Raw genomic sequence first — 72089 nt, 5'->3', positions numbered from 1 at the left:
TCGTTATGTGTTGCTCTTCCTTCCACACAGGTCTTGCCAACATTAATTAAATACAATAGTGTTTAGTATGCAACTGAAGTGTTGAAAGTATGAAGTATGAAAATATGTTTTAATAGGAAATGCTGCATTTTGGTGTCCTACCCCTGGGAACAAACAATGCTGTAATTTTCCTTTTTTATGACTTTTGTACCGCTAGACCAGTGATAATAGTATTTATTTTTAGAAATATGTTCTGGAAGTAAATACTATTCTCACTGGTCCAACTGAACAAATCTTAGCAGGCCTGCCAGTGGATGGAAAATATTAATTTGCTCTTGTGTTGCTCATTCTTTAACTGATTTCTTAGTTTGGTATTGCTGCGTATAAGTTGGATTCAATAAACCTGCAAACATTTAGTACATGTAAAGTGAGAAAGACATTGATATAGTCAAGAGAAAACCTAAGTACGTCCTTGCTACTTCCAAAGGATTCTTGTCCAGCCTATTTGTCATATTTCCTGCTGTTTTAATTTTTTATTATTCTGCTAAATATACGCAACTTTGGGTGACTGGCATTTTTACTATATATATATATATATATATATATATATATATATATATATGAACATACCTTTTAATGGCATCTTATCTTGGAATTCCCATTTTAAGAACAAAACTTTGTGGGAGTAAACACAGCAGCAGCCAGTCATATATTTGTTTTATATTGATTGCTTTTAGACCTTTTTAAACTTACACAAAACCTCCACCTTAATCATGGTGGCTTATTATCATGGTGAAGGCCCATAGGAATAGTATTTGACCCAGACCTCACGTAAACCAGTGCCAACAATAATTTGAAGCAGCACTTGATCATGCTGGTTTTAGTACTGAATGTTATTGCAAACCCTTGACAATGCAGCTGCTACGTTACCTTGTACATTGTCTCTGCTCTCTATTCAATCTCTATTTTTTTTTTTTCACTTAGCTCTTAGCCTCGAGATGACATGCTGTGAATTGGCAGTATATAAATACAACTGAATTGAATATGGAACCAAAGCAATTAAGGTTTCTAAAATTGAAGTTTTATTTAAAAAATACAAACACTTGGTCTAAATATATTGGATATTCTCAGACTTTTGAATAGTAACAACTCAAAAATGTGTGCATTAGCAAATATATGTTATTTTAAAAGTTTCAGACAGGTTTTAAACCTTATCTTGGCACAGAAACACAAATGGTAAGTTATTAATGAAATTGACAGTCTCATGTAATGGACTTGTGTCTATACCAATTTCTGTATTTGATACAGTTGATAACAATATTCTCTTACTGAGGCCTAAAAATCTCACACATGGTTTAGGAGTGTGTTCATAGTAAGATGAGAATTGCAGCCAATGCTTTATTTCATCCTAAAGGTGCTCTATATGGTTGAGGTCAGGATTCTGTGCAGGCCAGTCCATTTGCTCTACACCAAACTGTATACACCTGCAGCCATGGAAGTGAATGTAAGACCAGAATTTGCTGATTTGGTGGTGTGACCCAATGCTTTTGGCAATATAGCGTATGTTGCTACAGCCCTATGCAAGTTTTCTTCATATTTGTCTTTTGTAACAGATGTTAATCTATTTATGTAAAAAATTCTGTCATGTCAATTATTTTGTTTGTTCAGCAGTTTGATTATCATTCATTCATCTTCTATACAGCTTATTCCATAGTGGGTTATGGGGAAGCAGTTGCCTTTCTCCAGCAGTCTACGGGCGAGAGGCAGGGTACACCCTGGACAGGTCGCCAATCCATCGCAGGGCAACACAGAGACATACAGGACAAACAACAATGCACACACTCATTAACACCTAACGGTAATTTAGAGAGACTAATTAACCTAACAGTCATGTTTCTGGACTGTGGGAGGAAGCTGGAGTACCTGGTGAGAGCCCACGCATGCACAGGGAGAACATGCAAAGACCCCCGGGCGAGAGTCGAACCCTTCATGCTGCAAGGCAACTTCACCAATGTGCAGCCCATATTAATCATAAAAGCAATAAAAAAATGTTATGTTAATATGTTTTATGTATGTTTTATGTAAAACGTTGCCATATTTTGGTTTCATATTGAATTAAATGTAGATCTTGTATCTAAATGGAACTCTGTTTATTTCAATCAAATAAAACCAACATTAAATGTTAAATCAAGATAAATGCATTTTGAAATGTTTTCATCATACACATGCTTAAAGAAGACAACTGTTGCCAGTTTGTATGCCCTATTTATCATGACATTGTGATGTAAGAAGGAATAACACATATCTGCTGCTGAGATTTTTATACAGATGAATTCGCCTTGAATCTAACCTGAGAGGACAAACTTTCATTAGTTTTAATCTTTTTATTCTTTCTTCCTTGCTTCACTTTTCCTTCGGAGAAATCTAATGCAGCATAGTTAAGTGTTTCCATCTTCACCCTGGACAGTAAAAAAAACCAAAAAAGATGGATATGTAGTAATTTATTTATACTAAGGGAATGACCTTATTTTTTGCAGTATCATCACTCACAGTTTCAGGTAATTTGTGGCTAAAGTCATTCCTTTCTTGTGAAGTTGTGGTTTCCCTTCCAGCTAAGTAAAAACAAGGAAATTTAAAAAGAGGAATTTAATACAGTTTCTCAGTTTTTATTCCATTAACTGAACATTATAGTTTAACTCTACCAGTACACCTTGTACTTGCGTGCACTACATGGAAGTGAAACCGTTTGGAAAGTTACACTGTAAAAGCACAGATGTCACTCTTTCCTTTTCTTTTTTTATAAACTCTAAAATACATTCAATACAAGTGTGTGAAACAAAGATGAGGCACATTTATTTAAAGCAGACCACTCCCCTAATTTTTAGAATGGTACACATTTCTCACTGAAGGATCCCTATAGAGTAGAAGCATTACTGTATTAAAATCTAAGCTTCATTAACCCAAACTTATCTTTAAACAATAAGAAATAACAAGGCACATTGTTAATGTCAGGAGGACTGGAAACTGTAAACCTCCAGTTTCTTCTGGAAAAAAAGGCAAATTGAATTTAGTTGGGCATCGCTGTTTGTTACATGATAGGTATATGCCTCTTTCTGTTTAGATCAAACTCATACCAATCTTACCTTTGGTGGCATTCCCAAATAAAATCTTCTGACATGTAGCGATGGCACAGTAGTACGTTGCAGAGTCAGAGGAGATAACATTGTTAGAAAATTGATAAAAATAACTCCTTTGAGTGTCGAATCTCTTCTTGCATTCACCACTTTTATTTTTATCAATGTAGATGATGTCTGGATGACATTCTACTGCTTCAGCTCTAAACCAGAACACACGGGGATCCCCTGAACACATTTTGTTCTCAAAATCAGCAAGGACTGTACACTGTAGAGTCCCAACGTCGGCTAAAAGAACTGGATCTGAAACTGTCGGCTGCTGAACAACAGTGTAGCGTGACACCCTTGCAGTTTCTCCTGCAAAATACATAGACCGTTAGGAAAAAATGAATCAATGTATCAAATTATTCTTTAGCTCTTTCATGGCAATAACAAAATTTCAAAGTTTATTAATCCTGACCATGCAGAGGATTATACCTTATTACAATTTGGCATTTAAAAACAAATATGCAACTTTTTTTTTTCTAGTGTGACATCATGTAAAAATAAAAAAAAATAAAACATATCGGGAAGGAAATTGTTGTCATCAAGAAGTCTGGTTCACCCCTGGAACAATTACAGAAGAATATACACTTAAGCCCAAAATTATTAAAACTCATTGCAAATTAAAAATTATTTTCATTAAACCTCAAGGTTCGTTTCTGATAGGAAATAAAGAGGTATCTTCCAAAATCAATACACTAATTTAAAAGGACTCTCAATTTCCATTGATATTTTAATTATTCATTTTTGGTGATAAGATCCAGGTCTCCTTACTGTCAATGATACCTCCAAGCATATTATCTTAAGCCTAAATCTGCCTAGGGTATGAATAATGGTATAAATAACTTTGGACTTTGAACTATAGTTGCCACATTCATCTGTTCAAACAACTATGTGCCATTATAAAGAGCCTGGGAATTTCCAGTTATCATACGGTTCTGAGTCTCAGAAATTAACATGTTTTCATGTTGCATGTATGAAGCCTAAAACAAAAGCAAATGACCTTGGGAAGATGCTGACTGTCTTCAGCCATAGTTAAATAAGACCTGTACTGACATGGACTGAAAGACCACTCAGCAGGACAGATGTTTTGCTGTAGGAACGACTTCACAAAATAGAGAACTAGAGAATAGAGAAATATGAGGAAAGAATATTGTCAAAAAGAATATTGTCAAAACATTTCAAGAAACCAGGCCACAAATTGATCTTCCAAATGGACAATGACCTTAAGCATACTGCCGAATTAGTCACAAAATGGCTTAGGGACAACAATGTCATTGTTTTGTAGTGACCATCACAAAGCTCTGATTTCAGTCATATAGAAAAATTGTGTAAATGAGCAAGGCAGCCTACAAACCTGACTGAGTCACCCCAGTTCTATCAGGAGGAATGAACCAAAATTCCACCAAAGTGTTATGGAAAGCTTGTAGAAGACCAATGTAATACAGATCAAAAGGCAGTTTTGACAAATACAAATGAATATATAAATTTATGACTTTGAAGAAAGTAGTACATTTAAAATTAAGCAATCTGGGATAAAAAAAAATATTTCTAGCAATCCGAAATGACATGGAGCAGGTAATGTTAATACAAAATAGTGAGGAAAAACTGGTCAGTCTTTTTATACAGTGTTCATGCAAATATCTTAATTCAACTGTAAATCACCCTTACTTTGCTGTAAAATACTTGTAACTGCTTGACTTTCTTCTTCTAATGGTTTCTGACCTGCAAGTTGCTCTGGATAAGGGCGATAACTAATGACTAAATCTGTAAACACTCATTACTCATTTATTATAATTTAAGCCAGTTCTTTAAGAAATCTCCACACAATTGAAAAGAAGTTGTGTGTCTTTAAATTATTTCTTAACATAAAGTGAAGTTTTATAGGCAGGTGTTTTTGTAAGAGCTGAGATCATAGTTTACCTTTCACAATCAAATATGTCCCATTCCATTTATTATTTCCGATCCAATCCATAACTGCACAGTGATAGGTTCCCTCATCTTCTGGAGTTGCACATACAATTTTCAGACTACTAAATGTTTTATTATTATCAATCAACCATCCTGAGTCATGAAACTCTGATGCAAGCTCAGAGGTGGCAGGTTTTTGGTGTCTCATAGTCAATATCACAATTAGTCTTAGAGTATCTCCTGGACTCTGCTTGTACCAATGGACTTGTCTTCGGGTGATCTCAATAGCTGGCAAATCACAATTGAAGGTCACAGGTTCACCTTGCAGAACTGGCTTCACCAGAATAAAAATATCTGGAAAAAAAAGAAAATATGATATATAAAAAATAACCTATACATTAATCAAAAATTGAGATGTAAAAGTACTCACATCCGCAATGAGCAAGAAGCAATGTAACGCAATCATCTTGATCTCAAGGGGCAGTTTATTCCAGACACTGGGAGCTGCCACAGCAAAACCCCCATCCTCTCTGCACCTTAATTCGGCCTTCGGCTAAACTAAGAGCATCTGGCTGGAAGATCTCAGTGCTTTTTTTGGATTATAAAAGTTAAGAAGAACAGTTAAATAATTGAATGCCAAGCCATTTAAAATTTTAAACGTGAGTAAAAGAATCTTGAAATCCATGCGAAAATGCACAGTCAGCCACTGTAAACTTGCTAAAGCTGGAGTGATATGGTCATGCCTTCTGGTACATGTTAGCAGCAGCGTTCTGAACTACCTGTAAACGATGGAGAGATGATTTCTCAAGTCTCAAGTATGAGGAGTTGCAGCAGTCTAATCTAGCTGTAACGGAGGCATGGACAAGAGTTTTGATGTCTTTAAAAGGAATGTAAGATTTGACTTTGGCAATTTGACCTAACTGATAAAAACAGGTCTTGACAACTGTGGACACCTGCTTCTCAAATTTAAAGAACTGTCTAAAAACACTCTGAGATTCCTGACAGCGTAGGAGCAATGTGGAGCAAGAGGGCCAACGATATCAAGAGACCTAATGAGAAGAGTACGATCACCAGAATTTCAGTTCTGTTTTCATTCAGGGTCAACCAATCTCTGACCTCTCAAAGACAATTAAACACAGTGATTATGTGATATGGCAGCACAGCTGACATAGAATTCCACAGTTTAAACAGAGAAATTGGACAGAATTGAATCAAGTACTTCACTACAACACACCTTGCTCTTTATGCTCTAAAACATACATTGGATCATGTTATATGTGCACACAGGGTGAGGCTAGCCAGTTCAAGTGGACCCAATGTCAGACTGTCTGCTTGGGCATCATTCTTAGCAGTCATAGCAGAAGATGTGGTTGTTTTGCAGATCCTGCTCACATATTTAATTAGTAAAGTAAAATCTGCCCAGTCAAGTCCACCCCGATTTTCTTATTGAGCTACTTCCATTTGTTTTTCTTTGTAAAATTATTTAGAAACCTACAAATATGGTTCTGGGTTTTTTTCATAGCCGTACAGAATACAAGTGAACTTTAGATTGATTTCCTGGTTTAGTATGCCAGGTTGTTGAAGATATCAGCTGGTGAATCCATCTGGTTTTCAAACTCTGAACTAGAAAACAGTTAATTTTAGTTTGCTGTGATTTCCAGATCTAGGCCTGGGCACAGACTAAATAACCATCACCACCTGTTCCTGGTTCACTGTTATACATTTGTACATTATATATTTGCAAATAAATGACCTGATTCTTTCCAAGTACCACAAAGGCAACAAAAGTGGTACTTGCATACCATTATGGAAACATAGAATTGGACTAATGTTTTGACATCATCTGTGTTTTAAGAGGAAGTAGAAACGACAGTCTGTCAGGTCTGCACAATAGAAGCTGAAAACTGATCTTAAAAGCTTGCCTTCAGATGTGAAACATCAGCTACTGTTTACTGGGAAATGCATAGAGAATATTGATGTAATTTATTTTAACAGGAGTGTCTACGTTTGTTTACACTGGCACCAGAAGATTACACTGTGTTGAAATTATTATGGATCTCAATGTTCTGTTTAAAATCACCCTTTAAATAAAGTCTGTCTTAACTTTAAAAACATACAAAGAACACAAACCGGGCACGTGTGCTGCAGATAGCCTGCTAGAAATAAAATAGCCGAGTTTCACACAAACAAACCAAACTTCATAAAATGACAAACGTTTAGATCATTTCATCCTAAATCTGTCTCTGCCCAAAACACTTAACCTCATAACCTTGGTGAGGAAACATTGTCCAAGGGCGAAGTTTAAAGAAAGTATCCACATTCAACAAGCGGTTAGCTCGGTAGCTTTTCGGGGAGGTTTGAAGGTGCGTTCGCTCTGAACAAAAGGGTTAGCTCCGGAGCTGTAGCTGGGCGGCCCGTCCTGTCCGCTCCTACAGGGCTCGGACCTTAATTACCCCTTTTCGTGAATGAAAATACCGGATACACGGACAGTATTTCATTCGTCCTTATCTTTGCATATGATCGATGATCGTATGACACTCTTGGATCCAGTTTGAAGAGTTTATGTCTGTTTGCCAGCAAAGAGACATTAGCACGCTGGGCCTCCCCTGACCGGTCCCACTAGAGGCCGTGTGGAAAGAGGGCGGATGTAGCAACAGCTGTGCTTTTATTTGGGTAGCGGCGTCACAGGAAGTCCACAATTATCCCATTTCCTGGCTGTGTCGGAAGAAGGTTAATGCACTTTATTTTGAAAATTTCCAGAAGAGTTCATACCGGAGTTTAATGTTGAAATCCATGGCTGTGGGTCCCAACAACTGTACTACCTCACTGCCCAAAGACAGGCCCTAAAAACTGAAATATAAGAATATAGCAATTTATCGTGAGATAAAAAGGAAAGCTAAAGAATGTATGCTGTACTTTTTCTTAAAATATTCACCTTGACTATCAACAAACCACAAGAGATTTTGGAAACTATTTGCTGAACAGATTTATTAATGCAAACCTGAGAGTTTTCAAAGTTTTGCGCAACATCTGTTCGTAGTACTGCATGTTATTGGTAACAGAGACCTTCAAATTGTGTTAGCATTTTTTCCAGTTCAGTGTTCACATCTAACAGAGTCCCATTCGCCAATGTTACTTTCATTTCTGAAATTATTTTGACTTTCTCTTTCAGTTCTTCTTATGTTTTAGCTGCTGTTCCTTATCTTGGTATTCCATAAGAGTGTTTCTTATGCTACCAAAACAATATGCTATCGCCAATGCCTTCTATTACCAAACTATCATATTGGCTGGATATCATCAGTTTGTTTCTCTGTATCAAGAAATTGTATCTTAGACATTTCAGTCACCTCCAACATTGGATGTGAATCCCATTTTGAATCCCATCTTGTTTCATGACCTGCCACTCAAACAGCCTGCCCCCCTGGTGTATCGAACTGGACTGGATTGCTGAACTGCTAAATAAACTGATCTGAGATCATCAAAGTGACCATAGTTTTATGACCTAAACAAGAAGTCTGGCCCTTCCCCATTACTGCTGTTAATGATTTGCAACCGGAATAAGTGCATATTATTTACTTTTCAAAAGAGCATTTTAATTTCAAGAGGTTCAGCATTTTTACTGAATAATACACCCTCATTAACTAAAAAAAGTATAGTCTTCTAAAAAAGTGTGTTTTATCAAAGAACAAGTAATTTAAGAGCTTTCTGAAATGTGCTCAGCTGCCTTTGAATTTTGGAAGCATTCAGAAAAAGAAAAACGAAAATCTCAGAAAATCTTTCCATGCTCCCGCTCCATGGGGTATTAGGGTGTAGAAGAGCAGACACAAAAGGAAGACACAAACAGGACATAGAGAAATTCTTACCCTCTAAATTTATCAGAGAAGATTTCTTTTAATACTTCAATAATAATATGCACCTATAGATTAAAAAAACTTAACATCACCTAATGAGCCCTTTGACCATGTCTGAACCTGAAATACACCTCAAGGAAATATTTCCTTCTATGTTTTCAGTACTTTAGCACCTGTTGTATTTGTGAATGGAAAGTTATTTCATTATTTCTTGTGTCTAATCGAATCCTTTTCCACAAAAACAGCTGTACAATGTGGCCGCAAAAACGGGCCTCATGTTAAGGTGCTGTGGCCACTCATAAATCACCAATCAAGCTTGGCAGATCTTGCCCTGATGTAAGCGTTCGTAAATACGATACAATATTCCTTTAATGTCAGGACAAGTCAGATATTTATTAATAATAATAATAATGCATTTTATTTAATGTTTATTTTTTTATTGTTTAACAAAAACAAAACAATAAAATAAGTAAGAAAAAACATACAATTTACAAGTTAAAAGAGACAATTCAGCGTTGATCAGAGGGAGTAAGCTAGTTTAAACAGATGAGCTTTGAGTTTGAATTTAAAATGTGGTAGTGCGTCTGTGTCACAGAGATTAAGTGGCATTGACTTTCAGAATTTCAGGAGTAGAGCAACTGACTGCTCTGCTACCCGTGGTAACAAGGCGTGGAAGTACGATGAATGGAGGAAGAAGATCTGAGGTTGTAGCAATGTGAAGGATGTCAGAAAGATAGGTAGTGGCGAGGCTGTGGACAGCTGTGAAGGAGAATTTTATAGCTGATGTGATATGCGATGGGGAGCCAATAAAGCTAGTGTAGAATAGATGCGATGTGATGGATTAAAGGGCTTCATGTGATGATACGGGTGGTTGAGTTTTGGACCTGTTGTAATTTATGAAGGGTTTTATGTAGAAGGCCAAAAATAAGAGAATTACAATAATCTAAATGTGAAGTGACCAGACTGTCATCAAGAACAACAGTAAATTGAGGAGTGAGAGAAGGACAGAGATGATTGATGTTATGAATATGGAAATAGGCAGACTGAGTAACATTATTGACATGGGAGGCGAAGGAAAGGGTGCTGTCAAGGATGACACCAAGACTCTTGGGGAGGGAAAAATGGAGGAGTTATGGATAGGAAGCGAAGAGTTATGAAGTTTGTTCAATGTAGATTTTGTGCCTATGAAGTTAGGTTTGGTTCAGAGGTAGAGGTGGGTGTCATCGCCATAAGTAAAAGTGAATATGATGTTTGTGCAAAATCTTACCATGGGAAAAAGATAAATGATAAAAAACAGGGGCCCCAGGACAGAACCCTAGGGGACACCTCAGGTGAAGGGGACTGGATGGTATGAGTAAAACCAGTTAAGTAAGGACAGTCTGTCAAGCAAGATGGTGTGTGAGATCAAAGGCCGCAGTTAGATCAAGCAGAAGGAGAATGGTTATTGAACCAGCAGCAAGAAGTAGGTCACTTTAAGAAATGCTGTTTCAGTACCATGAAGGGGACAGAGACTGCAGGATAGATGGGTATGGAATTGAGCAGCTACTCTTTTATCAAGAATTTTGGAAATGAATGGAAGTTTAAAATTGGATGAAAATTATTAAGGTTATTGAGTTTGCAACCAGGTTTCTTGAGTATTGGTGTTACAGAAGCTGTTTTGAGGATGGGAGAAACAATACTAGTGGTAAAGAAAAAATGTATAAAGTCTGTGATGAGAGGTGACAGAGAGGTGAGGGTAGATTGGAGACTAAATTTACAGAGGGAAAGTTGAATACTGAAAGTAAATGAGTGGGGACAAATGAAATGGGAGCAGATGTTATTGAAGCAGAAGTGGGTATAAGCTGATTCTGATTCTGATTCTGAGCTGTTGGTTGATATGTGCTATTTTAGAGGTGAAAAATGATACCATATTGTTACACAGACTAGAGGAATACAGGTGGAGAGGAAGTGAATCCTGTGGTTGTGTAATATTTGCAAGTTGAGAGAAGAGGGCCTTAGAGTTACTCTCATTTGAACTTATTAACCCAGAAAAATATATGGATTTGGCAGCAGAAATGTAGTCTTTGTAATTAAAAATATATGTATAATTTGAATACAAATCTTTGTGCACAGTGAGACCAGTTTTCTTATAAGGTCTTTCAAGTTTACGTCCTTTTGCTTTCAATTGTCTTAGAGTGGGAGTGAAAAAAGGTGCAGTATGAGTGATTAAAGCATGTCTGGTTTTGAGTGGAGCAAGATTGTTCAGAAGGTTATGAAAGGAGTAGTAATGTGAGAAAAATTATTCTGCAGTAGAAAACCTGTCAACATTGGGAAGGCTATTAATACAAGTTGATGTCCTTAATTTTATGGAAGGTTATATTGCGTGTGGTATTTGATTTGGAGAGTGAAGGAATAACACTGAACCATAAAAACATATGGTTTGAAAGAGGAAGGTAATCTGCTTATTTGTCTTATTAAGAACTATTGTTTACAAACATACATTCATATACAGAGTCAGCATCAAAAGTACACATTGTTCAAAGAGCAGAAGATGGCAGATGATGGCATTCCACTGTAGTTCATGTTTAGCTTCAGGATCGACTGATAGACAAAGGCACTTTTCAGTTTAACCTAATTTAACAGTGGAACGCTGTATCTTCAATCTGATGGTAAGAGTTTGTATTCATGATTTAGAGTTTGGTCGGGGTTAGAGAAGAGGTTATTAGCTTTTAGCCATTATGATAGGAAGCTTCATGAAGTTTTTCAACTGGGTGGCCATCTTAGATCAAAACTTCATTTGATGATGCAATTTTGATTTTTCGGCAATAGAAATACTTTTATACGTGGTTTCACAGTAATGCAAAATACTCTTTACCATTGAGGCATAAAACAAAAGATAAAAAATAAACTTAAAATGTATGTCAGACATGCCTCATTTTAATCCTTGCAACAGACCAGCCTGCCAATGCGTCACAACTGCTCCCTAAAAAACCCACAAAGCCTCAAAGTCTGTTTATCTGTTTATCAGTTGACATTCGCAGGGTTCTTAGGATTTTGGTTTTGGCAGGTAAGGGTTTTACCAGTGGCTGGTTGACTTCATCCCCCACGCTGCCTTTGTATTTTCAGAAATCACAATGAGACAGACGGAGAGCATTTATGTCCCGGCTTCCCAAATAAGACAGAACGCTGAGAGTCATCTAGACTCTCATCCTTTCTCCTCAGCTTTGAAGTGACCTCACATCTGTGTAGCAAATGGACTGTGTTTGGTTTTTATTTTCTCTAAAAGAACATGGCTCAGGTTTGCAGACTTGCATGCAAATGTACATGCTTTCTGTAACAGTCTTGTAGATAGTTAAAAGTATTGACGTATTTCCATTATGTAGTGGCAATTTTGGGAAAAAGTAACCACAGCAGATCAACATCAACCTTTCATTCCAGCTATTCAGCACAATAGTTAAGGGTTCATTATTTGGCTTGTTTTGCTGTGACTGGACCAGAGCAGCTTTCAGTCCTTAAAGTAACCATGAAAAGGTTTATGGCTGAAGCTTGACTGAAATTGGATCATCAATCACGACAATTATACCAAGCAGACAAACAACACAGTGGCTAAAACTGAAGCGAATCAAGGTTTGGGAACAGTATAGATGAGGTTGAGACTTCCAAGGTGTTTACGGAGCTGCTTATAAGAAAGGCTTCAAAACTACAAAATATAAATTAGAAAGAAAGGTTTTCCAAACTTCCTCCACACTTATATAATAGATTGAAAGGAACACACAGATAAAAATTACTTTTTATTGATGTTTTTTACCTAAGAGCTAGTAAATGTACATGCATCTACTTGAGAGGCACATAATAGAACTTTAACTTCCTTTTAAGCAAATAAGTAGAGAATACCATGAGTTTCAAAGTACAAACATGCAAAATATTCATATATATATATATATATATATATATATATATATATATATATATATAAAATTATAGTCTTCTAAAAACAATAAAGTGCATTTTAAACTTGGTCTTTAGATAACAATTAGCTTAGCCTTTTTAGAGCACAAGAATATTGACTTCAGTGTAGATGACATCTTGTACTTCAGACATTGCGTCCCCAGTCCTTTTTCTGCTGGTTTTTCTTCTTGTGGAAACTGATGAATAAACCAAGTCCTCATGTGAATAAGGAGATAGAAAAATTAGACCCAGTTTACATAAAAACACATAATTAAACGTCCTTATATCCAGATATATTTCTTGTTTAGTATTACCTTCTGACCTTCTTGATTTTCTTTCATTGGTTCATGTGCTTGCAGAGCAACTGTAGCTACGTTGGAGAAAAAAACAAAAAACATTCATGCGAGATGATATCTCAAGCTTTCCCATCTTTTTTGATATGTTAGTGTTTGAGTGACAACTTACCATTGCTACAATCATTTAACTTTTTATTAACTTGAATGGTGAAGTATATGAGGAAGGCTATAACAACCAGACAGATAGCCAAAGCAGCGCTCAGCAGACAGAGAACTGTATTATAATTACTTGAATTTCCTGATGTGATATACAGAAAGGAAGTTATGAAAGTCAGTCATTTAATTTTTCACTTTCAGTGTTGTGAAAAATAACTTACCTTTAGTGTCAGAGTTTGATTTTTCTCCAAATATATTATTGTCATGCTTTGCCACAGGGTTTGATTTTCCTCCAGACAGGTTCTTGTTATGCTTTGCCACAGCACAGTGATACATCTGAGCACCAGACAAGCTGGTGTTCTTGAAATAGCTGTAGAAACATCCTTCAGAGTTAAATTTGAATCTGTCTTCCTCATCATTGTCAGTGTAGTTTAAACCTGGAAGAGTTTGATTTGATTCAGCTCTAAAACAGAGCAAATTCTCATCTCCAGGACATGATTTATTTCGGGGGTGATGCAAGGCTGAACAATAGAGAGTCACAGAGTTGTGGAGCTGGGGTGGAGCAGGTGTGGAGACGGTGGTGACAGCAGAGTCTAGAAATAAAACCACAATTTTTAAAAAACACTAGAAAAAGCTTGGAAACATTTACAAAGAAAACTTAAATTATTGCATTTTTCTATTAACTTACCTTTAACTCTCAGGTATGTTAGATTTAAAAACGTCTTGTTTCCTTTATAGTTTCTCTGACATAAATAAAATCCAGAATCAATTAGCCTGGCTTTCATGATCTGCAAAACAAGTAATCCAACATCTTGCCAAACTTTAATAGGACGATACATATTCTCAGTTTGTCCAAGAATTTCAGGAGTATTTTCAGAATTGATCTTCATCCAAACTATATCTCCAGCAGACCTGCGTGAGCATGCCAACTTCACAAGATCTCCAACATAAACAGCCTTTGTTTCAATAGTTGGAAATTCTTGACAACCTGAAGAACCATTAAATAATCAGTAACACAGCAGATACAGAAACATGAAGAAAAAAAATGCACATCTGGATTAAATCTGAAGAGTTAACTTACATCCATCTTTGAGCATCATCATTAAATAAATTATAAACATCATTTTCTAGTAATCCAACAGATGACTACTTTGATTCTGTGACCTTATTAGTTTTGATTCACCTAAATGGAACCATATAAACTGGGAGGAGACAGTTTGAGAGTAAAATGATTGGTTTAGATGTAGAGGAATCCGGTTGCCCTTTTACTTTTGCACCACAATGGAAATAAGATGAGCCATTTCTCAGACACAAATGCACAAAACACAAAACAAGATTAAGCAGCTGTCATCTCATAGTAGATTGTGACTGTGGTTTCTGTCAGAGATGGTTAAAAAAAGCACAAAAGCTCAGTTTATGCTCTCATGGCATTTAGATTAGTTTCATTTCAGGTTTATTCAATTTAAGTGTAAACAAGAATATTCTAAAGTACAAAAAAGCTCAACAAAAGGATTTTAACAGTTTGTCAGAAAGATAGTTTTTCAAACATAAATTAATTCAGTCTGCAACCTCATGCAAACTAAATTATAAAGCGTATAGTGATAACAAGTCATACACCCCATTAACAAAACAGTTTCATTCAAAATATTTACTTCTGAAATTCACTTTTCCGCTGGCTAAAAGAACCTCTATCTAAAGACTTTTTACCTAATAGAAGGCTGCCTGGATGCAGACTGAATTTCTGCAGTCTTCCTTTGACTAACTGTTTCCTCAGATTGTTTTTCTTGACATGCTGATGTTTTTTTCCATTAACGTTTGGTCTGTGTAATAAGCTGACGCAGCTCCTCATAAGGATGACACAAGGGACTTGCCCTAATGTGTCATGGCCGTATGAGCTTTGAATTTTGTACAAATTTAATTAGTTTGAAGATGCAGTAAATAAAAATGTAAAGGAGTAATAACTCTCCTACATCCTAGGGTAAAATATGTCCTGCAAAATAAACATTTTGAGCATCCCAGAGGCATTAATCCTGTATAATACTAGTAGAAGCTTTGTATGGTAAAATATTATTGAGTTAATAAATGAAGTAAACACTACAGTTTCTGTGGCACACCCTCCTGTTTGAGGAGTTGTGGCTGGCAAGATGTAGACAAATGAGACCTGGAGGAAAAAGAATAGTGTTTTTGGAAGAAGAAACCACATCAATTAGGACTTCAGAGAACACACTTTTTACATCCAGTCTGCCAATAGAACAGGCAGGAGTTGCATCCTGTTTTCTTGCTCTATAGATACCTGCTTCTGCCTGTGTTCCAAAAATGGCAGGAAAAATGTCATAACATTGTTCTTGTACAGAGCTATACTGCGTGAGACTTTGTTTCAGTGTCGATGTACAAAGAAGCTTTTCTTTTTCCACATTGCACTCTATTAGCAATTGGAATAATTTGTTTGCTTTTACATTTAGAGGCTCCACCATGTTTTATGTAGGTTTTTGTGTTAGTGATAGCTTTTAAGCCAATTGGTGTTTATTTTGTTCATTGGATTACTATTTTGTTTTCCTATTTTGTGTGTTTAGTTTATGTCCACCAGTTTCTGTTTCCCTGTTCTTCTGTTCCCATCTTTAGTTTAACTCAAATGCGTCAGTGTCATTGGTCCCTCTTAGCTGTTTCACATTAACCAGTCCCACCTATTTCAACTAACCCCTATCAGGGTATGCATACCCCCTGGATCATCTCATTCTTTGCTACAGCCTCTTTTGACTATTGCCATCTTTCCATGTCAGTTGACCTATTTGTCCAATGGTGTTTCTCATTTCGTGTTGCCTCCAGTTTTCAGCCTTAACAGAATCCATAAGAGATTGTAAGACTTTCAGTAACTTTTATCTGCCTTTTAGGTTCTACAAAACACCTAAACATGACAATGTTATGACTCTTCATTGATTGTAGTAGTAGTTAGTTGTGGTTAGGGTAGTTTGTTGTGGTGCCAGCATCATTACTACACCTCACAATATTTTTGTCAATGTGAGAAAATTTTAGGTTAACTAAACAGGTTTAGAAAAATCCAGTTCTTTAGTAAACACTGGAACAGAGTAGAGATGAGACAATGCCTAGACAACCTGACTTGTTTAACAGCCCAGATATCTCAGAACTAACAGGGGAACACTGAGAAGATACTTAATTTATGTTGACTAAATAGTATTGCTGAAAGTAAATAGCTTTGATCATAATGGGTAGAAGTAGTTTGCACATAAATATAAGTATAGTTGTTTTTGCATGTGTCTTTACGTGATTAATGGATTGTAGGTCTGTGTGATACTGGCCATAAAGTGCCATGACAAAGTTTCCCCCATTACAGATTTATTCTGTTTTTGCTTTGTATCACAGTTAAATATGTCAGGTCATCAAGCCATTTCTAAGGCTTTAGGACTCCAGCAAACCACAGTGAGAGCAAATATTCACCAATTGAGAAAATATGGAACAGTGATGAACCTTCCTAGGTGTGGCTTGCTAAACAAATCTAGTCCAAAAGCAATAATGACATATCTAGGAGACCAGACAAGTACCCAGAACAACATCTAAAGCACTGCAGGCCTCATTTGCCTCAGTTAAGATCAGGGTTCATGATTTACTATTAGAAAGGTACTGGAAAAAATTGGATGCAAGGCAAAAACCACTGCTGTCCAAAAATAACTCAAATGCAGATCTCATATTTTGAAAAAAAAAAAACCCTCCAAACATCTAAATGACCCCCATGACCTTTGGGAAAAGTGCAAAGCTTTGGAAGGTGTTTGTCCCATTACTGATGTAGCACTAATACAACACTAGAAAAGAACATCAAAAGGTCAGTAAGTAAATGGTTTTAATTCATTGCTTGTTATAATTGATGGAACCTTGGACTCTTCTCTTCACAAGAAAATACTTAGGGGCAATACCTGGCAATTCTCACATAGAGCCAGGTTGGTTTGTACAGCCATTTGTCATAATTTCCATTGATGGGTGGACCAAAGGTGCAAGATGAGCGGAGATAGTTGGAGAGATTAACACTCTTTAATAAGGAAAGCCAACTTACAATTGCCAGTGCAGGTTTAACCAGAGATCCAGGCAACAGAGTTCATGAACAAAACAGTCCTGGTTTCTGGATCGCAGCATAAACTTAAACCTAGCAAGAACAGATAGACTAAGGAAGACTAACGACACCGCATGGAACAAACGACAAAGACAAACTTAAATGCAGACAAAGGTGAACATGAAACAATAGGGCAGGTAATCAGAGAAAACAGACACAGGTGGGGAACAGGCGAGCAGGAAGACAGAGGGGCAGGTGCATCAGATAGGGATAAACGAGAACATGAGGAGTCCGACAAGACAAACAGTAACCAAACCCAAGGGACCAGAACAAGGGAAGATAACAGATCTAAGAATACAACTAATAACACAGTTACCAGAACAGAACCTAGAAAATAAAACACCAGAAATGAGGACTCAAGACTTAACCATACTTAGAGCAGAAAAACACCAGACTAAACGTAAACAAATACCAAACCAAAAACACACACTGTGACACTATTTTCTCGTAATAAATGTAATTATCACTTCAAAACTGAATTTTCTTATATTTGCAGATTATTTTTGATTACGAAATTAGTTTGAGGATCATAAATATGTAAGTGTGACAAAAATCTGAAACACAAGAAATCTGTATTTCTGTAATTAGAAATGTATAATTAGTATTGGGTACATGTCTCTGTAAGAAGTGAAAAATAAAAATAAACAGTAGAAGAGCAGCACGGCATAACTACTGCCATATTCAGCAAAATAGAAACTTTTTCACTATTTCAGCCTTGTAATTTTGATATTTAGTTGTAATTGTGGCAAAAATGTTTTTAATTCACTAATTTAAATCAAATATATAGTATTGATGAAATTGGCCTTTGTGGTCTGACTCTATAATTAGGATCAGCTAATACAGAAGTGTAGTCTAAAACAACATTGAAGTTTATTTCAATGCCAAACAATGTTGATGTATCTGTAACTAGAATTTTGTCCCAACCATCTGTCTTCGGTGAGTAAATAAATCTCAGCTCAATAAAAAAACCGCCGATTTTTAATGTCCACATCTCCTAAATATAAGATATGTGTGCCTAAACATAACCAGGTCCTTTCTGTACTTGTCTCGGTAAAAGTAATTAGTTGAGTCATACAACTCTGGCTTGCCGCACACCTCCACTATGATCTGGTCCTCCATCTTCACTGACAACCGCTTCTTCTCTGCTGCAGTCTTTCACCCTACGTCACAGCCACATCCAGTCCCTGATTGGTTGACGCGACGAGAATTTAGGAAAAAAATTCAGATTTTTCAACTCGTCCATTGCTCTGCTTCCGCTTCGCTCGGCGCGCCTTCCACGCCGCGTTCTCCGTCTCCTTCGCACCGCGCCGCTCCGCTCCTGAACACGCCTCTAAATAGGGATAACATGTAAATCGGCCGCTCCTATCACAGAATCCGCGTTCGGTGTGAACGCACCAACAGAACGAAAGTCATTGCAAAGGGGAAAAAACACTCTGACTGTTCTGAAAGCCCCAAGATTCATTAGGTCAATAAAATAATCTGCCTGGCCTAAAACACAGTACATGTGTACACATGAAAATATTCAGTGAATGTAAAAAAAACAGCTGTGCAACACATCATCACATGGTTTGGATTTAGTGCAGCTGACGACATCACAGACAGATGACTAACAGCAGGCATCATAATTTGAGTTTCATCAGGGACTCCAATAGCCATCGGTTAAAAATGTATCCTTTGTATACAAAGGACATCCTTTGTATTATTTAATTTTTTGTTAATTATAGCTTAAAAAAAGAGTTGGTGCTACTGCTACTGTTGCAACAAGTCTGCATAAATCATTCATGAAGACCAATAACAGACAATCACCTTAAGATTTACACTGCAGTTTCTGACTGGAACATTTTGGTTTGCGGCCATAAACTGGGTCAACATATTGTTGACCACAAGCCAAAAAATATATTGGCCTGACAACAGAGTAACTTAGCATCGCAAAACCACAGCTTCTATTGTGTGACAGTAGCTGAGGACTTGTGTGTTGGAAGATACAGATCTCTCAACCCTTTGTTGCTTTAAGGCTCAATTAAGGTTCACTGGACAAAAAAGACAACATTTAACATTTTTACAAAGCTCACATACTCCTATAAATAAAGTATACCCCGAATATTACAGTATTCCCAGCTGTTATATGAACAATTCATTGGTGATTACAATTAGAGGAGCCACATTTAAGATGTCTCATTATAGGAAAGATCATCCTACGTTTATTGAGTATGATTTTTTGTTCTTGTCTTAGCTTGCACATTTTTTTAACTTAGACAGGGCATGATAAGCTAACAAATATACACTGCCTGCTAAGAAACAAACGATGCATGGAAACTTTTGCACCGCTGTGGTTTGGCTCTCAAACAGGGGTGAGAAAACAAAGGGGCCTTTCTTCCTGTCTCACTTCCTGCTTTTATCTTAAAAGCAGACCATATACTCCTCTTATATATATATATATACACTTCAATTACTCAAACTTATACTTACATAAGAAAAAATTACAAAGCAGTTGAACCCACAAAGGATGGGCGCTTGCTAATTTTCTCCTGTGGCTTCTGCAATATGTGCAGCAGTTGGTGCACTGACAAACTTGTAGCATGCTTAATAATGAAACAATAAATTACCATGAAAAATGAATTAGGTGTAGGTAAAAAATAGCAATTCATCATTTAATATTTAAATAATAGTAATAATAGATTGTTGTGCTTTAAGAAAAAAGGATATTTGTATATTCAGTTTGTTAGCATATAATACCCATCATTTCACTTTGCTTGACTTGATTCACCCTCCTCAGGCCTATTGCAGCCCACAGAGTTTGTATCCGGTTGATGCTCATAGAGAGGCCTGTTCTGAGTAAACACCTTCAGCAGTTGGTCAAAGGGCAAAGAAGCAGGGAACCACAGTTTCTCATTGTCACTGTGGCTGTTCATTGTGCCACTGCCTGTTCTTGTAACATGTAAGCCCCCTTAAGCTACACAAATATAGATTTTAATTCATATGAGAAAAAAAACATTGTGTTCTTTAAGTATATATATATTTTTTTTTCTACCATTAAAATAAAAAAGAAGTTGTGATGGACAAATAAGCCTCTGCTAGATGTAACAATTAATAGCAATAGCTATCTTAGTAGATCATAAAAAAAATCTCATTTTAATGTAATGTCAAATCAAAAAGTCAAAATGATCTAAAACCAGATATATTTGGGTAAGAAAGCACTATAAGTCTAGCTATTTGTCAGTCTAGCATGGGGTTTGCAACCTCTGGCTCCAGAGGCTCTTTGGACCTTCCAGAAGGGCTCTTAACAACTTTGCTAAAAATAATAAAGAATCAACTAATGTTTTTAAATATAGATATAATAACCAATACAGGTTTTAGCAGTATTTCCTGTTTTTTCACTTTTTTGTTCAGCTTAAAGTCCCAGTAATGTTTTTTTTAGATATTTTTACATAATTTTCAAAAAATAACATCCAATTGAAAAAAAGGTATCATCCCCTTTTTTTTTTTTTTTTGCAAAAAGTGTATGTTTTTCTTTATTTTAAAACCTAACAATTAAAGGAAATTGCAGTTCATAAAAATGAAACATTTACTATAGCAGATATTTATCAAACATTATGAGGTTATGTAACATGTGTGGCTCTAAACGAATTTTGTTTAGCTGGTCTGAAGGGTAAAATGGCTCTCTGGATTGTAAAGGTTGCAGACGCTTGGTCTAGCAGTTATACATACAGAACAATAGGGCTAAGTTGTGATTTGTTGAAACTGAACGTAGCCACTGTGGTGCTTATTTTAGTCAAAGGGTTAAGTAAATCTAAAGCATATGTAATGTTTTGGATTAAGTTGCTTCTTTAATAATTTGAAACATAATGAAATTAATGTAATTCTGTATTAAAGAACAATTTAAATATGCGATTGAGGCCTTAAATTAAGATAACATAAACTTGAACAAAAAATTTAAAAAAATTAACACGAAGCACAACCTAATCAGCATCTGAATGACTTCTTTTCTTGCTGACCACAGTTGCCCCCTGCAGGCCACCAAAAGGTTTTCAGCTCTGAGGAGCATCTGCTTTGACTTATACTGTCAGATATAAAGTGCTTTAGAGACTGGTATCTTACTTGCATAATTTCAATGACTTCAGCATCACCGAGGGATGTCAAAATGCTAAGTGGAAGAGTTGCTGGTAGAAATGTAAATCAGCTTTGCAGGTTGAAAGAAATTCATCAAACTTATATCAAAGGATTTAACTAATCAAGATGACACATCCCTAAACCAAGCAACCAAGGGGGATGTATAAAAAAACCAACATATAGGCCATGAAGATTAAAAAGAATTTTACATTTCTTAGAGAAAGAAAATAAATCTTTATTTTCTACATATTTAATGCTCTTGTCAGTCCTACAGCATCTGATGAGGATGCTGCTTCACTTCATTTTTTCTTCTGCCTGTATTGATGTTTAACATGGTAACACATGTACTTAGAAAACATGAATAAATAACATTACAAACCCACTTCAACTATTTTACTATGATCTGAACTTCTGTCTTCCACTCAAAACATCACATTGTGAAGGAAGCAAATAATCTACCTCTTTTTTATCAGAAGACTATTCTTTGAAATTAAATGACTACTACTTTTTTAGTAGCTATTAACTAGGAATTTAAGTTTATCAAACCTATTTCTGTGAATTGTAATGCTTTTCTTTACGTAATGACAACACATTTAATAGTAGAACATTACATCAGACCAATAAAAGCATTTTAATACAGAAATGTGGGATTATTAAAACTATCTTTCGTGCTTAAAAGTTATTTTCAAAAGGTACTTTTAATTGGAAGACAAATTCTAATCTATTGAATATGACTGTATATTAAACTATGGAATCTTTTGGATGTCAATGTCAGAAGGTTTTCATTTAAGTCAAAATGTACAAGAAAAAAATACTTTGCATAAGAAAACTTAAATGTCATATTTAATAATATTTAACAAAATTCTACCAAAACCACAATACTTTTTACATAATAATTTATTTTAATTACCAACAGCAAAGAAATCAGCCGCTTTATATTTCAATCATTCTTTTTTAAAATATGGAATAACTGGTACCCTGTGCACGGTATCAGAGGTTAGGATTACTGTTTGAATTTATTCATTTTTCAACATAAAAAATTATGAAAAAAAATATTTTGCTGAGATAAGCAATAAGAAATGAAAGCCATACAGCTGTATTTACACACGACTTAAAGTTTTCATCAATGTACATTTTTCACATTGAGCCTAGCTCATATGCTGTTTCAGTGTGTTAAAAAAAGACATTACCTAACATTTCCAACAATAATTAGATTTACGGAATTATTAATCCCTAATCCACTGACACCATTGTAGACTGCCTCTGATTTTTCTTTGTGTCCTCTCTTCGATTTGGGATCTTTCCTGTTGGTGAATGTGGGAGCAGTGTAAACCAGCGAGACCTCATCTCTCTGAGGAAAGATTACATTTATGGAAGAATACGGTGAAAAGTCACAAATTAAAAGCATATGTGCAGCTAATAATGCTTGAACATCTATTAAATGTACCTGTTGAATTTGCTGGTCATCATGGCCTCTTACAGCATCTGTTTATGATGCAACAGAGATGTTAAAGATAAGTCATGACAACTATTTTTATACAATGTTAGTGATACAGATGCATGATGAGTTACCATTGGAACAGTGACAAGCTTTCTTCCTGATGATGTAAATGAGAATGAATATGACAACCACATTTGCCATCAAAAGAGCACATAACAGAATAAAAGCTGTATTTGTCTTCTGCATATCCCACTTGTTAGATCCTGAAAAGGAAAAAAGAGCCAATAATGAACTTTTATTACAAAATAGAAAAACAGAAAAAAATCAATGAAGATTTCTTCCACATTCAAAAGTCATATTCAATAAATTAGCTATTCACTGAAAATTTCCTTTCAGTTATTAAATTCATTAAATGAAACACTTTAAATAGAATAAATACATGTAGACTGGTGTTTTAAAATCTTTATTGCTGTTAATTGTGATGATTTTTGGCTTGCAGCTAACAAACACATGACTTTATAGATTAAAATATCTATAATCATATTAATAAAAAACATTTAATACAGAAAAGATGGCTTAATGTAAGTGTTTAATACATGCTTGAAGATTGTTATTTTGAAAAGGTACTTTTAATCTTACAAGTAAACTTCATCAGAACACTTATTGTAATTTATTGAATATGACTGTACATCTTCTTCATATCTGTTTAAAAGCTTTGCATTTACCTTCTATGTCCAGTTTTGTTCCATTACCAAACAGTACCACTCCACAGGAGGCCACAGCACAATAATAAGTCCCAGCATCAGAAGCACTGACGTTCTTAGAGAAGTTGTAGACACACTTTCGTCCAGAATGATCCTCAGGACTGTTCTTGCATTCATTACCATGGTTTCCATGAGCATAAATGAAACTGGGATAAGACTTATTTGATCCAGCTTGGAACCAGTACACCCTATGATCCATTGGAGAAGTTTTATCTTGAGAGTTAAAGAGGACTGAACACCGTAGAGAAACTGGGTTTCCTGGATGGACTATATCAGGTAGAGGGTGTTGGATGATGGCAGTGATGTTCGGTTCTGTTCCTGGAAAACAGAATTTGTTACACAAAACCTTTATTTTATTTCTTCAACAAACAGATAATTTTAAATGTACTTTTATTTACCTTTAATTCTTAAAAACTCTCCTTTCAAGAATGTCAGGATGAGCACCTCAACTTTTATACAGTAGTACAGGCCAGCGTCACTTTCCTTAACTTTACTAATATACAGGCGAAAGGTTTCTGGTGCTTGTTTTGCTTTGATATGGGTAATCTCATTATCATTATTTTCAAAATCAAAGGAATATGTTCCTCCCAGAAATTCCGGCCAGCTTCCAGGAATAAATCTGATCCAAAACAAGTTTGCATCAATATCAGAGTTCAGGCGTGGACAAGACAGGGTCACATCAGCTCCAACAGAAACCATTTTTTCTAATGTCAAACCATCTTTGCAGCCTTAAAAGGAAAAAACAAAAAAACAATCAACTCCAGCAGTCATATAACATACCTGAATATAGGGAAACTCATGTGCAGAAGAGTTAGAAATAACTGACTTTTTACACTTACGTCCAACTCCAACAATCAGCAGAAAGTAAAAAAATATAACCATCTTCTCAATAACCAACTTCAAGCTTCATTTATGTAAGAACACATTGTTGTCCTCATCGTAAAGGATTCATCTTAAGGTAACCATATAAAGAGGGCGGGGACAAATTTAAGACAACCTGATTGGTTATTTCTGATGTTGTTTTTTATTCTACTACCACAGTGGAAATAAAAACTAGTTTTCCACCCAAAACACAAAACACAAACATCACACTGTTGTTTCGTCTTTCATGTTGGGTTTCCCTCACTAAGTCACTGTAACCATGGCACTACCTTAAGCATGCTTTTGTCTTCAGTTCAGAGAATATGGATAATCTGTGTGGTGAAATTGTGCTTAATATACCCTTATCCTTTGGAGGACTAAGTATTTACAGAACTACGCACACACATTCTGTGACGTGTTTACAGTTTTCTAACATTTTTTCAACAAAAAAACAACTAAAACTTAGAGATGAGGTACATTTTGTGTATTTTATGATATTTGTTATTATATTTTATTTATATGTTTATTTATTTTATTTTTTTACCATCTCCTGTCTGGCAGAATAGCACCCAGAATTGTTGTCCGAGTGCCAAAAAGAAGCAGAAACAGATTTACTTTCACAAGTGGAGCATTACGGCTGACGTCATAATTCTCTGCTCGATATTTATAAAAGAAACTTTATTAGAAACTGCTTTTGGATTATTTAAATTGTTATTGACATGGAGATGGAAATGAAGCAAGAAAGAGAGAAAGAGGTGGGGCAAAAAGGAAAAAGAGAGACAAGGAGAAAAGAATGGAACAGAGAAAGAAGGATGTAGAGATTACAAAATAAAACCCATTGAAGATTGCTTCTACACCTGCAAAAACATAAAAGATAACAGCATTGTTACCAAAAAGTGCACAATAGTAATGAATGCAAGATGTATTTAGTGGTAATTGAAGCTCAATAGAGAACATCTGTGTATCTGTTGACACAAAAATCTAAACACCTGTGGGTTTAAGTGTGCGGTAGAGGCTGACATTTTTTCGGGAGTCCCATGGGTCACGGGATTCCCACGGGAAACCCGCGGGACGGGAGACAGCATCAGTAAAGATCCCGTGATTGGGACGGTACAGGATAAAAAATGAACGGGAGCAGACGGGAGCGGGAGCTAACTAATAGGAGGGAAAATAAACTAGGATCAATTGTCCTTGGAAATGTAAACTGAGACTTTGTTATAAACTTTAAGAAAAAAAAACTTGGATCGACGCCGCCATTGTGTAGTTTTTTTCCAAGAAGCCTATACTATAATGTGAGTCAAACGACAAACAAGCCAACAGTGCTTCTGCTCGGTGTTTTCCACCTGCGTTCAGGATGGAGGGAACAAACGCAAGTGGAGAACTGGACGTGGTAAAATTGGATTTGTAACGTAAAGTCAGAAATAAGGACTTATCTATTAAACTTATAGAGCTGACAAGAAAGTCGCAAATATGACCGAACTTCAGGGGAGTTGAATGTAGCGGTGTTAACACGCAGTCTGCTGCTTGTAAAATGTGTTTAGTTGTAATCAAGTTCACCAGTGATTAAAGGACACTTGTAAGGCAGGTTCTGGATTAAATCAGCCCTGCATCTCTTCATTCATCAAACCAAAAGTACCAACATGTGTCAAGTCTCATCTGACCAACAAAATTGCTGCATGTGCACTAAAGATTTAAGAGGTAAGGTACGGAAGCCCGTGAGGGGACATGGGGAAATTTATTACTTTTGCGTCTCCACGCAATACTTTTGCGTTCGGCATTTTGGAACAGCAGCACAGATGACAAACTGCTCATAAAACAAACACTGATATGTGATTGATATGGTTTATTTGTCATATGCAGGTTAACACGTAGTAAACAATGCGATTAAATGCTTAGGATAAGAAGAACCGTTCAAATCACGATAAAAACAAAAACACTAATGGCGTACAAAAAAAAGTACACATCATGAAGCAGTAATAAGGAAATAAAGTGTCACAGATGTGGTTTTGTGCAGTTTTATGGTCCAGAGTTCAGTAGTGTGTTTGACAGCTTGTGGATAAAAACTGTCTTTTAGTCTGATTGAAGATAATTTTATTTAATGCTGATTTCAAAATAAAACTCAATAAATCTCAAAACGGGTGTAGTGTTTGTTTCAATTTTGCAGTTATCTGGTTTGGAAACTATCCCACAAAGTATTGCGAAATAACGCAAAGACTATTGCGTGGGGACACAAAAGAGAAAACCATTCCCCATGTCCCCTCGCGGACTCCGTAGAAAGGCTTCATCAAGGGAAGATATTAAATAAATATGTTGTGAAATAGAAAAAAATTGAATGTACCATTAAATGTACAATTTATTTAATACATCATTAAATATTAAGTGTACCACAATTACGTCATGTCGTCTTTAAAATTATACTTAATTATTCAGTGGCATATTTAATTGCATTATAGTCCATTTCATGATATAATGGTACATTTATTGTTTCTAATGATGTATTAAATAAATAAATGGTACCTTTAATTTAATGGCACATTTAATGTTACATTTCTTTCATGTTACATTTACTTCACTTATGGGACATTCACAACATTTATTTATTTAATGATGATTTTATTGTATTAATTTTGTCCAGTTTGACCCTCCATTCTTGATGCCTGTATAGGAGGTCATGTCAGAATTTAAATCAGGTGTTCTGGAGCAGACACACATCTAAAACCTGCAGGGAAGGGGTCCCTGAGGACAAGGGCTGTGAACCATTGAGGTACAGTTTCTAAATTGTGAAGGTAATGCCTTTTTGGCCTTTTGTTCAACAAGTACAGTTCTCTTACTAGGTGCATTTTTCTTTCGTTTCAGCAACTTGAAACATAATAGTAATGTCATTGTTCAAAGGAAACAGTCACTTAATAAAGGAGTAAAATACAACTATGTACATTTTGTTTATTCAACTAAGATAGGCATGGTCTGTTTCCTTGTTTAATATTTTATTATTTCTTCATTATTATTCTTTTTACTTTAACTGGCCTTTACTACAGCTAAAAACAGGGACCTAACTGGTCCTTCAAAGAAAGAAATTGCCAAAAGACTAAATTAAGAAAACAAAAATGGGAGTGGCACAGGAGTGGGAGTCGTTCTGAATGGGAGCGGGACGGGAGTGGGAGTCAATTTACCAGGGGTGGGACGGGACAGGATTTTTTTCGTTATGCTGGCCTGGGATTGGGATGGGACAAGACATTTTTCTGTGGGAGCGGGATGGGACAGGAGAGAAAATCCACTCCCGTGTCACCCTCTAGTGTGCGGGTGCTTGTGTATACAAGGTTTCTCCATAAAAATATGCAATAGCGAGTGTTAGGAGCCACAGACCTGCCCCCCTGGACCCGAGACAGACATGGAGGAGATCCAAGCCACAGACATCCAAAGACCCCCAGAGCACAGGAACCCCAGGAGAACCACTGCCTGGCTACTGCAAGCCCCCGAGAGAAGAGCAGAGGAGAGCCCCAGGGGAACCACTCAGCAGCCGCACAAGCCGCAGGGAGCTGCAGCGTCGAGCCCACAGACCCCACCGGCAGCCGTCTACGCTGGAGCAGATCCAGTCATGGACCCAGTGACCCGAGACCCCGGGACACATCACTCCCTAAGCAGAGGCCGACAGAGTCAGGGGGACCAGGCCCCAGTAAGCACCCACCAGGAGTGAGCTGGCACACACCAAAGCACCCCGCCCTGGATACCGAGAACCAAAAATACACCAGGGGGCAGAAACACCAGCCACCAGCAGGCAGTGTGGCAGGGAGGAAACAGGCAGGATTTTTGTTATATTAAACAAGTAGCTTGTCATAGTTTAGGGTGCTCAGGCATAATGGTTGTAAGTTTGACTGAAACAGTAGATCTTCTCTTTCCAGCAGCAGCAGTCTCCTGATCTGTGTGTTGGAGATCTCAGTAGACAAGCTACTTCCATAATTAATAGCCAGAGCATCTTCTCAAAGCAGAATGTTAGTACCAACATTAACCAAGTGATATGAATTGGGCCTGCACAGCCACACTTACAACTGTCTTCGAGCAGCAAAAGTCTGCATTGGATAATTTCAGATAATACCTCACTCTTTTCCACCTATTAAAAAACACAAGGAAGGCTGGAAGATCTTATTGATCCTCTTGATTTGGTATTTTGTTGGTATTTTTGATCTGTTCCGGCTCCTGCACACCTGATTAAATTACCTCCTCAATATACCTTGAGGTTCTGCAGAAACCTGATGATGACCCATTCAGTTGAATAAGGTGTGTGGTAAAAGGGAGACATCAAATAAATGGAAGACACTGAGTGCTTAGAACCAGGGTTGAGAACCACTGTTGTATAGTGCCTTATAACAGTATTCATACCCGTTTTCACATTTTCACTTCACAGCAACGAATAAGCATATTTATGGAGGGAAAAGGATACAATGTTTTAAAAATGTTGTGACAAATAAAAATCAGAAAGATGTAAGCTGCATTTATATTCACCCCTTCCCTTTAATCTCATACCCCTAAATAAAATCAAATATAACCAATGGCCTTCAGATATCACCTGATTAGTAAATAGATTTGTCTTTAGTGAATAAACAGCAAAATGATGACCAAGAAACACACCAGACAGGCCAGGGATAAAGTTGTGATGTTAGGTTGGAAGGATAAGGCTGTAAAATAATACCTCAGTTTTTGACATCTCTGTGCTTTGCACTTACAGGTCCTTCTCAAAATATTAGCATATTGTGATAAAGTTCATTATTTTCCATAATGTCATGATAAAAATTGAACATTCATATATTTTAGATTCATTGCACACTAACTGAAATATTTCAGGTCTTTTATTGTCTTAATACGGATGATTTTGGCATACAGTTCATGAAAACCCAAAATTCCTATCTCACAAAATTAGCATATCATTAAAAGGGTCTCCAAACGAGCTATGAACCTAATCATCTGAATCAACGAGTTAACTCTAAACACCTGCAAAAGATTCGTGAGGCCTTTAAAACTCCCAGCCTGGTTCATCACTCAAAACCCCAATCATGGGTAAGACTGCCGACCTGACTGCTGTCCAGAAGGCCACTATTGACACCCTCAAGCAAGAGGGTAAGACACAGAAAGAAATTTCTGAACGAATAGGCTGTTCCCAGAGTGCTGTATCAAGGCACCTCAGTGGGAAAGTGTGGCAGAAAACGCTGCACAACGAGAAGAGGTGACCGGACCCTGAGGAAGATTGTGGAGAAGGGCCGATTCCAGACCTTGGGGGACCTGCGGAAGCAGTGGACTAAGTCTGGAGTAGAAACATCCAGAGCCACCGTGCACAGGCGTGTGCAGGAAATGGGCTACAGGTGCCGCATTCCCCAGACCTGGGCTACAGAGAAGCAGCACTGGACTGTTGCTCAGTGGTCCAAAGTACTTTTTTCGGATGAAAGCAAATTCTGCATGTCATTCGGAAATCAAGGTGCCAGAGTCTGGAGGAAGACTGGGGAGAAAGAAATGCCAAAATGCCAGACGTCCAGTGTCAAGTACCCACAGTCAGTGATGGTCTGGGGTGCCGTGTCAGCTGCTGGTGTTGGTCCACTGTGTTTTATCAAGGGTAGGGTCAATGCAGCTAGCTATCAGGAGATTTTGGAGCACTTCATGCTTCCATCTGCTGAAAAGCTTTATGGAGATGAAGATTTCATTTTTCAGCACGACCTGGCACCTGCTCACAGTGCCAAAACCACTGGTAAATGGTTTACTGACCATGGTATCACTGTGCTCAGTTGGCCTGCCAACTCTCCTGACCTGAACCCCATAGAGAATCTGTTGGATTTTGTGAAGAGAACGTTGAGAGACTCAAGACCCAACACTCTGGATGAGCTAAAGACCGCTATCGAAGCATCCTGGGCCTCCATAAGACCTCAGCAGTGCCACAGGCTGATTGCCTCCATGCCACGCCGCATCGAAGCAGTCATTTCTGCCAAAGGATTCCCGACCAAGTATTGAGTGCATAACTGTACATGATTATTTGAAGGTTGACGTTTTTTGTATTAAAAACACTTTTCTTTTATTGGTCGGATGAAATATGCTAATTTTGTGAGATAGGAATTTTGGGTTTTCATGAGCTGTATGCCAAAATCATCCGTATTAAGACAATAAAAGACCTGAAATATTTCAGTTAGTGTGCAATGAATCTAAAATATATGAATGTTAAATTTTCATCATGATATTATGGAAAATAATGAACTTTATCACAATATGCTAATATTTTGAGAAGGACCTGTAAATGATCCACTTAAATGACACAGACCCCTTATGACGATTACCATAGATGGAAAAAGTGTTACCTCATCTGGACGCAGGTCACCAGAGCCCCACCCTGGAGCCAGGCCTGGAGGTGGGGCACGCTGGAGAGTGCCTGGTGGCTGGGCTTTCACCCATGGAGCCCGACCGAAGAGGAAACGTGGGTCCCCCTTCCGATGGGCTCACCTCCCGTGGGAAGGACCAAAGGGGTTGGGTCCAATGTGGTATGGGTGGCGGCCGAAGCCGGAGACCTTGGCGGTCTGCTCCTCGGCTGCAGAAGCTGGCTCTTGAGACATGGAATGTCTCCTCTCTGGTGGGAGTCCCACTGTACATCGTTGATGCACCTTCTCCCAAGATATTCAGTTACTTACTAGACTGGCCATACAACAGTGGTTTTGTGGCATAGTCACTGCAGTAACTGGGCATAAAAGTATCCATATTTTACAGAGAAGAACACAATAGAACAGTGCAAATGTGTCACAACATTGCAGATAATGCAGATAATGTTATTGACCTTCTATGTACCTGCAATGGGTTGTGTCCTGTGTCTGCAGCAGGCCTCATTCAGGCCAACTGTTGACTTGATCTTTTCATGAGAGGTTTTTCCTGCTTCTCCCAACTACAGTATGAAGGTAAGACCCTGGTTACCCTCATCAGAGTGCTGTCATCTATATTTAATCAAATAAACTATATATCTTTTTTAAAGTAGTTTTCTACAAAACGCAAAATGATACAAATCTTGATTTAATCAAGATAGCTCAATATGCTCTTTATTTAAATGATAAAACAGCTGTTCAACAGTTAAGGAGTGTTTAAACGTAAGCAGCTGCAGAAACTCATGTTTGACTTATATAACAAAAATGTGTATTCAACCTTTTGCTGCAATGACTGGCAAAGATATAAAATTAAACTCAGATAATTCACACTGAGCCAGAATAAAGGCTGAGCACCATTCATGAAGGCCCACCTACTCCATCTATCAGCCATATAGTCAGGAAGAGGACAGCAGAGCGTAGAGGGTATGGCTGAATTCGCACAGTGGAGAATTTTGCAGCAAGTGTACAAAGTTATAAAGTGAAATTATCTGTAATGGTTAAAACTGCATTTTATACCAGACTGGAACATTCTGGTTTGCAGTGTTCATTTGATACAACATACAGCTGACCAAAGGGCAAAACAGTGCGTGAGTGGTGTGTAATCACATCTCCTCTGGCTTGACTGTAGGCACAACCTTTTGCTGCATCTCACACACATTCCGGTCTCACCTTTTGTTTGTTTCCTGCTTCTAAACTAGCTGTCCAAAATGTCAAAGTTTTCTGAATAATCAAATCAGGCCAAGGCTGTACATAAAATGGTTGATCAAAACAATGACTGTGGACTTCAAACAAATCCAGAAGAAGGTAGGACATACTCTCTGGTATTTTTATTTTTTAGTGTTTATACAACCTCATCCTCCACAACACAGCTTCCAGATTAAAAAGAAACAGACAAAAATAAACTAATACATGTGAAATATAGCATTTTGTTGATAGGCCTTAAAAAAATCAATTAAAGGGATTTCCTATTCAAAAGTAATTGCCTGCCTGTACAGTTATTTAAGTTTGTTCAAATATAATGATATGCTGATGCCTTTCACAGCTTTGTTTCACCTCATATGTGGTTGAACTTTATACTCAGCTCTGTTCTGAGTGAATGGCCTCAGAGGTTGGTGAAAGGGCGGGAAATGGTCTATCGCATCTCTTGATTGTCAGTGTAACACTCATGTTTCTGTGGTTTTGGTGAAATGGAGCGGTACGTCCAGTAAAAAACAAAATCATCTCATTACTTTTTAGTATTTTAAGAATGTAAAATTGCCGGAAGCAAACAATTCAATAAACACTCCTAATGAACTCGGAAGTAAAAAAATATGGCAAAACTATGAGAGAAAACCGCAAGATAATTATAATCAGAGGTGACTGGAGAATGTTGTAAAGGAAAATGATGCACAACACATGACTGGTATAAGTTTAAAAACATACATTTCAATAAAACGGAGAGGGAGAATACCAAAAAAACTAAAAACACAACACATTAGCTTTGCAGTATGCAACACTGTGACAAATCCTTAACTCTTTCTGTTTCACAGATAAAGAATGACAGAAAACAGCTTTTTTAACTGCAGTCACTCACACTCAACACACAAAAAGGCCTGTCCTGAACTGCAATAATTATCTATTATTAACATTCAAGATTTGCAGGTTGGAGGGGAGTTCCTGCCTCAAGTATCTTGGGGTCTTATTCACGAGTGAGGGAAGAATGGAGCGGGAGATCGACAGACGGATCGGTGTGGCTGCCACAGTAATGGGGGCACTGTGCTGGTCCGTTGTGGTGAAGAGAGAGCTGAGCCGAAAAGCGAAGCTCTTGATTTACCGGTCGGTCTACGTTCCTACTCTCACCTATGGTCATGAGCTTTGGGTCATGACCGAAAGAACGAGATCCCGGATACAGGCGGCCGAAATGAACTTCCTCCGTAGGGTGGCCAGGCACTCCCTTAGAGATAGGGTGAGGAGCTCAGCCATCCGGGAGGAGCTCGGAGTAGAGCTGCTGCTCCTCCACATCAAGAGGAGCCAGTTGAGGTGGCTTGGGCATCTATACTGGATGCCTCCTGGACACCTTCCTCGGGAGGTGTTCCAAGCACGTCCCACGGGGAGGAGGCCCAGGACATGGCCCAGGACACGCTGGAGGGACTATGTCTCTCGGCTGGCCTGGGAACACCTTGGGCTCCCCCTGGAGGAACTGGAGGAGGTGTCTGGAGAGAGGGACGTCGGGGTGTCTCTGCTGAGTCTGCTGCTCCCGCGACCCGGTCCTGGATAAGCGGAAGACAACGATTTGCAGGTCGAGCAGCAGAGTTGAGTGTCTGATTGCACCCTAGAAAAAGCTAATCCTTAATTATAGGTTTTTTAGGTGTCTAAGTTCATTAAAAGAGCTTTTGGAGTCCCAAGTAAATTAGTTATGAAAAAAGCAATGTTAAGAGGTTTTATTATCAATCAAAACACCAGATTTTCCTAGTTTGCTAAACAATTATCACAGCATCTGTGTTTGTAACACAGTATGATTCAAAAGAACAGGCCTCTGGTTGCAAATTTGTTTTATCTTCTAATATTGTGCTGTTTTTATTTGTTAGTATATCTGTTTTTGTTTCATGTCTTTGCTTTTATTTTTATTGTTATGTTTTGGTATACAGTGGGGAGAACAAGTATTTGATACACCCCGATTATGTTTTCCCACTTGCAAAGCATGCAGTAGACTTACATTTTTATCATAGCTACTCTTCAACTGTGAGTGACCGCATCTAAAACAATAATCATATTGTGTAATTTTTAAGTAATTAATTTGCATTTTATTGCATGACATAAGGATCACCTAACAACCAGTAAGAATCCTAGCTCTCACAGACCTGTTAGTTCTTCTTTAAGAAGCCCTCCTGTTCTCCACTCATTACCTGTATTAAGTGCAGCTGTTTGAATGTGTTATCTGTATAAAACACACCTGTCCACACACTCAATCAATCAAACTCCAACCTCTCCACAATGGCCATGACCAGAGAGCTGTGTAAGGACATCAGGGATAGGATTGTAGACCTGCACAAGGCTGGCATGGACTACAGGAAAATAGCCAGGCAGCTTGGTGAGAAGGCAACAACTGTTGGTGCAGTTATAAGAAAATGGAAGAAGTTCAAGATGACGGTCAATCTCCCTCGGTCTGGGGTTCCATTGTAGGATCTCACCTCGTGGGGCATCAATGATCATGAGGAAGGTGAGGGATCACCCCAAAACTACACGGCAGGACCTAGTCAATGACCTGAAGAGAGCTGGGACCACAGTCTCAAAGAAGACCATTTGTAACACACTACGCCACCATGGATTAAAATCCTGCAGTACACGCAAGGTCCCCCTGCTCAAGCCAGCGCCTGTCCAGGCCCATCTGAAGTTTGCCAAAGACCATCTGGATGATGCAGAGGAGGAATGGGAGAAGGTCATGTGGTCTAATGAGACAAAAATAGAGCTTCTTGGTCTAAACTCCACCCACTGTGTTTGGAAGAAGAAGAAGGAAGAGTACAACTCCAAGAACACCATCCCTACCATGAAGCATGGTGCTGGAAACATCATTCTTTGGGAACGCTTTTCTGCAAAGGGGACAGGATGACTGCACCGTATTGAGGGGAGGATGGATGGGGCCTTGTATCTGGAGATCTTAGCTAACAACCTCCTTCCCTCAGTAAGGGTATTGAAGATGGGTTGTGGCTGGGTCTTCCAGGATGACAACGACCCAAAGCACACAGCCAGGGCAACTAAGGAGTGGCTCTGTAAGAAGCATCTCAAGTCCTGCAGTGGTCTAGCCAGTCTCCAGACCTGAACCCAATCGAAAATATTTGGAGGGAGCTGAAAGTTCGTATTGCCCAGCGACAGCCCCGAAACCTGAAGGATTTGTAGAAGGTCTGTATGGAGGAGTGGTCCAAAATGCCTGCCGCAGTGTGTGCAAACCTTGTCAAGAACTATAAGAAACATCTGACATCTGTAATTGCAAACAAAAGTTTCTGTACGAAATATTAGGTTTTGTGTTCTGATATATGAGTACTTATGTCATGCAATAAAATGCAAACTAATTATTTGAAAGTCACAAAATGTGATTTTCTGCATTTTTGTTTTAGATTATTTCACTCATACAAATTAAAGACTTCTACATGCTTTGCAAGTGGAAAAACCTCCAAAATCAGCAGTGTATTAAATACTTATCCCCAGTGTATCTGTGTTTATCTGTCCTATAAGAAAAACCTATCCAGGTTTAATTATCAATCAAAACACCATCTTTTTTTACTTTGCTAAGCAATTATCACAGTGTGTGTGTTTATACAAAAGGACTCTGGTTGCAAATTAGTTTCGTCTTCTAATATTGTGTTTTTACACATGAACCTCAGTCTTGTGTGTTCAGCGATGTTCTAAGTACTTCAGTACTTGAAAGTTTTATGCCTAAACAGAATGCAAACCTGGGTCAAATCCTCTGAAACATTTATAGCTGACCCATTCTAAGATAATGTAAATTTCTCTATCAGGAGTTTCTATGTGGAGTTTGAAAATTGTACCTGAAATCTCCCAAATAGTAAATAACACAGATTAGATTTAATACCGGATTTAAATTTTTCTATTCAATATCTACATGCTCCCCCTAACTCAGATTTTAATAAACAACAACGTAAGTTATCATAACTATGCAGACAATACAAAGCTATACATTATGATGTCACCAGGTGACCATGAACCCATTCAAGCACTGGGTAAATGCTTAGAAGAAATCAATGCATGGATGGGCCTAAATTTTCTTCAGCTGAATCAAAACAAAACTGAAGTAATAATCTTTGGACCAAAGGAAGAGCGTTTAAAAGTTAGCACACAGCTTCAGTTAATACAGCTAGAAACCAGCAGTCAGGCTCGAAACCTGGGTGTAGTGATGGACTCAGACCTGAGCCTTCAGAGGCACATAAAGACAGTAACAAGGTCGGCCTTCTATCACCTAAAGAACTTCTCCAGGATTAAAGGACTAATGTCTCAGCAGGACCTTGAAAAACTAATTCATGGATTCATCTTTAGTAGAATTGATTACTGCAACGGTGACTTCACAGGTCTGCCTAAAAAGTCGATCAGACAGCTGCAGTTGATCCAGAACGCTGCTGCCCACATCCTCACTAGAACTAAGAAAGTGGAGCACATCACCCCGGTTTTAAAGTCCTTACACTGGCTCCCTGTAGCTCAGAGAATAGACTTTAAAATACTTCTGTTAGTCTATAAATCATTGAATGGCTTAGCACCAAAATACATTACAGACTTGTTGTCAGTGTATCAACCACCCAGACCTCTCAGGTCTTCTGGCTCAAATCTACTCTGCATACCCAGAACTAGAATCAAACATGGAGAAGCAGCTTTTAGTTCTTATGCTCCACTAATCTGGAATAAACTGCCAGAAAACTGTAAAAGCGCCAAAACCCTAAGTTGCTTTAAATCAAGATTAAAAACTTATTTGTTTAGTGTGGCACTTGAATGTGTTATCTAAACATTATTAGTTAAGTTTTCAGTCCAATTTTCCTTTCATTTTCTTGTCCATCATTCTATTCTCTTTATTTTATTTTATTTTACTTTTTAAATGACTTCTGTTGTTTGATTTTATCATTTGATTTGTTTTTCTGTGTCTGTATCTATGTTTATTTGCTTTGTGATTGTATTGTAATTGTATCTACAGCGCTTTGAGTGTCTTGTTGCTGAAAAGCGCTATATAAATAAACTTACCTTACCTTACAACTATGCCAGCAGTGAATGTGATTGTAACTTGATCTTATGTGTGTGTTTAATATTTACATGAAAATTATCTGTTTCAACTATTTGACAGATTTGTCATTTGAACATAAAATACACAAAGTTGATACATCTATTGTAATAGATGTACAGCAATTCACTAGTTGTATATGATTTTCATACTAACTGAAAAATTACAATATTTTAATCGACCGATTAAATTTGAATAATTTAAGCGGAACACCTTTTCTAATCTGTTGAATAGGACTGTGTATTCAACTATTTATGCGTTTCGATCCCAATGTCAAAAGGTTTTAAATGAAGTCACAATGGACAACAAAGAAATATATTCCATAAGAAGAAAACTTAAATGTCACATATGAACATATTTATTTAAATTCTATCAAAACCAGAATATTTTTCAGCTTTTTTACAAAGTTTTATCATTCAATCTCATTCATCTCAAATAATTTGACTTGTCTTTATTATTTAGTTTCGCTGCTACTATTTATTTACATAATAACTTATTTTAATTATTAACAGCAAAAAAATCATTCGCTTTATATTTACATCACACAAGTTATTTTAAATGGAATAACTGGTATGCTGTGCATAGTAGCAAAGGTAAGGGTTGCTGTTTTCATTCATTTATGTTTCTACAGACATCAAAACTATAACAAAATACATTTTTAAAACGTTTTACTATGCTAAGCAATGAGAAATAAAACCATACAGCCGTATTTACGCAATACCTTAAGTTTTCATCTATACACATTTTAAATGATCACAGGCAAAATAGAGCCTGATTCAAATGTTGTTTCAGTGTGTTAAAAAATAAATAAATAAAATTTCCAACAATAATTAGATTTACTGAATTATTAATCAACCCCTAATCCACTGACAACACTGTAGACTGCCTCTGGTTTTTCTTCGTGTCTTCTCTTCAATTTGCCATTTTTCCTGTTGGTGAATGTGGGAGCAGTGTAAACCAGCGAGACCTCATCTCTCTGAGGAAAGATTACATTTATGGAAATATATGGTGAAAGGTCACAAGTTAAAAGCATAAGTGCAGATAATAATGCTTGAACATCTATTAAAAATTTACCTGTTGAATTTGCTGGTCATCATGGCCACTTACGGCACCTGTTTATGATGCAACAGAAATGATAAAGATAAGTTATGAAAACTATTTTCATACAATGTTAGTGATACAGATGCATGATGAGTTACCATTGGAACAGTGACAAGTTTTCTTCCTGATGATGTGAACGAGAATTAATGTAACAACCACATTTGCCATCAAAAGAGCACATAACAGAATTAAAGCTGTATTTGTCTTCTCCATATCCCACATGTTAGGTTCTGAAAGTGAAAAAAAACAACAATAATGTTAACTTTTTATTACAAAATAGAAAACAGAAAAATTCTTTGATAAATTCTTCCAGATTCGAAAGTCATATTCAATAACTTAGATTATTACTGAAAATTTCCTTTTAGTAAATTAATTCATTAAGTTAAATACATTTTAAAGATTAATTACAGACTGGTGTTTTTATGTCTTTATTGCTGCTAACTGTGATGATTTTCCGCTTGCAGCTAATAAAAACACGACATTTGAGATTAGAATATCTATAATTAGATTAATTTAAAAAAAACATTTTTTAAACAGAAAAGCGGGCTTAGTGAAAGTATGTTTAATACCTGCTTAAAGACTCTTATTTTGAAAAGGTACTTTTTATCTCACAAGTAAACTTCATCAGAACACGTATTCTAATTTATTGAATATGACATCTTCTTCATATCTGTTTAAAAGCTTTGCATTTACCTTCAATGTCCAGTTTTGTTCCATTACCAAACAGTACCACTCCACAGGAGGCCACAGCACAATAATAAGTCCCAGCATCAGAAGCACTGACGTTCTTAGAGAAGTTGTAGACACACTTTCGTCCAGAATGATCCTCAGGACTGTTCTCGCATTCATTACCATGGTTTCCATGAGCATAAATGAAACTGGGATAAGACTTATTTGATCCAGCTTGGAACCAGTACACCCTATGATCCATTGGGCAAGTTTTATCTTGAGAGTTAAAGAGGACTGAACACTGTAGGGAGACTGGGCTTCCTGGATGGACTATATCAGGTAGAGGGCGTTGGATGATGGCTTTGATGTTCGGTTCTGTTGCTGGAAAACAGAAATTATAATGCAAAAATATCACATTTTCTTTCTTCAACAAAACAGATAACTTTAAATGTGCTTTTATTTACCTTTAATTCTTAAAAACTCTCCTTTCAAGAATGTCAGGTTGAGACGTTTAACTTTTACACAGTAATAAAGGCCAGTGTCAATGTGCCTGACATTACTAATATATAGAATGAAGGTTCCTGGCCCTTGTTTTGCTGTAATGTGAGCAGTTTCTATAACATTAGTAACATTAAAAGAATATGTTCCTCCCATAAATTCAGGCCAGTATCCAGGAACAAATCTGACCCAGTACAGCCATGATGCATGATCAGAGGTCAAGCGAGGACAGGTTAGGGTCACATCATCTCCAACATTAACAGTTTTTGTCTCAACAATCAGATGATCTTTGCATCCTATGAAAGAAAACAACAACAATAAAACAGAGCAGTGAAGAACATACCTGAATGTGCCAAAGGGTAACTTGTGCAGACATTTTGTAAAGGAACTGAGATTTTGCACTTACGTCCAACTCCAGCAGTGACCAAAAAATAAAAAATGATCAGCATCTTCTCATTCATCCACTTGAAGCTTCATCTATGTGAGAACGCATTGTCACCCGCATCATGTTAAAGGGATTCACTTTAATGTAACCATATAAAGAGGGCGGGGCGAATTTAAAGCAATTTGGTTGGCTATTTGTGACATTGCAATTTTACTCTGTCACCACAGTGGAAATAATATCAACAAACTTTCCACCAAAAACACAAACATCACCCTTTTGTTTCATCTTTCATGTTTGGTTTCCATCACTAGCAGAGAATATATGAGTACCTTTACCATGCTTTTGCCTTCATTTCAGAGAATATGGATATTCCCTTTTCCTCTAGGGGACTAAGTATTTACAAGTACACATATTCAGTTGTGTAATATTTTGACTATTTTTAGCCAAGCTATTTTTACAGTTTTCTTAAATTTTTTTAATAGACAAAAAAAGAGATTAGTTACATTTTGTCTTTTTTGTGTAAATTAGTAGATTGTCAAAGTTTAGGGTGCTCAGGCATAATGGTTTTAAGTTTGACTGAATCAGTAGATCTTCTCTTTCCAGCAGCAGCAGTTCAGATATTAACTCGCTCTTTTCCACCAATTAAAAAACACCACGAAGGCTGGAAGATCTTATTTGATATTGATCCAGTTAATTTGGTATTTTGTTGGTATTTCTGATCTGTTCCTAGTCCTGCACACCTGATTAAATGAAGAGTATTACCTCCTCAATATACCATGAGGTTCTGCAGAAACCTTTCGATGACCCATTCAGTTGAATAAGGTGTGTGGTAAAAGGCAGACATCAAATAAATTGAAGACACTGAGCGCTTAGAACCAGGGTTGAGAACCACTGTTGTATAGTGCCTTAGAACAGTATTCCAGTATTCATACCCGTTTTCACATTTTCACTTCACAGCAACGAATCAGCATATTTGAAAAGTGGAGGGAAAAGGATATAATGTTTTAAAAATGTTATGACAAATATAAATCAGAAATATGTAAGTTGCATTTGTATTCACCCCCCCCCCCCCCCCCCCCACACACACACTTTAATCTGATACCCTTAAATAAAATCAAATTCAACCAATTGCCTTCAGATATCACCTGATTAGTAAATAGATTCATCTTTAGAGAATGAACAGCACAATGATGACCAGGAAACACACCAGACAGGCCAGGGATAAAGTTGTGATGTTAGGGTGGCAGTATAAGGTTGTAAAACAATACCCCAGTCTTTGACATCTCAGTGCTCTGCACTTAAATGATCCCCCGTAAATGGAAGGAGTATGGCACAACTGCAAACCCACCAAGATATTGACTGTCCACCTTAACAAACAAGACAGGCAAGGACAGCATTAATCAGAGAAGCAGCCAAGAGGCCCACGGCATCTCTGAAGAAGCCGCAGAGATCCAAAGCTGAGGTGGGAGAATCTGTTCCTGTTTGTGCACTCTTCTACACTTCAACAACTTTGAATATTTTTCCAATGCACTGTACATTGTTGGTGCACCTTCTCCCAAGATATTCAGTTATTTAGTAGACTGACTAAAACAGTAGTTTTGTGGCATAATCACTGTAGTGAATAGACATGAAATTATCCATATTTTACAGAGAACACAATAAAACAGTCCATATGTGTCGCAACATTGCAGGTAATGCAGATAATGTTAATAACCTTCTATATACCTACAATGGGTTGTGTCCTGTAGTTGTTTTTCAAGGCTGAAATCCTGCCTGCAGCAGGCCTCATTCTGGCCAACTGTTGACTTGACTTCTTCATGAGACTTTTTCCCTGCTTCTCTCAACTACATACTGAAGGTAAAACCCTGGTTACCCTCATCAAAGTGCTGTCATCTATATTTAATTAAATTAAAGTATATATATTTTTAAAAGTAGTTTTCTACAAAACACTTATTTGCATAAAAATAGCAAGAAAAACAACAGAGTAGCACAAAAGAGATAAAAAGACAAAAATAAAAGATACAAATCTTGATTTAATCAAGATAGCTAAATATGCTATTTATTTAAATTATAAGACAGGTGTTCAGCAGTTAAGGAGTGTTTAACTGTAAGCAGCTGCAGAAACTCATTTGTTTGACTTATATAACAAAAATGTGTATTCAACCCTTTGCTGCAATGACTGGCAAAGATATTAAATTAAACTCAGATAATGCACACTGAGCCAGAATAAAGGCTGAGCACCATTCATGAAGGCCCACCTACTCCGTCTATCAGCCATATAGTCAGGAAGAGCACAGCAGAGTGTTGAGGGTGTGGCTGAATTCACACTGCTCTTCTTCTACGCTATGTTTATAAGATTACATTTAAAACAGCTGGTCTGTGAGGGAGTGCAGATGAAGGAACAAATATATGTGGAAAAGCTGATCGTACAGCATTGTGAGATATATTTGACATGATCGACAGTATAGGTAAAAAATATGCTGCAGACTAGCACTTGAATCAACAGTAAACAGGAATAAAAACAAGCACAGTGGAGATTTTTGCAGCAAGTGCACCAAGTTATAAAGTAAAAGTATCTATAACAGTTAAAACTGCAATTTATACCAGACTGGAACATTTTGGTTTGCGGAGTTCATTTGATACAACATACGGCTAACCACAGGGGAAAACATTTGTTCAGGCTGTAGAGAGCGCCTGAGTGGTGTGTAACCACATCTCGTCTGGCTTGACTGTAGGCGTGAACTTGTGCTGCATCTCACACACATTTCGGTCTCACCTTTCATTTGTTTCCTGCTTCTAAACAAGCTGTCCAGTAATAACAAGAAAAAATGTTAAAGTTTTCTGAATAATGAAATCAGGTCAAGGTTTGACATCAAATGATCAAAATAATGACTGTGGACTTAAAACAAGTCCAGTAGAAGGTAGGGTAAACTCTACTCTATTTTGTGTTTACACAACCTCCTCTTTGTGAACAAAACACAACTTCCACATTAAAAAGAAACAGACAAATAGAAACTAATGCATGTCAAGTATAGGATTTTGTTGATAGGCCTTAAAAAATCAATTAAAACCGACTTCCTATTCATAAGTAATTGCCTGCGTGTACAGTTATCTAAGTTGTTCAAGTAAAATGAAATGCTGATGCCTCTTGCAGCTTTGTTTCACCTCATATGTGTTTGAACTTTATACTCAGCTCTGTTCTGAGTAAATGGCTTCAGAGGTTGGTGAAGGGGCGGGAAATGGCCCATCGCATCTCTTGATTGTCAGTGTAGCTGTTGCTACACTGCTCATGTTTCTGTGGTATTTGTATCATAGAGCACTATGTCCAGTAAAAAACAAAATCATCTCATTACATTTTAGCATTTTAAGAATGTAACATACATCATTTTACAGCATAATGTTTGTGGGTGATATTAGTAATGCTTCTGCTTGTGGTTGTTGTATCATCAGAGCTACCATGCTGCGCTAAAAAATGCAAACAATGTAATCAAAATAAAATAATGTTCTGTCAGTACAAAGAGACAATCAGAAATGCACTAACAGGTAAGAGTCATATACAGAGTTTGTTACAAAGAGCAAATAAAATTAGCAAGAAGCAAATAATTCAATAAACACTCCCCAGATAAAGGAATGAGAGATGACAACCTGGACATTGTTGTGGAGGAAAATGAGGCACAAAGCATGACTGGCATAGTTTACAAAGACAAATATTTAAAAACATTAAGGGAGAATACCCAAAACACAAAAGCCACAACACATTAGCTTTGCATTGGTGGCAGTGTCTTACAAATCCTTATCTCTTTCTGTTTCACAGATAAAGAATGACAGAAACCACAACTGGAAACAGCTTTTTTAACTGCAGTCACTCAGACGCGATACACAGCTATATACAGCTTGTCCTGAACTGCAATAATTATCTATTATCAACATTCAGCGTCCATGCTTATTAAAAAAGGCAAATATTATTGTATTAGACTCAATTACATGACAAACCAATTAAGGAGCTCTAGTAAAACAACACAGATGGATCATCTTATATCTTAAATTTTTATATTTTTAGCACATTGTAGGCAAATCTGTGGTTGGTTGATTATTTCTTTGTTGTAAAAATGCTTGCTGGGAATAAATCTTACTCTGTTGGATGTTGTTAACTTCCTTTTAAAAGGTGTCATAATTGTAAGAAAAATGGATTTGCTGACTGAGCAGTGGAGTATCTGAGTGCACCCATGAAAAACTTGAATAATGCTCAGTTAGATTCTTACTTAGTAAGATTTTTAAGGGGCTAAGTTCATTAAAAGAGCATTTGAAAAACCAAGTCAATTAGTTACCTTTCATTCATATTTACATTACTGAAAGCATAAAAAAGACTAATAAAATGAAAAAAAAAGCAAAGTTATGAGGTTTAATTATCAATCAAAATACCAGCTTTTCCTAGTGTGCTAAACAATTATCGAAGCATGTGTGTTTATACCACAGCATTATTCAGAACAACAGGACTCTGGTTGCAAATTATTTTTGAAAAATTGCAATTATACAAAATCCTTCAAATACGCTGGCTTTAACAGTTAATGGAATAATGACTTTTACTATTTCTAAATTTGCTAAGTTGTAAAGTGAGCATGACCAGATTCATTGGTATTTGACCAGTATTCCTGCACAAAAGCCGTAACAGCAGCGTAGATCTTCTTTGTCTTTGGGTTTGCCTTAATTTTTCCACAATCAGCCTTCATTACTGAGAAGATGACAGTAGTGTAAACATTCGCCTGCTGGTTTTTGCATACTGTGCTGTTTGCATGAGGTACAGCTGAAGCTGAAATGACAAAAAAGGCAAAAAATACTGATGACAATATACATTTAAAGTAGAATTTTTTTAATAAAATATGCATGACTTAGTTTACCGTTGCCATTGCTCCCCTTGACGGCATAAATAAGGACAGCTAAAACGCTTAGGCTTATGGCCAAGCCAAAATAACAAACAATGTTGACCTCCTGCGACCAAATGCTGGGTGCTGCAATAAAAACAACAGGAAGATAATTTAAAAAAGAATCCAAGATAATTTTATATGACAAACATTACCAAATATCCTTCGGTGTCACTCATGGTATTTCTGATGAAGGATATTTTGCTTAGTTATAAAGTTGTATCAGGCAAAAATTAAACAATACTGTGACCATAGTCATGCTTAAAAAGTAAGTATAGCCTTGAATAGAAAAGTCATCTGGTCGTTAGATCTTAAAATAAGGTGAGTAAAACCTCAGATGTACTGTTGAACATGTTGCTATTGTTTTTCTTTTTCTAATCAAAAATGCTAATTAAACTGTTTTGATAAATACAGTGTTAAACCCACTTTGGTAGCTATAATTTCATGTATTGTATGACCTCATTGTTCTTTATTTTGCATTTATCCAAACAATCTTTTTCACCTGCTTAAGCGAGTTTTCTGTATAAATACTTTGCTATATATCCACTGTATAAGCATAGTTAAAGCAAATCTTCTAATAAAGACAAAAATACTTGTACCTTTGAAATTCGATTTCACTCCATTTCCAAATAATATCTGTCCACATGCAGCCACAGCACAGTGATAAGTCCCAGCATCAGAGGTTTCAGGAAAGTTGTAGAAACATTTCTGTGCAGAGGGAGCTTCAGGACTCTTCTCACATTCATCTCCACTGTTTCCTTGGAGATAAAGTAAACTGGGATGATTATTATCTGATCCAGCTCTGAACCAGTACACCCTATTATCTGCTGGACATGTTTTCCTCTCAGAGTTAGAGAGAACCAAACACTGTAGAGTCTCTGGGTTTTCTGGATGTACTGGACCAGATGGAGACTTCGGAGGGACAACAGTTACATCTGATTCCTGTCCTGTAAAGAAACATTTTTTACTCTCACAACCAGAAGAAACTTACTCACAAGTAAGAAAATGATCTTGTTAATACTTTCTTGATAGTTTTACCTTTAATTTGTAGAAAGGTTCCATTCAGAAAGATGAAGTCAAGTTGTCTGATTTTAATACAGTAGTAAAGACCAATATCATTTTGCTGAGCTTCATTAATATGAAGAAGAAATTCTCCTTGCTCTTGTTTTGTCTCAATGCGAGGAATCTTAGAAACATCATCAAACTCAAAGTTAAATGTTGCTCCAAGAAATTCAGGCCAGTTTCCAGAAACAAGGCGGATCCAGTAAAATGTTTCTTGGTAGAGATCAGAATTCTGGCGAGGACATGTCAGGGTCACATTTTGTCCAGCAGTCACAATCTTTATCTCAAACTTGTTATCTTCTGTGCAAACTGGAAAACAAAAACAAAGCATTTTATTGTGCAATCAGTGATGTGCAGGCAGGTGAAGACAATGTGTCTTCAATGTGCTAAAATAATAAACTGCATCACCAGCTTTTTTTTAAGAAAATATGTGTAGTTGGTGAAGATTTCACTCATACTTACATCCAACTTTGATCATAAGCAGAAAATATAGAATCAGCTGCATTTTGTATTTACTCCTCTTGAGACTGCATGTACAGTAAAGCAGATTATAGAATGGGTCAAACCAATGTACTTATGTTAGGTGGGAGGGAGCTATTGAGTGTGGTCTGATTGGCCATCGACAGTGTTTGTAATCTATGTAAATCATGTCAATTATATTTTGTAACCCATATGTACCGAAACAAGCTTTAATATGTTGCGTTACCTCAAACTGGTCTGTTTCACATGACTGGGATTGTTTAATGAGCATGTCTAGCTTTATAGAGTTATATAAATAAATAAATAAATAAATAAATAAATAATGGACCCAAGATAAGTACTGTTAGCGTTAGAAAGCTGATAAACACAGACAAGTGTACAAGAAGACACAAGGTGAACCAAGTAGTTTAACCTGGTGAGACAGTCCTCTGCCAGAACAGCAACTTCCTTCTCACAAAGGAAAAATCTTTGCACCAGCATTTTATTCACAACTCACATTCCTACAAGCAAAAAGCGGGAATTGGTTCAGCCAGTTCTCACAGAGATCTCAACCTAAAAGTGTAGTCATTCCCATATACGGTATAAGCTTGTCATGTCCAGGGAGTGATCTACTCCAGACCGCATTCCTTCAACTTCCACAAACACGTTTTCACACTAAAAAAGCAATCATAGGAATTAGTAATCATCTTAACTATAATAGAACTTCAGACATGAACATGATTTAAACTGAACAATGATAACTTATATAAATTTTTCCAACAAGTACCATTTATACATGGACAAATCGTTTACTTTTATTTTCAACTCGGCTCATTTTTTGCACCACAAAAGAGTGGAAGAGTACCCTCATTACTGCAGAAAATCCTTCTATCCATCTTTAGCTCAATCCTACCATTACTTGTGAACAAGATACCAAGATAGACAAACTCTTCCACCTGAGACTGACCCACAAGCCAGAGAGAGCAATCCACCTATATTGAGAACAATGGCCTCAGACCCAGAGGAGCTGACTTTCACCTTGGCCAAATAGAAAATGTTCTTATTCAAAATGATTAGTTTGTGGGTAAAATTTGTATTAAACAGTATCAGCTGTGGCTACACTGTATCTTACCACTGTCAGTGTGTGAATGTATGAATGGATGACTGTAGAGTAAAGTGTTTTGGATAAAAGCGCTATAAAAGTGCAGACCATTTATTGTTCCAGTGAGTGCCATTGAAGCCATAATCCAAAAGTGGACAGGACACCATTTCACCATAAACTAACCACAACCAGGACCCCCTTATAAGATTTCTGAAAGGAGAAAATCATAAGAGTTGTCAAAAACTCTTAGAAAGCTTAAGAAAGAAGTGGAAATGTATATGCAGTTTTTCCTTCAAAACCAAGAAATTAACTAAACAGTAATGGCCTCTGTGGACACTCATGACACTCACTGCTGAAGGGTGCTGACGCTTGATTAAAGTTTGCTGCAGAAGATTTGGACAAGCCAGTGAAATATTGCAAGAATATAGTCTGGTCAGATGAGGTCAAAGCTGAACTCTTGTCATTGTACACATCCTGTTTGGAAAAGGACTGATTCTGCACATGAGGGACAGTATGGTGTGGGCTGTGTTACACCATATGGTACTGGCAGAATTAATATAACTAAAAGAAAAAGTGAATGAAGAAATACATTTTTGACAAGAATCTGAATTTGAAACAATTGTGATTTCCCATCAAGACAATAGTCCCTAACACATGGCCAATGAAACTTTATTGATTTCAGAGAGAGAAAGTACAGCTGCTAGATTAGCCCAGTAAATCAGCTGACTAGTATCAATTGAAAATTTATGGAAAGAACTGAAGACCAGAGTGCATGGAAAGGACTTCCAGAACCTTCAAGATTTGTGTAGACGGTTTGTGTAAAAAAAAAAAATCACACATGATGAGAGCAAGTGACTAGTTTCTCCATAAAGAAACTATATCTTAACCAAACCATCGTCGCCAAAACATATTTTTCACAGTATTTAATACATTTCTGTAAATATGTTCAGGACTTTTTCTCTGTTTCATTTGTAGATTTTACCCAAATCTTTTTTTGCAGAGTAATTTGCTTTAATTTCTTGGTATGTGTGGATGACTTGGGTCAATGACGACATCTCATGTGAATTTCATGTTAACACAGAAGATTGGATGTTTTTCAAGACTTATTTTATCAGCTGTACATATGCTGACTAGTTATGCCCCTTTTCCACTAGTCCCTACTCAGCACGGTTCAGTATGACTTGACTTGCTTTTCAGGCTTCTCCACGTAACTGTTACTATTTTTGGTACCAGCTTGCTTGTGGTTCCAACTGTGCTAAATTGTGGTGAAAACGTGATGGCAGAAGACTGTCGATCACAGAGTGGATAGGGGGCGCCATAATTAGTAATAGCAAAAATATAATAACTAACTAATATCTACAACCGTTAAATCGTTGTATGCTGGGCTTGTTGTGTATATGAACACTATAGCTAGCTATCTCTAGGTAGCATTAGGTTACCCTCACATGTCCTTTAGCTTGTACCGCTTTATGGATTCCCTCTCTCAACTGTACTTACACTTAAGTGCTTCGTTATGCCGCCCGCAGCCTTCTCTGGCCTTTACTCTGAGTTTGACAACAGCTAAAGATCAAGCTGCAGGTTCTCCATTGCTGTTGTGTTTGTGTCACTACAAATCACATTACGTTACTTTTTCGAACAGTGGGGCTGCCTTGCTATTGACAATCCCGCCCACATTGAGATGTTACTTAATTGTAATGGAAAACGAACCAAACTGTGTAGAGTAGAACTGGCCCGAGATGAACCGTGCTAAGTAGGTACTAATGGAACAGGGGCATAAGTCTGTTAACAATATAGTTATAATCTTTTTTAGACAGACAAATGTCTGTTTAGTGTTATCTGTAAAACCTACATCAGTTGCAGGACACAGGGCAATAGAGACTCTGTCCAGGATGAACCCAAAGTGTTGCCTCTTCCATCATTTTATCCTGATAATGAGTGGATAGTGAAAACATTTGAGTCATTAGATGTGTCAGCTCCTTTTCATAGCTAATAAATATCAAATGTAATGTAAACCAAAACAAAATATTATGTTTTTAATGTATTTAAGGTAAACACTATGAACTCTGCTCTAATTGTTAAATAATTCAAGGGTACTTGTACGGTCACTGTCTTTATACATTAATGTATTTGATTGATTCAAAGCTGACTAATAAACAACCCTACAGTAATGTCTGGATCACTTGTTTAAACCACAGGGTAAAGTATCTGTTTTACATTTGCCTGTTCATTAAAAAAGCTGAAAATTCCCTTGAAGCATTAGCACACAAAAACAGTCAAACTGAATGTAGTAAGAATTGAAAAGCTCCACCTTCTCAAGGAAGCGCGTCACACTCATTGTGCCAGTCACTTAAGTAGGTGGAGCACAAAGAGAAGAGTTGGGGAGGTGTTTGTCGGCACATCTTCTATCCTCTGAAGTTCAGTGCAGCATTGTCAGTGAAATGCATGCATCTGTAGGTAATAAACGCAGATAATGCCACTAAAATCAGCCAGGACTGGTATCTGCAACAGAAGAGAGATAATTTCACCAATGTGTTTATTTATAAAAGAGGATGCTTATGCTTGCATTGAAACAGTGACATAACACACACAAAAATAAATAAAATTTTACAATATTGTTGTCAAATATTTCTTTTAAAAGCAAAACCTAGTGTGTAGATTGAAACTTCTTTAAGCAACTGAAAAAAGTAGTTAGCCACGTTCCAGATTGGATCAGTTGGATTTGTGGTCGTATTTATGGCCAACAATAAAAGTCAAAACACGTAGTCATACTACAAAAAATACGTATGAAAAAAAATAAGAACTCTTTCAGATATTTATTTCTGCTTTCATTTACACACAATGCACGTCCACATTTAAATAAACATTAAAGTAAAAATATAAATGTATTAAATTATTTTTTTATTTGGTCTTCGTAGTTTTTTGTTCGCTGTTTTAGATTTTACTAATGTTGCATAGACCTACTTCAATTTCAATTCAATTCAATTCAAAAATACTTTAATAATCCCAAAGGGAAATTAAATGTTGTTATAGCTCATATTATGAAGGTTTCCTCAAAGAGCCGTTGTAGATGCTGATGGCTGTGGGCAGGAAGGATCTCCTGTAGCGCTCCGTCTTACAGCGGATCTGAAGAAGCCTCTGACTGAAGACACTCTGTTGTTGTAGGACAGTCTCATGCACACTAATATAAAGCAATCATAAAATGGCACATGGGAATTTAAGCACTGCTGTGGTTGTGGTTTGTTCATGCGAGTGTGTGAAAATAAAAGGACTTTCATTCCTGTCCAAGCAGCAGCTTCACTCTAAAGAAAAACATAATAAGCTTACTTTAACCTGTGCCAAAAATACAAGCAAACAGACACAATAATTTTGATATGACTAATTTACCTCAGGAATAAGCACACAATTGCACACGCACAATTATGCTGTCATGAATTATTTCAGGCATGTGTTTCAGTGGAGCGTTTTTCACTGCTAGTTTATAAAAAAAAAAAAGGGTATTACCAAATTAATTCAGTTATTCTATGCTGGTTTTGTAACACAATGATGCAGTAACAAGTACTGTACAAAAACCAAAATGCTGTAAATTTTGTACTTGAAATTCATAGTAGCTGTATCAATAAAAACACTAAACGTACCTTAAATTTGACTTTAAAGTAATTCGAATTAAAACACGTGTACTCTTTCATGAAAGTGAACATGATGGAGCTTTTTTCTCACTTCATTTCCTGTTGAAACAAAGCGTGTGATGCATGTTTTCACAACTTTTGTGGTTGGTCGAAGGACCGAAGACCTCCTACCACAACTCCAGTTTGTCAGAATAGCTGCTGGAAACTGCTTTGCTTGTTGATAGAAGGAAAAGTATCAAAGTGGGTTTATAAGATGATAAAGTCTCATGTCTGTAATACTTGGATAGATTTAGGAGAAAGGGATGATAACATGGACAGTATATAAAATATTCATTGGAAACTAGTGTTGAACTTTGCAAACTTGCAAGTGTTGCCTTAGGAAGAAGACATATATTGACTTTTTCAAATGTACCTTATTTTACAAGTGTGCACATGTTGAATCTAGACGGGACTGGATGGTGGTGAGGTGTTGTAGAGAAGTTTCAGTTGTGTCAGTGACACCTAAATATCTTTGGCAGTTAGAATAGAAACTAAGGTGTTCAAATTGCTTCTAACAATGATAGTTTTATTCTGTCACAACAAATATACTGTAAAGTTGTTCATCTTTTAACATCACAAATGAAATAATTTAAGACGGGCACCAACAGTCTAGCTCTTTTCAAATGTAGATGTATAATACCATATAACAATAAAGAAATGTTCAACCACATCTCTCGACAATGGCACTGGTTTGACTTGTGCTCCTTGCTTTTATGTTACACAGAAACAATCAAGATTAATTTAAGATCATGTAAATTCAAAAGCTCCACCCTTTAACTGATGGTCCACCTTCTTATTCCAGGCTGTCTCTTTAGCAGCAGGGGTGTGAGGTGGAGATGTAGGGAGGTGTATGTGGTCACACTGCTGACCTAAAAGTAACTCTGTCAGTTGCAGAAATGCAGTCACGTGGAGGTGTTGGAAAGTCTCATCTGAAAAGCTGATGACAAAAAGTTGCAACCACAGTCATATAAACCCCTGGGAAGAAAATGTTATAAAAGATAGCCTGACCTGTTGACTAAAATGTCAATAAAATGCAGACTAGGAGATGATAGCAACACTGGGCTGTTTTCAAAACAGAAGGTTTACATTTAAGAGGACAAACCAATCAGTTAAAAAATAAATACAAATAAAAAAAGAACTATGACTCTTTGCCAAATGAACACCCAAAAAAATATATAGTAAATCTAACATCACAGTTTGTTTGTCTAAAATGGAGCATGAAAAGTGGAGAAAGTCAGTGGAAAATTGTTAAACACAAACCATTTGGAAAATGTTAAATTGCAATTGTACTATTTCCAAGTAAAAGAAAATATGGTGCTTTATTTAAAAGCATTGTGCCTTTTATTTATAGACATGTAAGTGTAAACTGTAATTAACAAGAATGGTGCATAGAAATGTAAGCACTGTTGTGGTTTAAAACTGGTGTGACAATGTGAAGGTTTTATTTTCAGTCTATTATGGTCTAAACATGTAAACATACTGACAGCATATTGTATTTAATACTGATCTAATCTAATACATGGGCTCTCATCTATGTTTTTTTCTGCTAATATGGCAGTTTTTAATTTAAGATTCTGCATTTCATTGTTTCTTACTAGCAGTTTCTGGTAGATGAGCAGCATTGCCTGGTATTACTTTGGAACAGTGGATCCTGTTATTTTTAGACTAAATTTAAAACTACAAATATTTATGGTTGTGTCTTTGCAGGGAGAGATAAATGTATACAAATCCCAAGTCTTAAAACCAATCAGAGTAAAACTAATCATACTAATTTAAAATTACTTTGCTGGTGACTCAACTTGCTCCCTTTTCTGCATCTTCCAGAAGCTGATAGTGTGTCAGGTTTTGCTAAACTGCTTCAGTGGTCGAACGCTGAGCAGGAAAACAACTCACTGCTGCTTCTGTTTGTGTGGTTGTTGTATGTGACTTTGTTTATTGAAACAAAAATAACAAGACAGAGCTCATGGGAGACATAATACTTGCTGAGATTGATGTAAATAAAGCAAACACATAAGCCTTACCAGTTAAGGAGCAAAAATACAGCAAAACGTGAGAAAGTTCAGTAAGTGAGTAATTGACTTTTACTTAAAAGACTAAGAAAAGCTGCTTGTTGCACATTAGAAAGTTAGAAGAACACTTTAGAAAAACTCAAGATTTTTTTTTTATTATTTAAAGCCCTGTCCACAGTAACCCAGGCAGTTGGCAACATTTGGATTTTCAGCTGGTTCACACCTTGTCATACCAAAACAGAATTTTCTATGACAAAATGCTTTTTAAAAAGAAAATGCTGGACATCTTAAGAAACACGGTTCGTTTTGCATGCCACTGGCTGGATATCCTGAGTTTATCAAAAGGTATGACAGAATACACATTATGCACATGCCCACTTTGGCCTTCTGCACTAATAATTACAACAGAGAAACATTTTTTATATGTATTTTTATTAATCTGTCTCACTTTGCCCCAATTCTGTATCTGTAATAAAATTGTTTCGGTCAGATCTTTATTTTATTAATGCAGAGGGTTTTCTTGCTTTTAATTTGGATATCATTAATTTAGATGGAATCTAACTATTATAGCACATTTGATTGGAGACTAAGGCGCTTTCACACCAGGACAGTCTTGGGGACTCTTCATTAAGTTTGGTGGACTTCCATACAAGCTGTACCAAGCAATCTGTCCGACGTCACACAGTTACAACAACTGCTCATTTGGGGCCATCACAAGAAGATTCCCAGTGTCAGCACAAGGCAACTAGTTATTAAGCACATTACACAGTACAGACCAAAGGTTTGGACACACCTTCTCATTCAAAGAGTTGTCTTCATTGTCATGACTATGAATATTGTAGCTTCACTCTGAAGGCATCAAAACTATGAATTAAAACATGTGGAATTATATACTGAACAAAAAAGTGTGAAACAACTGAAAATATGTGTTATATTCTAGGTTCTTCAAAGTAGCCACATTTTGCTTTGATTACTGTTCCGCACACTCTTGGCATTCTGTTGATGATCTTCAAGAGGTAGTCACCTGAAATGGTTTTCACTTCAAGCCTTTTAAATGGGGTTGGGACCATAGGTTGTGTTGTGCAGGAGGTGGATACAGTACACAGCTGATAGTCCTACTGAATAGACTGTTAGAATTTGTATTATGGCAAGAAAAAAGCAGCTAAGTAAAGAAAAACGAGTGGCCATAATTACTTTAAGAAACGAAGGTCAGTCAGTCCAAACAATTGGGAAAACTTTCAAAGTGTCCCCAAGTGCAGTCGCAAAAACCATCAAGCGCTACAAAGAAACTGGCTCACATGAGGACCGCCCCAGGAAAGGAAGAACAAGAGTCACCTCTGCTGCGAACGATAAGTTCACCAGCCTCAGAAATCGCAGGTTAACAGCAGCACAGATTAGAGAACAGGTTAATACCACACAGAGTTCTAGCAGCAGACACATCTCTAGAACAACTGTTAAGAGGAGACGGTGTGAATCAGGCCTTCATGGTAAAATAACTGCTAGAAAACCACTGCTGAGGACAGGCAACAACCAGAAGAGACTTGTTTGGGCTAAAGAACACAAGGAATGGACATTAGACCAGTGGAAATCTGTGCTTTGGTCTGATGAGTCCAGGTTTGAGATCTTTGGTTCCAACCACCGTGTCTTTGTGCGGCGCAGAAGAGGTGAACGGATGGACTCTACATGCTTGGTTCCCACCGTGAAGCATGGAGGGGGAGGTGTGATGGTGTGGGGGTGCTTCGCTGGTGACACTGTTGGGGATTTAGTCAAAATTGAAGGCATACTGAACCAGCATGGCTACCACAGCATCTTGCAGTGGCATGCTATTCCATCCAGATTGCGTTTAGTTGGACCATCATTTATTTTTCAACAGGACAATGACCCCAAACACACCTCCAGGCTGTGTAAGGGCTATTCGACCAAGAAGGAGAGTGATGGAGTGCTGCGCCAGATGACCCTGGCCTCCACAGTCACCGGACCTGAACCCAATCGAGATGGTTTGGGGTGAGCTGGACCGCAGAGTGAAGGCAAAAGGGCCAACAAGTGCTAAGCATCTCTGGGAACTCCTTCAAGACTGTTGGAAAACCATTTCAGGTGACTACCTCTTGAAGCTCATCAACAGAATGCCAAGAGTGTGTGGAGCACTAATCAAAGCAAAAGGTGGCTACTTTGAAGAACCTAGAATATAAGACATATTTTCAGTTGTTTCACACTTTTTTTGTTCAGTATATAATTCCACATGTGTCAATTCATAGTTTTGATGCCTTCAGTGTGAAGCTACAATATTCATAGTCATGAAAATAAAGAAAACTCTTTGAATGAGAAGGTGTGTCCAAACTTTTGGTCTGTACTGTGTGTATGAAAAAAATGCCGTAGTGCCAAAAAAGAAAATACAGAAAATCACATTGAGTGATTTTTAGGTCATTAATTAGCATTTTATTGCATGACTTAAGTAGTCGATCACCTGACAACCAGTAAGAATCCCAGCTCTCACAGACCTGTTAGTTTTTCTTTAAGAAGCCCTCCTGTTCTCCACTCATTACCTGTATTAACTGCACCTTTTTTGCAATGGTTATCTGAGTAAAAGACACCTGTCCACACATTCAATCAAACATACTCCAACCCCTTCACAAGACCAGAGGGCTGTGTAAGGACATCTGGGATAAAATAGTAGAACTGCACAAGGCAGGGGTGGGCTCCCGGAAAATAGTCAAGCAGCTTGGTGAGAAAGCAACAACTGTTGACACAATTATAAGAAAATGGAAGAAGGTCAAGATGACAGTCAGTCTCCCTCAGCCTGGTGCTCCATGCAAGATCTCACCTTGTGGGGCATCAATGATCATGAGGAAGGTGAGGAGTCAGCCCACAACTAAATGGCAGGACCCAGTCAATCACCTGAAGAGAGCTGGGACAACAGTCTCAAAGAAGACCATTAGTACACCACCATGGATTAAAATCCTGCTGCGCACGCAAGGTCCCCCTGCTCAAGCCAGCGCATGTCCAGGCCTTTCTGAGTTTGCCAATGACCTTCTGGATGATCCAGAGGAGGAATGGGCGAAGGTGTCTGAGAAGGTGTGTGGCCTGATGAGATAAAATAGAGGTTTTTGGGTCTAAACTCCACCTGCCATGTTTGGAGGAAGAAGGATGAGTACAACCCCAAGAACACCATCCCTACCGTGACGCATGGAGGTGGAAACATCATTCTTTGGGGATGCTTTTCTGCAAAGGGGAAAGGACAACTGCACCGTATTGAGGGTAGGATGGATGGGTCCATGTATCTGGAGATCTAAGCCAACAACTTCTTTCCTTCAGTAAAAGCATTGAAGATGGGTCATGGCTGAGTCTTCCAGCATGACGACGACCCAAAGCACACAGGCAGGGAAACTAAGGAGTGGCTCTGTAAGAAGCTTCTCAAGGTCCTGGAGTGGCCTAGCCAGTCTCCAGACCTGACCCCAATTGAAAATCTTTGGAGGGAGCTGAAAATCTGTATTGCCCGGCATCAGCCCTGAAACCTAAAGGGTCTGGAGAAGATATGTATGGAGGAGTGGTCCAAAATCCTTGATGCGGTGTAGAAACGTCTGATATCTGTAATTGCAAACAAAAGTTCCTGTGCCAAATATTAAGTTGTTTTTTTTTTTTTCTGATGTATTAAATTGTTATGTCATGCAATAAAATGCAAATTAATTACTTAACAAATCACACAATGTGATTTTCTGGATTTTTATTTTAGATTCCACCACTTAACATTGAAGAGTACCTATGACAAAAATTAAAGACTTCTACATCCTTTGCAAGTGAGAAAACTTGCTAAATCAGCAGTGTATCAAATACTTGTCTCCACTGTAAGAGTTACAGAATGGCTCCCAATAATCTTTGCATTGGTGCAAAGCCATGGCTAACATACACTGTATTTTGGGTCACACCAACCATATCAATGAATTTCAGTGTTACAACCATTTACATGGCTAACAGAATTGCATCAAAGTTCATGTACATGTAAAAGTCAGTCAGTCATTTTCTACCACTTATTCCATAGTGGGTCACAGGGGAGCTGGTGCCTATCTCCAGCAGTCTATGGGCAGGAGGCGAGGTACACCCTGGACAAGTTGCCAGGACAACACACAAACAACCACGCACACACTCATTCATTCATACACCTAAGGGCAATTTAGAGTGACCAATTAACCTAACAAGCATGTCTTTGGACTGTGGGAGGAAGCTGGAGTATCCGGTGAGAACCCACGCATGCACAGGGAGAACATGCACACTCCATGCAGAAAGACCCCAGGCCAGGAATTGAACCCAGGACCTTCTTGCTGCAAGGCAACAGTGCTACCAACTGAGCCACCGTGCCACCCCACATGTAAAAGTAAACAGACAAATTATTTTAGCAATATATGTATGTCATATATGATTACTGATAGAGGTTAGGGGACTTGACCATAAGGGACATTTTGAAGCACTAAGTAACAGTGAATGAATAATAAGTGTTTATTAAAAATGTTCATCAGTTGGACTCAAAAAGCCTCAAAACGATAAAACTTTACTTTAAAAACCTAATATTTGGTCCGCTTTAGATTTTGTCCAGTGATTAGGTATCACATTCAAAAACTGAGACCAATGCAGCATTTATATCCCCATAAAACATATTTGAACATCCAACTTAAACAGACATTTCCATTGTAACTTTATCGAACCCTCTCATAATTGCTTCCTTTCAGCCCCTGAAATGTTTTCCTGTTCAGGACACATCATTTTCTTTCTGTTACGGCATCTTTGCTGAACGAAGAACAAATCTCAGAAAATTACTTTCAAAGAGTTTCTGTCATAGAAACAATTATTAGCATAATGACGATACCATATAAATTAAAAAGTGCCTACTGGCATACTAAATGTAGTGGGCTGGTTATCTTCAACATTTCAGCCAATCATTCTTTGGAAAATACTTGAGCTAAACCCTTCATTTGGGCAAGAGGAAATTGGCTGCTTTGTTTCTGTTTCTCAATACGATAGGTAAGTTTGTTTTTTTGAAAGAAAAACATGATAGCAAGTTACTGTTTCTATGTAAAACATTACATCAGCTTTCTTCTCTTCAAGCAGAGTGGGGCTAGTAACCCACCATTTTAAACATGGCAATTACATTTAATATATAGCCGTCTGTTTCACCTCATACTTAAACCTTTTTCTTTAAATTTGAAAGTAGGTTTTGATGAACTCCCTCAGCCATGACTAAGCTCCCATTTACACCTTAAACAGTTTCTTTGCACTCTTTGACACTCCAAGTAACAGAAGGACTAAACACCCACCTGAGCCGGAGGTGCAGCACAAGCCTCTCGTTCTGCAGCTGCACCAAGTGACCTCCATTATGAGGAAGATCAACATAAACAAGGCTGCAGGTCCAGATGCTAAAATCATGTGCTGACAAACTTGCAGGTTTTCTTTTTTGACATCTTGAACCTCTCGCTGCAGCTTTCCATTGTCCCTGCCAGCCTGAAGTCCTCCAATTGTGTGTCTGTGCCCAAAAAATCAACCATCACCTGTCTGATTGATTACAGTCCTGTTGCTCTGAGCCCGGTTGTCAGGTTTAAACAACCTAAAATACTTCTAACATCACAAAAAGAAGAGAAAGACAAAGAATTAGTTATTTCACTCACCGCGAGGAGAACGGACAGGGATGTGCTTTTCAGTTACAAATCTCCTACCGCTCTGAAAACCATCTTTCCGCTCCTCGCTTTTTATTATCTTTAGGGCTTCCCTATTTACAATGAATGTTGCTCTCTAAGGATGGGAAAAACAGCTGCATCGTAAACAGGTCATAAACACCATTATCTTGTAACAACACACTTCCACAGTCTCCCCCCATCCTAAGATCAGTGTGTTGTCTGTTCAGCACAATCAGCCACCCTCTTTATGACACCCTCATCTGTGACTGCTTTCTTCCCAGCTCGACCTTTGATCCTTGCCTGCAGACAAACTCATTCTCACACATACATCATGAAAGGTTATAAAGATAAAATAGTCAAGTTAAAGAAAAGGAAAATATATAAGATAAATCTATATTCAATTATTTAAACACCGGTCCAGTAATAACAAGAAAAATGTTAAAGTTTTCTGAATAATGAAATCAGGGTAAAGAGGGCTCTGCTATTCACAAAACAAACCTTGTTGTGAAGTTTGCAGATGACACCAGTCTAGTAGATCTCATATCCAAAACTGATGAGACTCAGTACAGACACGAGGTCCACAATCTGACTCAGTGGTGCTCCAGGAACTGCCTCATCCTGAACACCAGCAAGACTAAGGAAGTGATAGTGGATTACAGGAGGTCCAGGAACACTGAACACACACCTCTCTGTATGCAGGGGGAGGTGGTGAAGAGTGTGGACAGCATAAAGTTTCTGGGCATTCACATCTGACCTCTCCTGGACTGAGAACATCTCCCACTTGGTAAAGCAGGCCCAACAATGGCTCTTCTTTCTCAGAAAGCTGAAACGGACTGGACTCTCTACTCAGCTGCTCACAAACATTTACAAGCCCACAACTAAAAGCATTCTGTGCCTCAGTGTGACAGTGTGGTATGTGAGTTGCACGGCACAGGAGAGAAAGGACTTAGCATGTGTGGTGAGGACAGAACAGGGGATTGTGGGAGGTCGTCTACCGGATATGGACTGGATTTATGCTGCACGAGTCCAGAAAAGGGCCAGACACATTGCTACAGAACACACACCATCCAGTCACAGTTTGTCCCACTTCCGTCAGGAAAGCGATTTAGGAACATCACATGAAAAACAAACAGACTCAGAAACTGTTTGTTTTCTAAAGAATTGAAGACAATTGTCACCCTGCAGGCACACACTAAACATCCCTGCTGACAATCAAACAAACCACCAGCCCATCTCAGACTCTTTCAGCACAAGCTGCACTTTGTGAAAATACTAAATACTACATGACACATTCCATGTAGACATATTCCCTTTTTCTATAAGTGTTTTTAAATTCTCTGTAACCTGTGTTGGGGTCATCCATTTTGGTCGCACCTTTTGACATGCGCAGCTCAACAGACATTGCAGCTGTGATGCCACCAAGAGTGTAAAACCCACAGGAGATGAAGTTTTGTGGCCATTTCCCGCCTGTCTAACAGGACAGCGCAACGGAGGCACATATCTGGAGAGACAAAAGCTCGCAGCTCCACAAGGCCATTCCCGGAAGAGCTTGAAAGCTGGAAATGTGTCTGATACGAGAAGATCAGAGGATTTATTCGTCGATCGAAGACCACGCCGACACCCGGTGCAGGTGGAAACCCACAGAGTTTCTATTTCCAAGGAGATGAGTTTTTCCTCCCTGTGTATGCAGTCGACTAATGGTTCTTCATCATTTCCCCTCCTGGACGGATGAGAAGTTACCGTTTTTTTTCTTAATTTGATCACGGACACGTGCCCCCCCCTCCTTTTTCTTCAAACCTGATCCCTCCTCAACCGGTGAATAGAAGAAATCAACGTCAAAGTAACTTTGTTCCTTTCATATTAAACCGGATAGGTGCATTTAGAGGTCTGGGCAGGATGAGGCATATTGAAGGTGATCACCAGTAGTTAGTCTAAGGTATTAACTTGTTGCATGCAATACTGATTGAAGTATTTTATGCTGAGATGTGTCTTGATTTGCTGCGCAGGCCTTGCTGAATCGTGCGTGGTTAATGTTTTGTCCGGCTCGTCCCAAATAAGCCAGGAGTTAGAAGTTGGACTTTTAGAAGTTTTCCATTCAAAGCAACTGCGGTCTGTACCTCGTGGTCTGACCACTCTTTGTTCCAGTTTATTGTTGGAGATTTTCCACTGAATTCCCGCCTCAGAGTTTATGACACTTTCTTCAAGATTTGGGGCGTTCAGCTGGTTGTGGCTAAAGGGACGTGGCCCCACCATTTTATCAGTTGATCGCTGCAATCGAGACATCAGAACACCAGGAGGACTTCCCTTTCCATTTAATCCAAATTACACATTTTGTCCATAAAATTACTGGTTTGATCTTCATAGACACTAAATGTGCATATATTTTTCTTTTATTATTGTCAGGTAGTCATTGTTATTCCCTTTGTGTAGAATAGTGCTTGTTAGTTAGGTGAAGGTTTTTGGACCATAATAATGGTATATCAGGATTATTTGGCTTCAATTAATCCTCATATATATAATTAAGAGAAGCGTTTGTGTTTATTTCGTGCAAGAGTGATTTATCTGTCAAAACAAGGTCGAAGATCCTCCATCTTCAGCGAAGTGGTTGAATAAACAGTGACAGTTGGTGGTTTTGGTTAATAATTTGTAATCATTAAAGAGCTTTGAATCCATAATCACAACACCAGAGGACATCTCTGATTTCAATTCGTAAGTAATGATTTTTGGTTAAGAAATTAATTCTTCTTTTCTCAAATTATGATTTTAAATTATAATTCTTGAAATTCTTGAATTCTTAAAATTCATTATGGGGACATAATGACAATAAACAATCTTGAATGTTCAAATGTACATTGTACTATAGTGATGCATCCATTTGTCTTTTTCTTGTAATTAATATTTTCATTATTGCCTTTGCATCTGGATTGGGATCCTTGTACAGTCTAAAACTGCCTCCAAGATGTCAAATAATTCTTAGCTAAATTAATAAGAAACAACCTTTGTGCTGTTGGAGTCACAGTGAAGTTAGAGAATCTTCATCATTGTAGATAGTGTATAGCGTTATTATCGTGCCATTGCCTTGACATCCGAATAGCACTTACATAAATGAACAAGTTTACGATGCATCGAGTTAACAACTACTAATTCAATAGAAGCTTTTGTTTTATTTGTATATATTTCAATAATTTATATCATTGTGGCCTCTCAGTCAGTCAGGATGCAAAACTATCTCAATTGCAGCACAGATGGGAGCCACTTGTGCTAAAACAGCTTCCAGTTTATTGCAGACCTAATCCAAATCTGTTCCTTGTGCGTATAACTGTGTATAATACTTTGGAGAAACATCCCTGGCATGTGTAAAGCTAACAATTGTTTCTATACCTTAAAGTTCCAAAAAGACTTTGATTTGGACCAGAAAAAAGATAACAGATGTTTATGTATGACCGCTGTTTGAAAGTTCAGCAAGCTGACCTTAGCAAATTGTAAAAGATAAGTAGTCGGTAATATTAATGTAGCAACAAAACAAGCTAGCAAATCTGCAGTACACTTCACAGTCTCAGGGATATAACGTTGACAATCTTCATCAACAGCAACAAACAAGCTAGTAGGGGAAGTAAAAAAACAGTACTATCATCCCCCACCTTGATTTATAACAACGCCTGCCACTAACGTTAACCTGAAATTTTTAACTGCCAAAGACATTACAACACTCTTGATTCTTGATATCAGATAACAAAAACTTGGCAATATTTGTACACGAAATATCTCTTAATATTTCAGATCTATTTTGTTTGATGAATGTGTCCCAATGGAAATTAAAAACATTTATGTCAACATAATATTTTTAAACCTTATGATATTAAAATTTAAATTGCTTTTGTGCTTCTGAGGTGATGCCCAAGTCTGAAATGACAATGGCTTCACCCTCCTTTCTGCCCCATCCTGGTGGTTATCCCCAAAGCATTTACAAGCTAAAGGGGAAATATGGCTGAACAAAAGGTGTTTAGTTTCTCTTCCTGTCCCTGGAACCCCTGCTGATCCAACAAACAATTTGTTGCAGAGGAGCCGAGGTGTCTGCGTGAAAGTTAGGTTGATTCTCACCTCTGCTCTTCCTAAAGGGGGTGCCAGGCCACATGGGGTTTTTGCCAAACTGATATAAGGAAGTGTCAGCCATTGTCCATCAGATTTGGTCTCAGCTCTGCTCAGTAATACGTCTGATGCTGAAAGATCTGTCTCCCTTAAGGCTAAATTAATAAAGCTGATTGAATGGTTATCATCGTTCTCTTTCTTTAGAAAATAAAAATTTTCTACAACAACCTCCAAACTAAAACAGAGGAATGGAATCATTTTATAAAGCCACTTCCAAACTTCTCCTGTTGAAAAAAACAAAACAGTTTAGAGCATATTAACTTGACTTTCCAAAACAATATAACAGAAAATACTTTATCGAATTTTTAAAGCATATTTGCCCAAGTTAAGTGCAAACCCAAAAACTAACTTTTAGAAATCTTTTTTTCGTAACAAAGTCCAAATGGAGACAAAGCTATTTAAATCCCTTAAGAAATGGAAAGGCTTCACAGGCTTAGTAAATGTGGTGGACTGTGCATCTTCAATATTTCAGCCAATCACTGTTTTGTGTTTTGGAAACACTTCAACATCACCTAAACTAAGCCCTCCATTTGTGCAAGAGAACATCAACAGCGCTAGAGAAAAGTAGCTCCACCACGATGGTCGCAACACTTGCTGCCATGTTTGTTCTCACCGTGGCACGTAAGAATACTCATTTTTCTAGTAAGGTAATTTTTTCTGGAAAATAAGATAGTATGCGTTTGGAGAATATTAGCCTTGAATATTTACAGCTATATTTACTAAGTCCTTCAATGTTTTGTTTTTTTTCCACAGCTCTTATTCATACTCTTGAGGCTTCCCACCTGATCTCCTTAACTCTGGTTGACATTGGTGATAATGTTACATTTGATTGCAATGTTTCTGAGAAGGATCTTAAGTTTGTCTACTTTTATAAACAGTCTCTTGGATACATGATAGAAACAGTAGCTAGTCTAATTCTTGGTCAATCAACGATAAGTGAAAAATTTAAAGACTCCCGCTTTGCAGTAACAGCAGAGGGGTCTCGTTATAAACAGGGAGAGACTGTAACTGTCCAGTGTTCACTTCTCTAGCAACAATATGCATGTTTGAAAAAGCAGAGAAATATTAAGAGTTACATAATTTCATGCCATTCAACCCAATTAATGAAGAACAATAAGTTAGATTCATATACCATTTTTGTCAAACAAACACAAAGGCATCTTAACTGAAAACATAATATGCTTCATACCTTCTTTTACTCTTCCTCTAATTGCCTCTGAGGTATTTTTGTTGCATGCACAAATGTAGAAAATACACTCTAGTTAGTTTTGGGCATCATCTTTTCAGTTAGCTCATCCATACCAGTATGCACTTAGATTATGTCTAATGCTTCTGCTTCCTTTTCCCAATCCAGGAGAAGATTCGAACCCACTTGATTTTCCTATTAATTTTCAACGATAAAGAAAAGAACATATGTCAACACCACAAAGGTAGGCTTGCCATATACACTGCTCAAAAAAATAAAGGGAACACTTAAACAACGCAATATAACTCCAAGTAAATCAAACTTCTGTGAAATCAAACTGTCCACTTAGGAAGCAACACTGATTGACAATCAATTTCACATGATGTTGTGCAAATGGAATAGACAACAGGGGGAAATCTTTGGCGATTAGCAAGACACACTCAATAAAGGAGTGGTTCTGCAGGTGGGGACCACAGACCACTTCTCAGTACCTTTGCTTTCTGGCTGATGTTTTGGTCACTTTTGAATGTTGGTGGTGCTTTCACACTCGTGGTAGCATGAGACGGACTCTACAACCCACACAAATGGCTCAGGTAGAGCAACTCATCCAGGATGGCACATCAATGCAAAATGTGGTGAGAAGGTTTGCTGTGTCTGTCAGCGTAGTGTCCAGAGCCTGGAGGCGCTACCAGGAGACAGGCCAGTACACCAGGAGACGTGAAGGAGGACGTAGGAGGGCAACAACCCAGCAGCAGGACTGCTACACCACCTTTGTGCAAGGAGGAATAGGAGGAGCACTGCTAGAGCCCTGCAAAATGACCACCAGCAGGCCACAAATATGCATGTGTCTGCACAAATGGTTAGAAACCGACTCCATGAGGATGGTATGAGGGCCCGACGTCCACAAATGGGGGTTGTGCTCACAGCCCAACACCGTGCAGGACGCTTGGCATTTGCCAGAGAACACCAGGATTGGCAAATTCGCCACTGGCACCCTGTGCTCTTCACAGATGAAAGCAGGTTCACACTGAGCACGTGACAGACGTGACAGAGTCTGGAGACACCGTGGAGAGCGATCTGTTGCCTGCAACATCCTTCAGCATGACCGGTTTGGCAGTGGGTCAGTAATGGTGTGGGGGGGAATTTCTTTGGAGGGCCACATGGCCCTCCAAAGAAAGGCAGTTGGCCTTGGGTTCCTCCTAATGCAGGACAATGCTAAACCTCATGTGGCTGTAGTGTGTCAGCATTTCCTGCAAGATGAAGACATTGAAGCTATGGACTGGCCCGCCTGTTCCCCAGACCTGAATATGATTGAGCACATCTGGGACATCATGTCTTGCTCCATCCACCAACGTCACGTTGCACCACAGACTGTCCAGGAGTTGGCGGATGCTTTAGTCCAGGTCTGGGAGGAGATCCCTCAGGAGACCATCCACCATCTCATCAGGAGCGTGCCCAAGGGTTGTAGGGAGGTCATACAGGCCACACACAATACTGAGCCTCATTGTGACTTGTTCTAAGGACATTACATCAAAGTTGGATCAACCTGTAGTGTGTTTTTCCACTTTAATTTTGTGTGTGACTCCAAATCCAGGCCTCCATTGGTTAATACATTTGATTTCCATTGATGATTTTTGTGTGATTTTGTTGTCAGCACATTCAACTTTGTACAGAACAAAGTATTCAATGAGAATATTTCCTTCATTCAGATCTAGGATGTGTTATTTGAGTGTTCCCTTTATTTTCTTGAGCAGTGTATATTTACTTAATATATCTCATCACCATCAATGTCAGAATGCTTTACTGAACAGACCTTTTGTAAAGAAAGGCACCAAAATATAAGTATGAGTATACAGGGGTTGGACAATGAAACTGAAACACCTGGTTTTAGACCACAACAATTTATTAGTATGGTGTAGGGCCTCCTTTTGCGGCCAATACAGCATCAATTCATCTTGGGAATGACATATACAAGTCCTGCACAGTGGTCAGAGGGATTTTAAGCCATTCTTCTTGCAGGATAGTGGCCAGGTCACTACGTGATACTGGTGGAAGAAAACGTTTCCTGACTCGCTCCTCCAAAACACCCCAAAGTGGCTCAATAATATTTAGATCTGGTGACTCTGCAGGCCATGGGAGATGTTCAACTTTACTTTCATGTTCATCAAACCAATCTTTCACCAGTCTTGCTGTGTGTATTGGGTGCATTGTCATCCTGATACACGGCACCGTCTTCAGGATACAATGTTAGAACCATTGGATGCACATGGTCCTCAAGAATGGTTCGGTAGTCCTTTGCAGTGACGTGCCCATCTAGCACAAGTATTGGGCCAAGGGAATGCCATGATATGGCAGCCCTAACCGTCACTGATCCACCCCCATGCTTCACTCTGGGCATGCAACAGTCTGGGTGGTATGCTTCTTTGGGGCTTCTCCACACCGTAACTCTCCTGGATGTGGGGAAAACATTAAAGGGGGACTCATCAGAGAACAATACATGTTTCACATTGTCCACAGCCCAAGATTTGCGCTCCTTGCACCATTGAAACCGACGTTTGGCATTGGCATGAGTGTCCAAAGGTTTGGCTATAGCAGCCCGGCCGTGTATATTGACCCTGTGGAGCTCCCGACGGACAGTTCTGGTGGAAACAGGAGAGTTGAGGTGCACATTTAATTCTGCCGTGATTTGGGCAGCTGTGATTTTATGTTTTTTGGATACAATCCGGGTTAGCACCCAAACATCCCTTTCAGACATCTTCCTCTCGCGTCCACAGTTAATCCTGTTGGATGTGGTTCGTCCTTCTTGGTGGTATGCTGACATTACCCTGGATATCGTGGCTCATCACAAAGACTTGCTGTCTTGGTCACAGATGCGCCAGCAAGACGTGCACCAACAATTTGTCCTCTTTTGAACTCTGGTATGTCACCCATAATGTTGTGTGCATTTCAATATTTTGAGCAAAATTGTGCTCTTACCCTGCTAATTGAACCTTCACACTCTGCTCTTACTGGTGCAATGTGCAATCAATGAAGACTGGATACCAGGCTGGTCCAATTTAGACATGAAACCTCCCACACTAAAATGACAGGTGTTTCAGTTTCATTGTCCAACCCCTGTAAGTACAATAGTATTTTCTGATTGTTTAACCCTTTGTTTAAAAGACAAATACATTCTTCAAAACATAAAAAAGAGAGAAACAATGAGAGCTATACTTGCTCACACCAGCCTCCACTACACCAGGACAAGGATAAACATGTATAGATAATTCATAACTCAAAATATTTTACGAGCATAAAATCAGGATACATGTTCAACAATCATGGCCTCTTATAAACTTTTGCTTTCTTTAAAGGAGAACTAAGTGTCGTCATCTATACTGGAAATGCCATTTTTAGTATTGATCAGTCAAATCAGATGGTAAATATATTAGATACTATATGATAATGATTGTTCCTGTATACTAATCTAGGTTCCATGGCAGGACAATAACATCGTATTCTCTTTTACAGATAAATAAAACCATGGACGGAAAACTGGATTAAGGAGAGGGAGATGGAATAAAGATTTGCTAAAGCAATGCCTTTACTCCACTGTCACATCAGACCATGGTCAACTTCAACTTTCTTCTCTTCAAGCAGAGTGGGGCCAGTAACCCACCACTTTAAATGTGGCTTTTACATTTAGCATATGGGCGTCTGTTTTATCTCATACTTGAATGATGTCTTTAAATTTGAATGTGGTTCTTGTTGAAAGTATTTCACTCTCATTACACTGACTCTTGCAGACAAAAATGATGAAGTTGGTGAAAAATAATGGCATATTGTCACAGTATAATCAGTACCAGGTTAACTTTGTCAACAAGTGTAAAGGACTCGTTCTTATTTGCCTCACCTGGTTAAACAAAGGTTAAATAAATAAAAACACTGAAAACAATCTGATTAGGACGGTTTTAGCCACTGGGTTTTGGTAATGGCAATATTAATAAAAAAATAAATAAAAAAAGGCAAATTTCTAGCTGTGTAGAGGTTTTGGAGTAAATGTAATTTCAATAAGAATAACTTCTGCACTGCCGGTCATCATCTGACACGATAAATTATAATGTTAATATTTTGCTTTAAAAACTACTAAGTTTACTTTCTAACAGCATTTTCCAGCAGTGTAACAACAACTGAATCAAGAAATTATATGATTACTAAAAAGGACTTAGTTTTCTTGCTTTATGAACTAAGAGTAACCTCACATAGATATGTTTCTAATCTCAACTGTGCCATGATGTTAAGAACTTTAATAAAGTTTGTGTAGTGTATTTAGGTTGTTGTATTTTTATCTTCTTCATTCATGTGTTCATGTTTGGCTGTGGGTCAGTTCCACTTTGTCAGTTTCTAATCCCATATTGTAGTCTCGCGATTTTAGCAAGAACTACTATTACTTTGTGCCTGTAACCGATTCTTATCCAAATGTTCAAAATTATCAGATCTCATATAAGTTGATGTAACTATAAATTATTTTCAAAAAACTTTGCATTTTACCCTATTTCCATTTATGACAGCTCTGATCCCCATTTGGGCCAGTTAACCCTTATGAAATATAACAGATTATGACCCTGATCAAACCAAAATAATTTGGCCTGCTGCTGGTAGGTAGTATTTATTGTTGTCATTTAAGTTTTTATGTTCACAAACAATCACTAAAAGTATACAAATAAATATTACTCTCACATCTGTTGAAAAACAAATTACAGTGTGCTTGAAAGGTTTTTCAAGCTAATGTGGAATAATTATTAAATGACCTATACATTATGACTCTGTTAATTTAGCTTTCAATGACGTTTTTCTTAGTGAGCAACTAGTTCATTTGTCAACCTGTGTAAGCTTTCTCTTGGGGGCCCCAGGAAGGCAGGGAGCCCAAAGCAACGTCCTCTTTTATGCCTTAATTTATTATAACTGGTTAATATGCTTCTGTCATGATGAAAGATGGGGTAATTTCTACATTTCTGAACAGGACTCAGTGGTGTTAAAAATGTATGAATAAAACTTAAACTAGAGTTTAATGTCTTTTAGTGGTTACCTGCATAAGAAAACCCATTCTTTCTATGCAGTTGGAATGGTGTTTTTAGCCATATCCTCCATACTGTACCCTTCAAAGCTGTTTGGAGAATGTGGCCCAGATGAATGCACAAAGCTGCATTCATAAGGAACCGTTGAAAAGGTTTACCTGACAGAAACATTTTAATCAGTGGTCTTATTCAGGCTTAAAGTATGACGTTTATGAGTACAAGCTATAAATATGTAAATATAACAAAGACATTAGGATAGAACAAGTTCTGTGCAAAGGCTCTGAAAATAAGTTCAACTTTCCATTTTACAAAATGTACCTTTTCATTTAAATGAATTGATGTACTTGACAAATAAACTGAAATGATGCATGGAAACTAAAGCATGGCTGACTGTGGTTTGGTGAACACACGTATGAAAACAGATATATGCTGTTTCCTGTTCAACCCTCTCATTTAACTTGATGTGATCTTTTACTTTCCTCTTTAAAAGAAATCTCACAAGGATCAAATTTTAAACCTTTTTAAAGAAGCAACTAGAATGAACGTTCAAGTTAATTACTTAATTTTAACAAAACAAAGTTGCTTGTTTCTCTTTTCTCACTTCGTTTCTGGTTGAAGCCTGCAGAGCATATGTGCTCAGTAACCAGCATCACCACTTGGTCAAAGGTAAAAGAAACCCGGCAACAGCCTCTATCTGCTGCTGGGACTTTGCACGTACCTTTTCTCATTGAAGGTAATTCAATTCAATTCAATTTATTTATATAGCGTCAATTCACAACACATGTCGTCTCAAGGCACTTCACAAAAATCAGGTACATACATTCCAATTAGTAACTAACCATTGAACAGTGCAGTCAGATTCAGTTATTTATTCAAATTGAATAAAAAGTTTTTCTGTCTAAGGAAACCCAGCAGATTGCATCCAGTCAGTGACTTGCAGCATTCGCTCCTCCTGGATGAGCATGTACAGGTCCTTCTCAAAATATTAGCATATTGTGATAAAGTTAATTATTTTCCATAATGTAATGATGAAAATTTAACATTCATATATTTTAGATTCATTGCACACTAACTGAAATATTTCAGGTCTTTTATTGTCTTAATACGGATGATTTTGGCATACAGCTCATGAAAACCCAAAATTCCTATCTCACAAAATTAGCATATTTCATCCGACCAATAAAAAAAAAGTGTTTTTAATACAAAAAACATCAACCTTCAAATAATCATGTACAGTTATGCACTCAATACTTGGTCGGGAATCCTTTTGCAGAAATGACTGCTTCAATGCGGCGTGGCATGGAGGCAATCAGCCTGTGGCACTGCTGAGGTCTTATGGAGGCCCAGGATGCTTCGATAGCGGCCTTTAGCTCATCCAGAGTGTTGGGTCTTGAGTCTCTCAACGTTCTCTTCACAATATCCCACAGATTCTCTATGGGGTTCAGGTCAGGAGAGTTGGCAGGCCAATTGAGCACAGTGATACCATGGTCAGTAAACCATTTACCAGTGGTTTTGGCACTGTGAGCAGGTGCCAGGTCGTGCTGAAAAATGAAATCTTCATCTCCAGTGCTGCTTCTCTGTAGCCCAGGTCAGGCGCTTCTGCCGCTGTTTCTGGTTCAAAAGTGGCTTGACCTGGGGAATGCGGCACCTGTAGCCCATTTCCTGCACACGCCTGTGCACGGTGGCTCTGGATGTTTCTACTCCAGACTCAGTCCACTGCTTCCGCAGGTCCCCCAAGGTCTGGAATCGGCCCTTCTCCACAATCTTCCTCAGGGTCCGGTCACCTCTTCTCGTTGTGCAGCGTTTTCTGCCACACTTTTTCCTTCCCACAGACTTCCCACTGAGGTGCCTTGATACAGCACTCTGGGAACAGCCTATTCGTTCAGAAATGTCTTTCTGTGTCTTACCCTCTTGCTTGAGGGTGTCAATAGTGGCCTTCTGGACAGCAGTCAGGTCGGCAGTCTTACCCATGATTGGGGTTTTGAGTGATGAACCAGGCTGGGAGTTTTAAAGGCCTCAGGAATCTTTTGCAGGTGTTTAGAGTTAACTTGTTGATTCAGATGATTAGGTTCATAGCTCGTTTAGAGACCCTTTTAATGATATGCTAATTTTGTGAGATAGGAATTTTGGGTTTTCATGAGCTGTATGCCAAAATAATCCGTATTAAGACAATAAAAGACCTGAAATATTTCAGTTAGTGTGCAATGAATCTAAAATATATGAATGTTAAATTTTCATCATGACATTATGGAAAATAATTAACTTTATCACAATATGCTAATATTTTGAGAAGGACCTGTAGAGACAGTGGACAGTCACTGGCGTTGAGTTTGCAGCAATCCCTCATACTGAGCATGCATGTAGCGACAGTGGAGAGGAAAAACTCCCTTTTAACAGGAAGAAACCTCCAGCAGAACCAGGCTCAGTGTGAGCGGCCATCTGCCACGACCGACTGGGGGTTAGAGAGACCAGAGCAGAGACACAAAGAGAACAAAGAAGCACTGATCCAGGAGTCCTTTCTATGGGAAGGAAAAGTAAATGTTAATGGATGTAGCTCCTTTAGTCGTTTCACCTAGAAAGAAAGAACAGATAAACTCTGAGCCAGTTTTCAAGGTTAGAGTCTGAAAGAGAGCACATAGTTAGTCACAGTAAAAGCTCAGTCAATTGCCATGTCTAAGAGAGAGAAAGGGATAAACACTGAAAGACAGTGTTTTTACCATTTGGCATACTAACTTAACGTGACTGCAGTGTTTTATAACTAGGATCAAAATGAAATGATTGTAACTGACTTTGAAACTATGTGTATGATTGAACTGAATTGACCATATATTTCTGTATATAAACAAGATCTGTTTATCTTATAAAGTGACATATAATGACTTGTGTTGTGAATCAGGGCTACATAGATAAACTGATCAG

General features: G+C 37.8%; 4 protein-coding genes across 9 annotated transcripts; all 4 read right to left on the bottom strand.

Moving 5' to 3' along the window:
- Positions 1-12677: 12677 nt before the first annotated feature.
- On the bottom strand, positions 12678-17486 carry LOC124860736. Of its 6 annotated transcripts, none has more exons than XM_047354274.1 (7): positions 17363-17486; positions 14209-14284; positions 13985-14084; positions 13518-13889; positions 13310-13438; positions 13159-13214; positions 12678-13041 (listed from the first exon to the last, which is right to left on the bottom strand). In XM_047354274.1, the coding sequence occupies exons 2-7, from the start codon at positions 14218-14220 to the stop codon at positions 12919-12921; spliced, it is 792 nt and encodes a 263-aa protein (XP_047210230.1). In that variant the 5' UTR covers positions 14221-14284; positions 17363-17486; the 3' UTR covers positions 12678-12918. The 6 variants fall into 6 exon arrangements, with proteins under 6 accessions (XP_047210230.1, XP_047210229.1, XP_047210228.1 ...); XM_047354273.1 differs by lacking the exon at positions 17363-17486 and adding an exon at positions 14378-14457; XM_047354272.1 differs by having other exon boundaries at positions 13985-14284.
- Positions 17487-22762: 5276 nt separating this feature from the next.
- Positions 22763-24451, bottom strand: LOC124860081. Its single transcript, XM_047353056.1, has 3 exons — positions 24133-24451; positions 23696-24052; positions 22763-22833 (listed from the first exon to the last, which is right to left on the bottom strand). The coding sequence occupies exons 1-3, from the start codon at positions 24431-24433 to the stop codon at positions 22763-22765; spliced, it is 729 nt and encodes a 242-aa protein (XP_047209012.1). The 5' UTR covers positions 24434-24451.
- A 13392-nt stretch (positions 24452-37843) lies between these two features.
- Positions 37844-39972, bottom strand: LOC124860079. Its single transcript, XM_047353055.1, has 6 exons — positions 39918-39972; positions 39478-39807; positions 39053-39394; positions 38443-38583; positions 38318-38355; positions 37844-38219 (listed from the first exon to the last, which is right to left on the bottom strand). The coding sequence occupies exons 1-6, from the start codon at positions 39970-39972 to the stop codon at positions 38091-38093; spliced, it is 1035 nt and encodes a 344-aa protein (XP_047209011.1). The 3' UTR covers positions 37844-38090.
- Positions 39973-43162: 3190 nt separating this feature from the next.
- Positions 43163-46500, bottom strand: LOC124860078. The gene is made up of 5 exons (XM_047353054.1): positions 46455-46500; positions 45857-46189; positions 45418-45765; positions 44795-44905; positions 43163-44706 (listed from the first exon to the last, which is right to left on the bottom strand). The coding sequence occupies exons 1-5, from the start codon at positions 46498-46500 to the stop codon at positions 44498-44500; spliced, it is 1047 nt and encodes a 348-aa protein (XP_047209010.1). The 3' UTR covers positions 43163-44497.
- Between the last annotated feature and the right edge of the window lie 25589 nt (positions 46501-72089).

This window comes from Girardinichthys multiradiatus, chromosome 23 (genome assembly GCF_021462225.1).
Source record: "Girardinichthys multiradiatus isolate DD_20200921_A chromosome 23, DD_fGirMul_XY1, whole genome shotgun sequence".
Taxonomy (NCBI): Eukaryota; Metazoa; Chordata; class Actinopteri; order Cyprinodontiformes; family Goodeidae; genus Girardinichthys; species Girardinichthys multiradiatus.
Note: the sequence above shows the minus strand (reverse complement) of the source record. Positions and strands in the feature narration are given on the sequence as shown.

Bases quoted from the DNA above. Each gene is read 5' to 3' on its own strand.
- LOC124860078 (XM_047353054.1), bottom strand. From the start codon at position 46,500: ATGGCCAATCAGACCACACTCAATAGCTCCCTCCCACCTAACATAA. The intron at 46,190-46,454 runs GTACATTGGTTT...TTTGTTTTCCAG, and splicing joins CTCCCTCCCACCTAACATAA to TTTGCACAGAAGATAACAAG. The intron at 44,707-44,794 runs GTAAACTAAGTC...TTGTCATTTCAG, and splicing joins CAAGGGGAGCAATGGCAACG to CTTCAGCTGTACCTCATGCA.
- LOC124860736 (XM_047354270.1), bottom strand. From the start codon at position 14,420: ATGATGTTTATAATTTATTTAATGATGATGCTCAAAGATGGAT. The intron at 14,285-14,377 runs GTAAGTTAACTC...ATGGTTCTTCAG, and splicing joins GATGATGCTCAAAGATGGAT to GTTGTCAAGAATTTCCAACT. The intron at 13,042-13,158 runs GTAATACTAAAC...TTTATTCATCAG, and splicing joins AAAATCAAGAAGGTCAGAAG to TTTCCACAAGAAGAAAAACC.
- LOC124860079 (XM_047353055.1), bottom strand. From the start codon at position 39,972: ATGAATGAGAAGATGCTGATCATTTTTTATTTTTTGGTCACTGCTGGA. The intron at 38,584-39,052 runs AACTGGACATTG...GTTGTTTTTTTT, and splicing joins ACTGTTTGGTAATGGAACAA to CACTTTCAGAACCTAACATG. The intron at 38,220-38,317 runs GTAAATTTTTAA...ATCTTTCCTCAG, and splicing joins ATGACCAGCAAATTCAACAG to AGAGATGAGGTCTCGCTGGT.
- LOC124860081 (XM_047353056.1), bottom strand. From the start codon at position 24,433: ATGGTTTCTGTTGGAGCTGATGTGACCCTGTCTTGTCCACGCCTGAAC. The intron at 24,053-24,132 runs GTAAATAAAAGT...TCTGTTTTCCAG, and splicing joins AGAGTTTTTAAGAATTAAAG to GAACAGAACCGAACATCACT. The intron at 22,834-23,695 runs GTAAATGCAAAG...ATTCACCAACAG, and splicing joins AACAAAACTGGACATAGAAG to GAAAGATCCCAAATCGAAGA.